Genomic DNA, 72,089 nt, shown 5'->3' with positions numbered 1-72,089 from the left:
CAGGGAATGCATCGGCCTCAACAGTGGTAACTCAACTCAAACCTATAATCTGGTAATGATCCTCCAAAATTTTGTAGAATCTATAACCTAAAGCTCTGATATCACTTGTAATGCCCCAAACCCTCTAGGTGGGGCCCGAGGTGTTGTGAGACCTATTCCACATCTCTGATACCAATCACATAGCAGAACAAATTAAACAACCTCAAATAAAATACCAGAGTACTAAACATATATGCAAACCCATAAAGAAGTATAACTGAATTCTCCATATTAGATATCTAGAAAAAAAAACATAAAACTTCACATATATCCGTTTTTTTAACCACTCACAAAACTAAATCCTGCCTTAGACCTTTATAAGCTCAATCACCTGAAGGTCCTGAAAAGAATAATAGATCGTCGGGACGAGACACCTCTCAGTAAGGAAGAAATAGGCTATAACAATGTGTGGCAGAGAGTTTAAATAAATACAAAATATAATTATCTGTTATTCAACATCAATAGCAGTTGAGAAATGCATCATTAAAAACATCACAGACATCTAATATCATAGTCATATACATAATTAATTTTTAGTGAAAATTCCTAAGAATAGGGAAGATTACTCACCCATACAAGTAACTTCCCTCTGCTCTAGTACCAATACCAAGGCACTCACCTTACTTAGTAAGCCCTCAGGTTATGTATCCAGGCAAAGTCTCCGAGAATAGGGAAGATTACCTGCCCATACAAGTAGTTTCCCTTTACTTTGGCACCAATAGAAAATTACCAAGGCACTTGCCTTTCTCAGCAAGCCCTCAGTGAAAAATGTACTTTGCCATGAATACTTATATGATTAATTTCACACACATCCAATGCTTTACATATCACACATATCAACGCATACACGCATATCACAACCTATCCACATAGGAAACTCACACACTTCATTCACACCCACATAGGGTCCATAACCACACATAAAATACAGTTCACATAGGACTCACATCCACATAGGAATACCGTCCACATTGGACTCACAACCACATGGGTTACTATTTGAGCTTCCCAACCACACAGGTTACAAATCCACACACACAACCTCATTCATAGTAAATTGGTAAAACAAACTCCTCATTCCACTACCAATGTTTTACCCCCTTAATATAAATGCCCATATAACTACCTTCTCATACCACTGCCAACACTATATGGTGATTTATATTAGGTACGATATAACGACCTCCTCATACCACTGCAAACGCTATATTACAATTTACATGAACCATAAAACATACATAACCAATTCACATAAACATTTCCACGCATTCAAGTTCACAGTATTTATTCATCCAAATCGCATCACAACTAGTTAGAGTTTGCATCCCAAATAGTAGCCACAAGCAAACATTAATCACAATCAAGCAGTACTCGTAACTATTTAATTAGGAAAGTTATTTTCATGCCACACAGTTTTTCTCCAAATATGATATATAATCAAAAATCATTATTTCCCAAATACCTAACTGTTTAGAAAATTATACCTAAATATATAAAAATTTTTATATATGAATTTAACCAGTTTAAAATTAATAAGAAGCCACTATAACATATTCCCCTTACCTGCTTCTCGAGATTCTACCTAAATCGAATAGAAAACGAAACCCTGTATTCTAAAAATCCTAACTTGATTAGTTTAACCCTAAGATATTTATCGTTTAACATCTCCTAGGCCCACACACTCCCAATACTTAATTTAATATTAAAAATAGTCTACTTACCCTGGTTTTGGAGTGGTTCCCAAGAACTTCAAACTGAGAATCTGCTCCGCCTAAGTTGCAGAGAATCTTCTCAAGAATATTGTGATGGTTTTTGATCGTCGAATCGGGCTAAATCTAGGTTGGATTTCAAGAAAGAAGGTAGGGAAAATGAAACCTAGAGAGAGAAAATGAGAGAGGAGAGAGAATTTCATGGAAGAAATGTTCCAGGGTTATACCCGGGCCTTCGTTGACGAGTTTAAAAGGTTCGTCGACGAAGCCAAGAAAAACATTCTTTGACAAGGTCATCCTGTTCATTGACGAAATGTTTAAAAACCTGAATTTTCCCTGCTATTGGTAATTCCTTGTCAATGAGACATGTGTACTCGTCAATGAAACCCAGAAGGATGTTTGTCAATGAGGAGAACAAATTCGTCGACGAGTCCCAGCTTGATAACCTTTTCAAATTCCTTTTTCCCTTTCTTTTATTTCCCATTTTTCCTTTTATTTATTTTCTTTTATTTTTCTGAATTTGGGTTACTACAATTATGATTGGGTAATATTTGAATACATTGGCTATAGCATGCCTAAATTTGTGGATCCCCTTAAAATAGACAAAGTTGTTTTTATTAGTCGAATAATTCTATATGCTTTACCTATGCCTAAATGTGATTTTCTAAAGTATAGCATACTTTTGTCTATTACACATAATTAGAAAAATATTGTTTTAATTTTTTTTTAATATTGTCTATGAATTAAAAGCCGATTGTGTCTTATGGAAAATTTTATTTCTCTTGGCTTGAAGAACTTAGTTATGCCCTTCACTTAATGAAAATAGGGTTATTTAAATTGAAGGCATATTATTTGAAGAAATATTGTTTAAATTTTTTTTTGATATAATCTAAGCATAAAATTCCAAATATTGCTTACTAAAAATATAATTCCTTTGGCTGAAAAGTATAATGCAAAAGGGGTGAAAAAGGGGCTAAAATATCAAATTGTGTAAAGCCCAATCGACTGGGACATAAGGCCTAGTCGACCGGACCCCCTCCGTTTTTCCCCCAGTCAATCATCCATAGATTGGAGCATTCTGTCTGTGCACCAGTCGACCGACCCTTTCATGCCTTGTAAGCCCATGTCGACTAGTCAGCTTAAAATGGTTCGATAAGGCCAATATTTCAAAGCCAAAGTTAATTCATTGAAAATTTAGAATGTTTGGCTAAAATTTTGTAGTATAAAAGATGAAAACATGATGCTTAGGCTGCATAATTGAGGGGGAGCAGCTTTGCTAAAATTCATCCAATATGAAATTAATTGTATTGTGCTTATTTTAAATATTTTATCAATTCATTTATATTGGATGCTTTATATGTGTAGAATGCCACTATCCATAAAATGCTACATGTTTAAATTCATGTGATGGATAGTTTATATTGAGATAAAATAGTGCACTAAACGCTTATTGTCTATTCTATGTTATATGGTGAAATTCATTTGATGGAAAAATATTTTTATATTCATTGGACATACTGAATTGCATGCTTAATCTAGAATGCCAATTGTATGGCCGATGCAGCATTTTGAAATGCATGCTGGTAGTTAACTAAGGCTTTGCATGACTGAATTAAATGATAATATATACACTCACATACTAGCTAGTTAACTGAGGTTATGACTTCATAAGATTGTCTTTGAAATTCTCAATGCTTTCACAAGTCTTATGTAGTATAATGAATAGTGACCATGTTAAACATATTATCTTGACTTTAAGTGGTCACTTAGATTGTTACATGCATTCTGTCATTATTAAATATTTGTTGTTGATGCATGTTAAAAGGATCATTTACATGTTGTCTTAAATGGTTAATTTTATGCCTTTGCATGCTGAATGATCATGGTTTGAAATTTAGTGCATGTTGGTTGATCTTCATGAATATTTATAATGCGTGCAAAATAATTAAATAGAGTGCTACATGTTGAACCCTATATGCTACGTGCTAAACTGAAAAACATGTACAATTTCCATGATCCTTGAATTTTCCTATGATGCTCTTTACCATACACACATTCTCAGGTTCTTGGTAAATCTAGTTTATGGACACCATTTGGTCCCAATCCTTGGGTTATGAACTTCATGTAGTACACAAATGGTTAATCATCATGGTATAAAATTCAAGTCTATGTAGCTAAGCAGAGTGCATGACATTGGGGTAATCTTCATTTGTCACACACTTATTGAGTATTCTGAGTTGTGTTATCATCATTTTGAACCTCAACTACAAAGTTATTGCATAATATTGAGTATAGCCTTATTGGCTATCGAGTGGTAAATGATTAATATTTTCTACATGCTGAAACTTCTTTGTAGGATGAACATATAATGAATGTGTATTAAATGAACATCATCCTTGAACTGAACTTGCATTCAATTGTGCATGCAAATATACAGGGGAGAATAAGCCCCATCCTTCATGAAAAAGGATTATAATCACCATCCCATGGACTTATGTGCATCATTGTTTTTGTTTTTGAGTCCTGAAGCTCTTCTTAGTACCTTGAACATCATATTAGGTCATTCATTGAATTATACTCTAATATGAATTGTTCTTAGCATGTATGAACACTTCTCAAGGCTTATTACAATCTTCCGATGCAAGTGTATCCTATAGGATTGATTATACTGGTTGCTTGTTGAAAATTGCTTCACTATTATCCAGTATAATTGCTTAAATGTTTTAAAATTGTTGCTTATACTATGTTAATAAAATTTCACAATTGATATTAGTATAAGTAATTAATTTTATCTAAGCTAGGCTTTAAATCAAAAAGGATAGATTTTGAAAAAATTCCATTTTTTATGTTCTCCCAACTCTATGCTTAGGTCAAAAGGTTACTATGGCCCCTATGTATTAGTATAATGAATTTCTTTCTGCCTATAGTAAATCTTAAACTCATAGCATCTAAGCACGTATTCAATCAAAAGGGGGAGCATCTAAAATTAAATTTCTATCTTATTTCGTTGACCAACATTTTTGGCTTAGATCTATATTGAGCTTAATGTGGCATGTGCTTAAGAATGATGATTTTATTGAAAATCTTAAATAATAATTAGTTGCTTGCCACAAATTCTTTGAGTTTGCGATGTGATCTTGCTTTTAAACTTTTTAGGATCTATATTTTTAGGCTTTCTGGTTATATTATGGATCGTTCTTAAACATATACTAGAAAATTTTTAGCTTACTTGAACTTTTATGTTAAAGTTTCCTTTTCAGCAAGCATTGTCCCCAGTATTTATTGATAATATCAAAAAGAAATTTTTTTTCTTAAATAAAATTTATGGCAAGATCTGAACTTATATAAGATAATTTTTTTTTCTTGCCTGGGTGCTTAAAGGTATTCATGACATATGCTTTTATAACTTTCTTAAATTTATTTTTGTCATGAAATTTTTCTTTAAAATTTAAGGATAAAAGGGGAAAAGGTTTAAATTTTTTTTAACTAAAGAGATTTGTTTTAGTCCTTTTGCTGATGACAAAAGGGGGAGATGTTTTAAGCAAAATTATAAAACTTTTTCCTTCTCATTTCGCATCCTCCATGAATTTTGTTATTTACAAAATGGAAAATGATAAATGTTCTTTAACTGAATATCTTTTTAAGAAAAGCTTCAATACTACATTGCACAATGAACCCAACTGAACTTAAATATATAACTTGAAAAGCACTAAAGTCTTCACGTGTGAATATGAACTTCATTGATTATATTTTTGATTTTATGCATATTGTAAGGGGGAGCCTTGTCAAGCATACCCAATTTTCCTCATGTGTTTGTTATCATCAGAAATGGGGAGATTGTTGACTTTTTGAGTCCGATCCCTATTTTGATAATGACAAACTACAACATCTCATTTGTGCACTAAATGTGAATAGGTTTTGTATATGCATGTATATCATATGAATTAAATTAAAGCTCAAAATGACCATAGATTGACGTTAGGGACCTCTAAGAAACATGAAAAACCTTTTATTTAAAATGCTAAACTTACAAAAGGTTTTTAAAGGGTTTTTGAACTTAAATGAAGGCAAAACGATGGTTTTAAATTATTGTAGCAGGTAACGTAACGTAACGGTAATGGGTGTAATGGAAAGCGAGAGTAGTGCATGCTACACAATGGGAAGCGGGTGTAACAGCGGTGAATTTTTTTAAAGCATGCACAACCTTGTGCATATTAGTGTACTTGCATGTTTTAAGTTTTTAGCCTTTCTTAAAAAGAGTTTGTGTATTTTGGTTCCTTTAGTTCGTGTAACTAGGTTATTTGGTAAGGGCGACAAGTTTACATTTGTTTTAAACCACCATTGATAGAAAAATTATGTGTGTGTGTGTGCGTGTGCGTGTGCATGCGCGTATTTATACTTCTCATTGTTCTTATCTATGATAAATTCTTATGTGTTCTAAATTTATTAATAAAAAAAAAGACATTATTCACTCCATTAATCTATTAGACACATAAGACATACGAATAATACAAATATAAAATAACTAGAAAATAAAGAAGGTTGAAATTGAAAAATATAGAACATAAATATCACATTACTAATATTATCAAAACAAAATATTTTCCTAACAAGTTAGTATTTTCAAATTGTTAATTAATGCATCTATTGTTAGTATTTAAAGAAAAAGTAAATTTTGTGTTAGAATTGGTGTGTTCCCAAGAGAGGGGGGGGGGGTTGAATTGGAATTTTAAACTTTTCTCCTAGGTTGAACTAGATGTTAGTAGAATATTACAACCTAGGGTTTTTCTATGTTGTTCCAAATACACCGATAAATATAATATACGAAAATTTAAGTCAAGCGCATCTTTCAAATAATAACATACACGTGCAGTAAATATAAAGTGTGGAAATATAAACAAACATACGATATGTTATCGGGATTCGACCAACTGTGCCTACGTCCCCTCCTCTAACTCGCAAGCCCAAGGATTCCACTAAAGGCTCACTTAAGGGTGGAGCGGCCAATTACAAACCAAGTCAATTAGCATAGGGCTGACCTCAACCTTAATTAGGTCAACTAGTGGGGCTGACCTCAACCTACATGCCTCAACAGGATGACACACCTAACTTTCCTAACCGGGTCTAAGCCAATCCGGAACTATTCCAGGGCTAGTCTCCCTCTTCAGGTCCGTGCCTTGAAATACAACAGATGTGTATTACAATCAAATGGTACAGTGATTGTACTTTTGTGTAAAGCAGATATGTACCCAAATACGCACAATTACATACACCACAATATGATTTAATGTGTAAGCTCAGTGTGGTCCAATATTTCAACACTCAAAATATTTTCTATCAGTGTAATGAGTACGTGAGAGTGTCAACTAGTATTATCTTTGTATCACAATATGTGTTCAATCTAATAGCTCACACAAAGATATCAAGTCTCAAATATTTCAATCAGCAGGATGTCTCAAGCATGTAAATATCAAATAATGTATATGCTTGGTTTGCAAAAGATGTGTAATTTTTGTATTCAGCAAATAATATATGAGTGAATGAATATTGTAACAAAGATCACTATCTCATAAACAAATATCTCTTCAAATATATTTTTCAATATAAAGCATACTAGATATTTGAAAATGATTTTAAAAGGATTTTGTAAACAAAAACAAATACAATCTTCTCAAGATGTTGCAATGGAAGTACAATCTTAGAAGATCTGACAAAGTCTCCTTAGGATAGACTTATTAACAAAGTCCCCTAAGAATCCTTAAGGTTTTGCTTTCAATAAAAGTAATATCAATCAAGTAGATCAAGGAGAGCAAACCTACAGAACAGCCACACTTAAACACACTCACAAAGAAGTTTGAGTAGTAAGATCAGGTAAGAATAAGTGTAAGAGGTTAAAAAATAAGTATTATAGGTTTTGGGATTTCTCCTAATCAAGATTGCTAATCCATTACTAATCTTTGCAAATGATGGGCTATTTATAGAGAATGGAAGAATTATAGTCGTTGGTGACCTATTGGGCAATATTAGGAAAGTTTAATGACATTTCAAATATTTTAACCTGTTTAAAAAATGTTTAACCTCTATAAAAATCAAGGCAACCCGAGAGGTCTGGTTGATCGGAACTATTTCGGTCGACCAGAGTTCATATGAATCGGTTGACCAGGACACCTTTGAACTGAAGACTCGATCGACCGAAAGTGCTTGTCTTAAGGGTGATTTTCCAATTTACCGAGATTCAGTCAACCAAGACATTTTGAACTAAATTGTTCGGTCGACCAGAAAGTTGGGATTTCTCCCGAGGACCCTTGATCGACCAGGTAGTTGGTATTCATTTTTGGCTCGGTTGACTAGAAAATTTGTTGACCGCAGGGGGTTTCGATTGATCGAGAGGTTTTGAACTATACTGGTTCGGTCGACCAGGACCTTGGTCAACTATTGACTCAAGCCTGTTTCGGTTGACCAGAGTAGAATGAACTGCTTTGGCCGGTCGATCGAAAGTGCACAATGTGTGCATTTCGGTCCTGTTTTGAAACACACAAATCCTATTCAAGTGCCTAACAATCATAGGTGCAATGGTGTGTGTCCTAGGTTCATTTTTGTCCAAAATAAAGACATCGAAAGAATCCGGTGTCGGTTGACCGAAGGTCATTCTAAGATCATTTTGCATTATGGTTGGTTTGAGCTTAAGTATTATCATGCATGTGATGTGTGTGAGCTTATTACAAACCAAGGACCTTAATTACTATCACAGACCAATTCTACAAATGAACATATTACAATTGAAAACAATGATTGGTCTTCCGGCTTTACTTGCTTTGTGCCTATATCGATCTTGACAATTTTAGTTCCTGTACAAAACTTCAAACACCCATTAGATATTATGAGTATTTGTCATAATCAAAATCGGGCGTGACCTATAAGGTCAACATTTTGTATCACTGTCTTCCTCATTATATTCTTTTGCCCCTCTTGCCACTTGGTATTGTGAGAATTATATATGAAAGAGAGGGAAAAAGTGAGAAGGAAAAGTAAAAATAAAATAATTTTTTGGTGTAACAGTCCTGCAGCAGTTACTTAACAGCTGCAGCCCGTAACAGCCGCTATGACTGTGATTTTTCCCAGTGATTTTGCGGTGTGTAATTGTATTGGTAACCCAAAAAACCATTACGTAACAGTGTTATGGAATGGTCGCGGCCTTTATTTAAAACCATGGGCAAAACTATATTTTTTTCAAAGGCCTCGGTTGACTAACTATTAAGCCCTAGTCAATTAGATAGTAGAAATGAACAATTTTCTCAATCAATTCATTCTCATCTTAAAGTACGTTCATCATGAAATATATGGCATTTTCTCTTAGACTTCTTTTGATACTAAAAAAGCCCCATTTGGAGTTTTCTAGAAAAAGTAATGCCCAAATTACTGAAAGGTGTTCGTAGCAGAAAATTTCATTCTTGTTTCTTCTGCCTCATTGATGAGCAAATTTCTCAATCAATCACTTTTTATCCTAAAACGTGCTCAACATGAAAGTTGTGGGATTTTATTTTTGATTTCTGTTGATACCAAGAACATCAAATTTGGAGTTGTATTGAAAACGTTATGTCTAAAAATATGAAAGGTGTCCATGTAGAAAACCCAAGTCCAGCCGACCAGACCTTGTGTATTTGAAGCCCTAGCCAACCGAAGCTTGGCCCTAGCTAACCGAGGTTTGACCCTAGCCGATCAGAGCTTAACCCCAGTCGATTGGACCTCTCGGGAAAGTTCCCCAACGACCGAAAAATGGCTATTTTTTGAAATATAATATTATTTTAACCCCCCAACGGCCATATAACGGCTATATTGGATGTTTGTCCTATAAATACAAGCTAAAACACTTGAAAAATGTTAGAAAATCACATTAAAAATGTTTTAGATCATTCTTTGATTCTCTCCCATTTCTATACCCCATTTGTTCTTTGAATCTCATTTTTCTCCTACTCTTCTTTTATTTGAAAATCATTTTAGGAGAAAATATTCTTGGGGGTTTTATGTGAAGAGGCTTGAGCATATATCATACATATATATTGGTTGATAGCCTTCTTTTTTTATTTGTGATATATTTTCAAAGATTAAAATTTCTCCTTTCCTCTTCTTTTGTAAATTCTTTTTGGAGAAATTTCTTTTGAAAAATGTCTTGAAGGCTTGAGCTAATATTCATGTTCATACATTTTGCTTGAATGCTTTCTTGCATTTTTTTTTTTGCAAAGGTCAATCGTTTTGAAGAAAGCCCTAATATTCTCCTACTCCTATCTTGAAATATGTTTTTTGGAGAATTTCTTTAGGTTATACAAGAATTGTTGGCCTAACAAGGCTTTCACCTCTTGTTTTGATGATAACAAATGAAGAAAAGGTTAATGACATTATGTGTTCAAGTAATGATATTTTCAGGAATCTGAAAAAGCCAAACTCAACAAAGCTTCGGAAGATCACCAACAAGCTTAAATGTGTATGTTTTGTCATGAAATGGTCAAACCAAGAAGCACAAAGACATCTGGAGAAGAAATGAACCTAAAGCTTCAAGAGGATCATGAAGTTTCAAGGAACAAGAAATGTTCATATTGTTAGGAAATCTTCATGTAAGTACTTCAAAGTTAAAAATGTCATTGTGAATGAAATGAAGCTCATTAGGGGATAACAATGGACTTAGAAACTTTATTTTAAAACCCCGAAAAATATTTTTCAAAAGTAAGAAAGCAAAGAAACCAAATATCTTTGAAAAAGAAGGAAAGTGATTTTGTACTGTCCAGGCGACTAAGATTAAATCCTCAGGCAACCGAAAATTTTTACTGAAAAAAATCAAACAGGCAGTGTATCTTCAGGCGCTTGACCCTATGTCTTCAAGCTCCTAAACGTACTTCAGGCTACTAAGGTTGCACTTCAGGCAACCGAAGTACAGCAACGAGTAGATTTTTCAAACTTCCTTGTTGACCCTATAGGTCATGCCCGGTTTTGATAATGACAAATACTCCTGTATTTAATGAATATCTAGTTATTGTGCAGGTCTACATTAGCAAATACACTGACGACACAAAGAGAAAGTGAATTTGAAGACCAAATCTCCTTTTGTAATGCATTTTATGTCTATTTGGTCTGTAATAGTAATTAGGACATTTGGTTTGTAATAAGCACACACAACACATGTATGGTTTATTTTGTAAGCTCAAACCAAATCATAATGCAAAATGACCTTAGAATGACCTTAGGGTTTACCCTTCGGTCGACTGACACCGGACTTTTTCGGTGTCTTAATTTTGGATATAAATGACCCTAGGACACACACATTTGCACATATGTTTGTTAGGCACTCCATTAGGATTCGAGTGTCTCAAAACGGGACTGAAATGCACACTTGGTGCACTTTCGGTCGACCGAATCAGGTAGTTCATTCTGCCCTGGTCAACCGAACCAGGCCTGGGTCAATAGTTGACCAAGGCCTTGGTCGACCGAACTAGGTAGATAAAAAACTCCTGATCGATCGAAACATCCATGGGGCAACATTTTGACCATCTGGTCGACCGAGCCATTTTTGTACACCAACTACCTAGTTGACCGAGGGTCCTCGGGAGAAATCCCAGCGGTTTGGTCGACTATACCAACCAGTTCAAAGTGGCCTGCTCGACTGAACCTCAAAAAATTGAGAAATCGCCCTCTCCTGGTCGACCGACCACTCAGTTCAATATTACCCTGGTCGACCAAACCATATGAGACTTGGTCGACCGAAACATTTTTGGTGGACTGGACCTCTCTGGTTGCCCTGATTTTTACTGTGAGTTAAATATTTTTAAACAGGGTTAAAATGATTTAAATGTCATTAAACTTTTCCAACAATTCCTAATAAGTCCCCAACGGTTAAAAATCATAGGGTGTCTATATATACCCTTTCATTTGGAAAAATTAAGCATCAATTAGAAAACATACTCAAAAATTCTCTCCCAAGCTAAATACATCCTACTTCTCATACTCTTGTAAAATCCACTCAAACTTACCTTCTTTATCCTTCTGTATCATTTGTAAGTGTATTGAGTGTTATTGTTTAGAGGTCTGCTCTCATTGTTTGAAGTGCTTTGAATCGATTTTCTTACGAGAGCACAACCTAAGTATTCTTAGGAGGCTTTTCTAATAAGCCTATCCTAAGAAGACTTGTTAAACTTCTGAGTGTTGCATTCTCATTGCAATAACTTAGGAAGTTTGTATTTGTTTTTGGCTTGCAAAAATATTTTCAAACGTACTCAAATATCTTGTGATATTCATATTGATATATTTGTGAAAAGATATTTATGTGTTATATTAATCTTTGTGGCAATATTCATTCAAGTCTATATCATTTGCTGAAATACAAAGATTACATATATCTTGCAAACCAAGCATATACACTATTCACGTGATTGACATATTCTTCTATTTGGGATATTTGAATCTTGCATGATATCTTTGTTTGAGCACCTCGATTGAGAACATATTGAAATACAAAGATTGCTTGTTGATACTCTTACGTACGTACTACACTGATAGAACATACCTTTGAGAGTTAAACTATCTAGACCACACTGAGCTTACATTTTAAATCATCTATGGTGTTTGTGATTGTGCGCTTCTGTGATACAAATTTGCTTTACGTGAAAGCACCCCTATATTGTACCATTTGATTGCATATCTGAGAGATTCCAGGCGTGGCCTGAGGGGGCGGTAATCCAACCCGGTAAGGATTGGTGTAAAGGTTGAGGTCAACCCTATGTTAATTTGACGTGATTTTTATAGGTGCCGCTCCACCCATTTAAGTGAGCAAGTTATTGTGATAATCCTTGTGCTGGTTAGCCAAGGCAGGGATGTAGGTAGCTGGCCAAACCTCGATAACATATCTGTGTGTCACCCTTCTCTTTATTGCTTTCTAGTGCTTGTGTAATTGATTAAACTGCTTTAATTAACTTCTGATATTACTTGCACTAGATTGACTATAGGGTTGTGAATATACTGGCTGTTAGGAGGAACAACTAGGGGATAGAATTTTAAAAATACCAATTCACCCCCCCTCTTGGGATCATGGTAAAGCTGACACTTCTCTTTTTCAAATCTAATTGACTTGCGCCTTAATATTTTTGGAAACTTTGGGGGCACTCCAAGTAAACTTGGGGAGTACGAATGAAAGTGTTTTTGAAGCCTATATATACATAGTTTATGAAGAATCAAAACACACCAAGCATTGAAAAATTCTTTCAAGATCTCTTTCACTCAAAGCTTCTTGCTATTTGTTTTAAAGCTCTGAATTGCTGCAAAATTTCTAAGAAATCTCTGAGCTTTTACAACTTCTCTGAAGTATCTGATTTAAGTTCTTGATCCTCATCAAAGAGAAGTAAACTGGTGATATTTATATTGAGCTTCTTACTTCATTCTTTTGATATTTTAAATTTGAAGTATATTAGTTCTAAATTGTTGTACTAATCAGCTCTTTGTGTGAGCAAGTTCTTGTACACAAGTATTTGATTTGTATCTTGTAGATTACCGATTCCAAGGGTTGTTTGGATCGTTGGCTAAGCAAGAGGATATTACTTAGAGAGGCGGGCTCTAGCCTAGTTAAGGAGTGACCGGATGAGGGGATATCGTTTGGAGAAGGAGGACTTTAGCCTTGACCAAGGAGTGTTGTAAAGGTATTGTTCCACCCGTTAAAGGAATAGGTTTAGTGAATCCTTTGATGGCTTGCCAAAGGTGAGGACGTAGCCTAGGTATAAGCCGAACCTCGTAAAAATCTCTGTCTCACTCTTTCTTTCCTTGTTCTTTATTTTCAGTACATATTTAAATTGCGTGGATGGTTTAAATTTAAAATCATATAAACTACATATATTTGGAAATCAAGTAAACCTTAAAGTTTGATTTTGATTTGGGTTGCAGAAACCAAAATGGAGTACGTTGGTTGAACCATTCTTTGCGGAAACCATACGGGACTACGTTACTTGGCTAAACATCCCAAAGATAAATTAACTTAAGAGTTTATTTGAATTCTGAAGTTTGGAAAGAGTAATTGGATTTTATATTGAACATCACATTGAAGAAGCAATTTTATATATACAGGGCTTTGTTCAAAACTAATATTCACCACAGGGTTGAAAGCATCAAAAGCTGAAAGTTACATATATTATATTGATTGTGATTGGATGGTATAAAGATTTGTTTTATATTCCAAGAGTCTTAAATCTTGAATGATTTCATCAATCTAATAGTGCTGCAGTGAACTTATATTTGGTAAATAAATTGTGGTTGTGTTGGTTTGGAAATGGTGGTTAATTATTTGATTGTTTTTACTTTCAAAGTGTGGTTGAAGATTGAATGTTTAATTGTGTTTAATTGTGTTTTTGATTGATTGTTCAAAAGAAATCAAGTTTTTGTTTGATTGACAAAATAGATAAACAAGTCAAAGAATTGGTTAAATATTAAAAGAAGTTAGGGACTTTAAAAAGAAATTTTTAAAAAGCCAATTCACCCCCGCTCTTGGGAAGCTATTCCTAATTTCAAGAGCCTTGAGCATATATCAACTACATATATACTTGCTTGAGAGGCTTCTCCTTTTATTTTATAAAGGTTAATCAGTTTGATAGAAAAACCCTAGGTTCTGCCATTCTTATCCTTGAATATTTTTTGGGAGAAAATATATGGGTTATTCAAAGGAGGTATGTTCAAGATTGCTTTGAGTATATATATAAATATATATATATATATATATATATATATTCATTGATATATATTTTTGTGCTTGAGAAGCATCTTGATAATGGCTAGAGCATATATTAACTTTCATATATCTTGCTCAAAAGCCTATTCGTATTTGAATTAAAAAAGGTTATTTGAAAAGAAAATTCATTTTTTCATACTCTCATTATTTTACTTGCAAAATATTTTTGAGAGAAAACTCATGCTCTACTGAGCTTCATGTTTAAATCATATAAGAGTGCATTTAGATCTTCAATTTGTACATCCCTTATTATTTGACAACCACTTTATTTGTATGAAAAATTATTTTCATATCTTTGTACCGGTTTGGCTCCGCTTGGTTAAGTGAGCTAGGAAGATTTCGACCTATAAAGAGAAACAGTTTGGCTCCGCCCAGTAAGTGAGCTAGGGGGCTTTACCCTGTAAGGAGTATGTAAATGGTTTTTGCTCCACTTGATTAAGTGAGCAAGGTTAATTAAATTGTTGGGGGAGTTTTGCCCAAGGTGAGGACATAGGCAGGATTGGCTGAACCTCGTTAAAATCTTTTGTGTGTGTGTGTGTGTCTCTCTATCTTGTTTATATTTTTGCACTTTATTTTCATACGTGTATACATGTTCATTTATTGTGTTAATAGTTTTGCATACACGCTCTTAATTTAAATGGAATATGTTCCACACGTGTATGTTTGTATTTACTATTTAATCATTTTACATACACGCTTATTTTTTAATGGGATATGATTTGTAGTGAATTGACATAAATTTAATTTAGCCAAAAAATTCTTAAAACCCATTCCACCCCCCTCTTGGGATCACACAATTCTTGTCAATATCGAGTTTGTTCATGAGCCTAATACCAAACTAGTTCACAAGCCTAATATCAAGTAAGTTCACACGTTACTAACAAATTAGTAACTTAGAGAGCACAGTACAAGGAGAGTTGTATATGTTGCATGCGGGAAGGATGAATAGCTTTCGAAAAGGAATCTATTGATTCTCTCTCAATTGGTTGAACCATAGGTGTGATGATTTACTTCATAAGGGAGGTTTGTGGTTCAAGTCCAGGATGGCCCATCTGCGCTAAGGAAAAGAATAGAAGAAGAATTTGGCTCCTTCATGCAAGCCTGAATTGGCTCGAGGGGGTTATAGCTCAGTTGGTAGAGCTCCACTCTTGCAATTGGGTCATTTTGATTACTGGTTGGATGTCTAGTTGTCTAGGAAGTAATGATAGTATCTTGTACCTGAACTGGTAGCTCACTTTTTCTAAGTAATGGGAAAACGAGTATGCAAACAAACTGACAAACAAGTTGGCCTATGAGCCTAATAAGTCGAGTATGAAGTAACTCAAACTCAGCTCATTTAATTAATGACCTTGAAATTTGAATTCATGTTTCACTCGTTTAATTTGATAAATAAAATTAAGCGAATCATTATCAAATCGAAAAACTGGCGAGTGGCTTAAGTCATTTGCTGCCCTACTAATTGGTCATGGCTCGTCTAAAGGCCAAACTTACGTTTTCTTGTAGAGATCCCTTGGGATTGATTTGGCTGGGTTCATTATTTTTTGATTTTGAATAGGTCTCTCTAGGCCGAGACCCAAAACTTTTTAATAGACACGTTGCTCTCTTAGATTTTGATAGAAACATGGCTTGTAGGTCGGCCATGTTCTATCAACAAATACTTCTAAGCCCACAAAATGGTCTCTCCCATGAGGCCCATTTTCACACATGCATGTTTGTACTATTTAAATTTAAATAAGTTAGATAGTGTTTGGTAATATGAATTTCAAAATTTAAATTTATGTATTTTTAAATATAATATTAAGTTAAATTTAAAAAGGATAAATTATTATACATAAAAAATAGAAAACATACAATATAAAAGTGGTCAGTTTCCTGAGAAAAAAATATTTTTAAAAAAAACACACACACACATACACACACAAAGGTGACACATTTCATAACATAAATAAGAAATTAGCTACTAGAATAATTTTTGTAATACTAGTTATGCGCTTATAATATATTTTTTAGTAGACTACTAGTGACGGATCGAAACTATCACTAATAATGCATTGGGGGGGGGGGGGGGGAATAAAGGTTAAGACTATTAGTGACACTTTTTGTAAACTATCTCTAATAATAGACTATTAGTGACGGTTCTAAAAACCATCACTACTAATGCATTTTTGGTGGTAATAAAAGGTAAAGAATATTAGTGACGCTTTTTATTTACTGTCACTAATAGTCTATTATTAGTGATGAATCTGATCTGTCACTAATAGCCTACTATTAGTGATGAATCAAAACCGTCACTACTGGTCCACTATTAGTGAGACTTATGATTCATCACTGTTACCCAAAAAAAAATGGTTATGATATTTTCTTGCGAATGTCCCTACTAGATGTTAGTACTGCTCATGATCAAGTGGAGTACCAGCATCAGCAATAATGCGATGATTTTGTTCAATTGGTGCAGCAACAGGATGGCAATCCAACATACTAGTCTCAGCTAGAAGATCTAACATGTACTTCCTCTAGGATATATAAGAAAATACCTTGTGAAGACTTAGTGACATCAATTCCAAAAAAATAATGGCATATTCCAAGGTCCTTCACTTTAAATTCTTTTGACAGCCTCTCCTTCAAATATATGATCGTAGTGAAATCATCATCGGTTATAACAATATCATATCCATACAAGATCAAGATAGCTACCTTCCTCTTGTTGTGTCGAAAGGATAAAGTATGATTAGCATTACTCTATTAATAATTCATAGAAAGGATAACTCATTTAAAACTATCAAACCAAGCCCTAGGAGATTGCTTCAAGTCATACAAAGTGGCGTAGCTTGCACACTTTGATAGTAGTAGAAGGGCTAGAAAAACCAGGTGGAATATCCATATAAACTTCTTCCTACAAATCTCCATGCAAAAAGGCATTCTTGACTTCAAGCTGAAAATATCCCAACCACGATTGATTGCACAGGAAACAACATTACACATAGTTTTAAGCTTTGCCATAGGTACGAATGTCTCCTCAAAATCAATCCCATATGTTTGCATATACCCTTTGGCCACCAATTGATCCTTGTACCTTTCTACCTTTCCTTTGGGTATTTGCTTTATTATAAAGATCCATCAACACCTAACCGGCTATTTTCCCAAAGGCAAATAGACAACCACCCATGTCTTGTTCTTAATCAAAGCTCCCATTTCCTTAAGCATTGCTGCCTTCCATCTTGGATCAACCATAGCATTCCTCCAATTGGAAAGGACTGTAATAGCAAATAATGTAGCTAGAAAACACCTATGTTCAAGAGAAATAGACTCATAAGACATAAAATTTCCTATATGTACATATCTTATAGGAGGATTACAAGAATAAATACATTTTCTAAAATCATTTTTTTTATCCAAATCAAAGATAAAGGGAGCGGAAATAGGTGAAATATTACCATAAATCTCAAAAGGATAGGAAGAAGATGGAGTAGAGGAAGGAGAACTTGGAGCTTCGGTAGGTGAAGGAGTTGGGGCTGGTAAAGTTGAGGATGAAGAGTGCAAAACTGGTGCAATCAACAAAAACTCCCCTTAGATTGTATTATCTTTGTCACCACTATCAGAAGAGTCATTAGACAAGTTTTTAAACTTCTTATTATTATCAACCAGCACCCCTTAACCATAACCAGTCTCCCCATTTCAACTGATTGCACTAGAAAAAGAGTAAAAGAGGTAAGGATTCATAATATTTAATAGGTGAACTGGTAAGAGTCATCTATAATGTAGTATGTCTCTGATTCTCAAAAGGTGACATCTATGCTGGCCAATATCTGTTTCTTAGTAGGATAATAACTCCGATATCCTTTTTGAGTAGCAAAGTAGCCTACAAACACACACTTTAGAGGTCGGGGATCCAATTTTCTTACATTGGGCCCGTGGTCTCGAACAAAACACACACATCCAAATATTTTAGGAGGCATAACAAAAGTAGTATCTCCTACCAAACATTGAATAGGTGTTTGAAACTATAAGGCCTAAAGTGGCTTCTAGTCAAGAAGATAAGTAGCAGTAAATATAGTCTCACTCCAAAAAAACTTTGAAACATTCATGGAAAAAAGAAGTGTTCAATCTACCTCTAGGAGATGCCAATTCTTTCATTTAGCAATTCTATTTTAAGCAAGCGTGTTAACACATATTGTCCAATGGGGTATACCATGAATCTCTTAGTACTCACAGAAATCCTAATTAGTATATTTAGCACTCCGTACGAAGTACTTTTATTTTGGCATCATATTGAGTGGCAATCATGTTGTGAAACTTCACAAATTAGGAAAATGCCTCATCTTTACTTTTCAATAAATATAGCCAAGTAACATGACTACGACAATCAATTAAAGTGACAAACCAATGATGCCCAGAAATATAAGTAATATTGGAGGGACCCAAAATATTTGAAAAAATAATATGAAATGGTTTGTTACTATGATAACTAGTGGCAGAATAAGTGCCTCTACCATGCTTGGCAAACTCACAAGCATCATAATCTAATTTTTTTTTTTTATCACAATGTGCATAATGTGAGGGAAATAAACAAGAAAAGAGTTATGAAAGAAATATGTCCTAGCTAATGGTGTTGCAGTAGCAATTCTTGAAGAGACATATCAGAGAAAGATGACACAGTTAGACCAGCCAACTCGAGACCATTCTTCAATGGTTTATTTTCCAAGTAGTAGAGGCCATCACGCACTTTACCAACACCAAGTATCATTCTCATGGTCATCGTAACAATGATTTGGATGAAATTCAACATGACAATTAAGATCTTTAGTAATAGAATTAATAGACAACAAATTAGTGGGAAAACTTGGGACATGGAGGATGAAGGAAAATTGAGGTTGGGTGCGCATTTGATATTTACTTTACCAAAAATATAGGTAAAGGTGCCATTAGCTATATGAACATTATTCCTACCATAACATGGTGAGTAGCACACTAAATTGTTAGACTGGCGTGTCATGTGGTTTCAAGCACCTAAATAAAAAACCCAAGGAGATGCAGTAGACAAACTGCTGCAGTTAAATGCATATGATGTCTAATACCGAATTGTGTATAATTACCATGATCAACGATAATGGGATCAAGCATCGAGTTAGTTAAGGCTGTATAAGGAGCTATACTTGAGTTCATATCTACTCAAGCCAGATATTGATGTAGGTTTTGCATTTTTTCTGCAAAAAGTGATCCAATGGCTAAATGTACCATAGTAGATGCATCACACTTGAAAACTTAGTCAAATTTTCCTATCCAGTTTGGCCACCACAACTCCCATGACTTCCGTTGTGATTAACACAACTACTTCCATAACCCAAATCATGTTGTTAAGGACGACCATAAAGTACCCAAAGTGTCAAGCACATGACCAATTTTGTGATAATGGGTACATATACAAGAATCATCATTGTGATGCCAGGACAAAGGCTGAGCAATAAGAGCTGATCGAATATGCTCACTAGAAGGCGCTAACGTAGCACGCCGACGTGTCTCTTCACTTAAAAAAAATAGATACTACATGATTATAAGAAAGGGAAGGGTCTCCTGAACCCAATACCTGCACACAAATGGCACTATATTGTAGATTTAAGTCACCAAGTAAGTCATTTGTACGTTCTTCCTCTATATAGCTTTTGATTATGCACCTAAATTGCATAATTAGGTATTTAAAATCTTGCATTAACGATTATATTTCTAATTAAACGCATAATTAAGTTCAATCTTTTAACGTTATGCTCAATTTATGATAATTAATTTTAATTTAATAATTTATGAATTTTGTGCATTTTATTATTGCAGGAAATATTTGGAAGTTAAACCTAGAATTAAAAGTGTTCGTGGAGGACCAGACACTACACATGAGCCATGCATGTTTAAAGGGTCTTATAAGTTAGCTGTGGGCTTCATGTATATGAGTTATATACGTGATGGGCCTGAGCTTTGAAAAGAGAAGGAGGGCATTTAAAGAAAAGAAAAGAAAATTTCAATAGTTTAGTGGGCTTTGAAATGTAGGACGGCCATCTGTGCGTGTGTGAGTGAGCTGGGCTGGGTTGATGTGACCTGATCATGCAGCGTATGAAGTGTGTGCGTGTGGGCTTAGGGCTTCAAGGGAGTCTTTGTTCTTTTATTTCTTTTCTTCTACTGGGTTTTCCAGTGCCTCACCCGTCATCTCTCCTCATTCTCTCCCTCTCTTCTTTTCCTCTCAATCTCTCCTTATCGGTTTCCTTTCGATCTCTCTCTATTATTTTCTTTTCTCTGTCATGTCCTTGCTCCTTCTCTCCCTCTTTTTTTTTTTCAACGTCTCTATCTCTCTCATTTTCTCTCTTTCCTTGCTGTCTGTTCCCCAATCTCCTCTATTTGCTACAGCTTCTCTTCCTTGTCCCTCTTGCTATGTGCCCCTGCTGCTATCTCCACTGCCACTGCTGGTTCATTTTGCTACCAACCCGAGAGCCTTCTCCCTTTGCTGCTCTCTACTACTACTGAAGGAGGACCCGAGGATGCTACCACAGCTCCAGTTTCTCCCACACTGCCAATTGCTCTCTCTCTCTCTCTCTCTCTCTCTCTCTCTCTCTCTCTCTCTCTCTTTATTTTTTTTATTGAATCTTGAATAATTGTTGAGATTATTTTTTTATTATTAAAAAACCATCTTATCTTTTTTGTTATTAAGTGGTGTTAATTTGAATTTGTTTTTTTTTTCTTTCTCACTTGCTTTTAGATTCTTGGTTGAGCATTGTTATTTTAATTTTAGTTTGTCTTTATCTTATTTAAAGTTTTCATTGGAATCTAAATATTTCTTTGAGTGTTTTTAGTATTTAAGTCAGTATTTTTATTTTGTTTAATCTTGTTTGGGCTTGTTATTAAATTTGGTACTTTTGTATGGTTTAATTTGTTTTTATTTTGGATGATTGCAGTGTTTAATTATCTCGTTATTATGGTGTTGCATCCGGATTTTATTTAATTATTCCATGCGTATTTAATTTTTAATTAAGGTTTAAATTTCATAGCAAAAATCTCAAAAAATCTAGGAACCCAAATCTGAATTGTGTTCAGTAACCCTTTTCTTTTTCTTATTTTCTATTAGAATTACACGAATTTTGGAATTAAGCTGCATTCCCTAAGGAGAAGATCTGACCCTTGGGCTAACTATTATGCGAATGAACTCCTATACTTGGGATAGCTTCTGAGCTACTCATTTTTAAAGTGAGTCAAGTTTTTGGCGCTGTTGTTGGGGAGTGCTAGATTTAATTTCAAAATTTATGTTTTTCCAATTATTTTGATTTTTAAATAAAAAAATTTTAAAAAACTATATAATAATAATAATAATAATAATAATAATAATTGAAAATTTTGAAAAATTTGATCATGCTTGTTTGCTGCTATGTTGGTGGATTTCTGCCATTTGCATTGATGTTTGATACCTTGGGTTAGAAGTCGTTCGAATAGACTGTTTAAAATTTCACTTAGCACCAGTAATGATACATAGAGCACAAAATCTTATTGTTCTCTTGTTACTTTTATGAGTGATTATGAAATTGATTTGAGTGATTTTTTGAATAAATTTTTGAGGTAGTTATGGCTGCACCATATACATTTCAAGATTTTCTACAGCCTACACGCACGTCTACACCTTTGTTAGCTTTACAGTGATCCCAAGAGGGGAGGGTAAATTGGTATTTTTAAAATTTAACCCCTAGGTATTCCTCCTAACAGCAGTATGTTCACAACCTTATGGTCAATCTAGTGCAAGTAATATAAATATATTATAAATTAAATAAAGCAGTTTAATCAATCAACATGAGCACCAGAAAACAGTAAAGAGAGGGTGACACGCAGATATGTTATCGAGGTTCGGCCAACAGCCTACGTCCCCGCCTTGGCTAACTAGCACAAGGATTACCACAATAACTTGCTCACTTAAACGGGTGGAGCGGAAGCAATACAAACCGGGTCAATTAGTACAAGGCTGACCTCAACCTTTACACCAATCCTTACCGGGTTAGATTACCGCCCCCTCAGGCCACGCCTGGAGTCACTCAGATATTACAATCAAATGGTACAAATAAAGGTGCTTTCAAGTAAAGCAGATAAGTACCCAAATGCGTTCAATCACATACACCACAATAATTTAATATGTAAGCTCAGTGTGGTCTAAATAGTTCAACTCTCAAATGTATTTTCTATCAGTGTAGTGAGTACGTGAGAGTGTCAAACGATTTCACATAGAATATCAAGCGATTTTCAAGTATGTCAATCAATAGGATGTCTCAATCACGACTATAGTGTATATGCTTGGTTTGCAAAAGCAATGCAATCTTTGTATTCAACAAATGATATATACTTGAATAAATATTGCCACAAAGATTAATATAACAAACACAAATATCTTTTCACAAAAATGTCAATATGAATACCACAAGATATTTGAGTAAGTTTGAAAATATTTTGTAATCCCAAAACAAATACAAAACTTCCTAAGTTATTGCAACGAAAATACAACACTCGGAAGTTTAAGTATTCTTATTAGCAAAGCCCCCTAAGAGAACTTAGGTTTTGCTCTCGTAAAAAACAAATCACTCAAACACGAATGGGAGAGCAAACCCCTTTGCACAAAACACTCAATACACTTACAAAGGATTTGGAGAGATGTAGGAAGTAAGAATGAGTGGTTTCTCAGAGCATGTGAACAATAGAGAGATTTTTGGCTTGAGAGAGATTTCACTTTTTGCTTAATGATGATGCTAATTTTCCCAAATGAAGAGGTATATATAGACACCCCATGATTTATGACCGTTGGGGACCTATTAGGGATTATTAGGAAAGTTTAATGACATTTCAAATATTTTAATCCTGTTTAAAAATGTTTAACCGCGGTAAAAATCAGGGCAACCCAAGAGGTTTGGTCGACTAGAACAGTTTCGGTCGACCAGAGTTCATATGGTTCGGTCGACTAGGAGGTTTTTGAGCTGAAGACTCGATCGATCGAAAGTGGGCGATTTCTTATTTCTCAGAGGTTCGGTCGACAGGGCCATTTTGAATTGACTGGTTCGATCGACCAGATCGTTGGGATTTCTCTCGAGGACTCTCGGTCGACCAGGTAGTTGGTATACAAATTTGGCTCGGTCGATCAAGTCGTCAATTTGTTGACCTCGGGGGGTTTCGGTCGACCGGGGGGTTTTGAACTACATTGGTTCGGTTGACCAGGACCTTGGTCAACTGTTGACCAGGCTTGTTTCGGTCGACCGGGGCAGAATGAACTGCCAAGGTCAGTCGATCAAAAGTGCACAATGTGTGCATTTCGGTACTGTCTTGAAACACACAACCCTATTTAAGTGCCCAACAATCATAAGTGCAACGGTGTGTGTCCTAGGGTCTTTTATGTCCAATTAAGAGACACCGAAAAAGTCCGGTATCAGTCGACTGAAGGTCGACCAAAGGGTAAGCCCTAAGGTCATTCTAAGGTCACTTTTAGTTTATGGTTTGTTTTAAGCTTACGTATTATCATGCATGTGATGTGTGTGAGCTTATTACAAACCAAAGACCTATTTATTATTATAGACCCTTTACATCAAAGAAATATTATTACAACAAAGAATGATTAGGTCTTGACTCTTCACTTTCTCTATGTGCATCTTGATCTGCCAATTTGAGTTCCTGCACATAACTTCAAACACCCATTAGATATAACGAGTATTTGTCATAATCAAAACCAGGCATGATCGATAAGGTCAACAACCTTCTTGCATTGTTTTACCACAAGATGCACCGAACTTCACAATTTAGCATGGTATGTTATCTATGATACTCGAGCATTTGACAGATTTTGAGTTGGTCTGTACCACTTTCATTAATAGCTAGGCTGAAATGCAGCATAAGTTCTTACATAAGTTTTTCCCTTTTCAGAGAACCCAGTACTTGCAGGAGCAGATCAGACAGTTCATGCAGAAAGGTGACGAGACCTTCCAAACTTGTTGGGAGAGATTCAAGGACTTGATGAATATATGTCCACATCACGGATTCGAATTTTGGAGGCTAGTAAATTATTTTTATACTACTCTTACCCCTGAATGTAAACAATTTGTCTATACTATGTGCAACGGGAAGTTCTTTAGAAAGGAATCGGATGAGGTTATATCGTTCTTTGATTACTTAGTTTAAAGTGCCCAACAATGGAACGCATGATATAATTAGGCACCAATGGCGGCACAACGTCTCAGAGCAATCGGTGGTGGAGGTAGATACGAGGTCAAAGAGGAAACTAATTTACGTGCTCTTTTTGCTTCTTTGTCTAAAAAAATAGAGGTTATGGAGTTAAAGAAAGTGAAAGCTGCGAAATCGGTGGAGGATTTTCCATTACTACCAGTATTGTAGGATAGTGGATTTGATCAGATGCAATCAATAAATTAGGTCAACAAATCTCAAAATCAACCATTCTTGAACACTCATAATCCGGGATGGAGGAATCACCTGAACTTCTTATGGAGGAATGATCAGTTTGGTCCATTTTCCTCACAGTTTTAGTAACTTCCTCAATCTTATGCACCACCTCCACAACCGTTATATCATCCAGTTGTAGTTCCTCAACAGCAGTATCAGCAGCAACAGATCTCTCAAAGCTATGCACCTCCAGGATTACAACCTAATTTTGCTCCTATTCGATCAAAGAAATCTTCTGATGATAGCATGACGTAGATGGCGAATATGTTTCAGTAATTCATACAAATTCACGCCATAACCAATAGTTAGAATACTCAAGCCATCAATGAATTAAGAGAAACTGTAAAGACCTGATTATTTTTTTTCCTAACTAATAAATAAATTACTCTAATACCCTTACTAGAGCATCTCAGGCCTCAGATGGGCATTGAGGTAGTTTTATACATAATAACACACCTATACAACGGAAACATAAAATCTTACATCCATATATATATATATATATATATTTACAACACCATAATTCAGTGTTCTCAACTATAATTGCATCTCACACCAATACCATCTACCCAAAAACACAACCCTCTGAACACACTTACCCTATTAGCGGGGCAATCAAGAAAACACTCTATCCGCGAGCCTGATCTACTCGCCTAGCTGGTTCACTTGAAAAAATGTTAAAGTAATGGGATGAGTCGATGCTCAGTAAGTGGAAATATGCTATTACAAGTATGTGGCGACCAAGTTGCATAACTATAATAATAACATTTGAAACTGTATAACCTGGAAAATCAGTAAAGACATATCTTACATTTATCGTAGCTTAAAATATAACTGTATCATCTGAATTTTATATTTTTCATACTACTAATATCGTATTATATTTCTAAAATCCTGTAAAACTATATACATGTACATAACTGTGCTTTTTCCCTTGAATTCTATATGTCATGATTTGACCCCTCATAACAGGGTTGTGTGGCCCGTAGGCGGGACTTAACTCTACTTGGCCCTGCAGGTAAGTCACTGTACTCTACCTTTCCTTAGTCCGACCAAACTGTATCCTCTCCTAGGCATGAAATCGGACTACTAACTTGTCAAACCGGGGCCCCTCAACCCAGAAACTGGGGAGCTGCATCCACTGCGAGTACGGTTGACGGTACCCACACACTATCTGAGATATGTGGTTGCACTCTATTCTGTAAATAGCAACGGTACCGTGCTCTATAAACTGTATCTGTCTGTGCTATTTTCTTAGGGATCTGATACTGTATAAATATATATACTATAATTATCTTTACTGTTTTCATCATGTTTCCAAAATAACCATAACATTATAATTTTGTATTAAATATACTGTATATCTTAATAATATAATTGTAGTATTTGGATGCTATAACTGTATATTTGACTGTATAATCTATCTGTATAATTTGTATGTATAACATGTTTGTGTAATCTATCTGTATAACCTGAGTGTTATGGCATTAGGAAAACATGGCATTCTGCAAATACTGTAATATATTGAACTGAATAAAATTTGTTTATATCTGTCTGATAAATATCTGTGAATATCTATTTATACTTGTATATACTGTATAACACGATATGGTGGAAAAGTTGTATAAATTCTATATCAGGTAAATATCTACTCAGGCCACACATACATTAAAAACTCTTATTCTGTAAAAATTTAATAGTAAACTAGTATACATTTATATACATAAAATCTCTGATAACATGGTTAAAACTCCTAGTGTAGCATATTTCCCTTACTTGATTTCTGCAAAAACCCCCACTGTGCCTAGTCCTACACCCGTAGGGTTCCCTACTCAACACCATAAAAACAACATCTACCAAAATAAAAATATCATTATTTTTCTATGTGCAACATTTTATATAACTATGGGAAAAACAAATACTGAATAAAATGCCTTACCTTGAAATTGAGATGGAATTCAAATCACTCCCACCAATGATCCACTCCAGTAGATTTGCAGAGAACTTTGCCAGAAGCATTGTGGTGGCCTCAAATCGTCAATCCAACAAGAAATGAAGTTGGCATCGAAGAGAGAAGGGGAGAGGGATGTTCAAAGAGAGAGAGGGAAAATTCATGTGCCAGTTTCTGCCAAAAATCCAGGTTTTAGCTTATTTATAGCCTGGGTTTGTCAACGAGTCCATGAATAAGTTAATCGACGAACCTGCACACCTCGTCGACGAATTTCAGACTACCATAAACGCCCTCTCGGTATCTTCTTGTGGATGAGATGTGTCCTCGTCGATGAGATCCTCATGTACCCTTGTTGAAGAATCCCCTGTGTTTGTCGACGAGGCCCTGATTAATTTCTTAGTTTATTACATTCTTCCCTCGTAAAATTTCGTCCTCGAAATTTACTATCTGTGTTGAACACCATCTATACAATCTACCATCCCCTAGAGGCAAACAGTCCATTTATTGTATTACTTACCCTCACTTATGGCAGAGGAATACCGTGGTTAAATTCAAAATCTTGGGAGATTACAACTATAAAAGAAAATTCTCCCAAAACTAAAATACTATCTATCCTATACTAAACAATATAAAATTATCATTTTTGAACTTTACAAACCACTACTATATTCCACTAAAAAAATGTGGGTATTTCTGACTAATTTCATCTTCAAGTTGCCATGAAACTTCTTCTACAGCATGGTTTCTTCACAAAACTTTCACTAGCTGAATTTCCTTGGTGCGCAGTTCTTGTGTCTTTCAGTCCAAAATCTGTACTGGTGCTTCCTCATTGGCTAGTGAATCTTTAAGCTCGATCTCTACATAGCTGATTATATGGGATGGGTCTAGGATGTATTTCCTTAACATAGCAGCATGAAACAGGTCATGAATTATAGACAGAGCTGGCGGCAAAGCTAGCCTATAGGCAACTGACCCCACTATCTCTAGTATCTCAAAAGGACCAATATACCTAAGGCTCAACTTGCCATTCTTCCCAAACCTCATAACTCCTTTTAGAGGAGCTATATTCAAGAATACTCGATCCCCCACATCAAATTCTAATTCTCGATGGTGAGTGTCTGCATAGCTTTTCTGCCGACTCTGAGTGGTACTAATTCTTTCTTTAATTAGTCGGACCTTATCACAAGCTTGCTACACTATCTTTAGACCCAAAACTCACCTCTCTCCTACTTCATCCTAGAAAATAGGAGAACGACACCTTCTACCATACAGTGCCTCATAAGGCGCCATGCCAATGTTAGCCTGATAGCTGTTATTGTAAGCGAATTCAACTAGCGGCATATACTGGGTCGAACTACCCCCAAAATCTTGCGCGCATGCACGAAGCATATCTTCTAATATCTGGATCATCCTCTTAGTTTGACCATCCATCTGAGGGTGAAAAGTAGTGTTGAATGCTAGTTGTGTACCCATAGCCTCCTAAAAACTTTTCCAAAATCATGAGGTAAATCGAGGATCTCGGTTTGAGACTATGGATATTGGTACACCATGGATGCAAACTATTTCTTGAACATATATTTCTACCAACCTGTCCATAGAATAACCAACTTTAATATGAAATGGGTGGTCTTCTTCAAATGATCAACAATCACCCAAATTGCATTTAATCCCTATCGCATTGGTGGTAACCCAGTAATGAAATCCATAGAGACATGATCCCATTTCCACTCTGGAATGAAAAGTGACTACAACTGTCCTGCTGGTCTCTGATGCTCAGCCTTAACCTGCTGGCATGTCAAACACTGCTGTACAAATTTGGAAATTTCCCTTTTCATTCCACCCCATAAAAAATACTCTCGCAAATCACTATACATTTTAGTACTGCCAAAATGGACAGTGTATAGTGATCTGTGAGCTTCTTCTAAAATTGTTCTTCTAATATCATCATCTACAGGTGCACACAATCTGGTGTGAAACCTCAGAGCTCCATCATCAGAGATACTAAACTCCTCTCCCTGACCTTCCCGCACTTTAGCCATAACCCCTACTATTTATGTGTCATCACCCTGAGAGTACTTAATCTTTTCATATAGCGTCGTCTGCACAACCAGGCTGGTGATAAATGCCTGTGGACCACCCTCTACCAACTCCACGCCAAGTCTCTCTAGATCCATTAGGATTGGATGTTGAACTTCCATTGCTTCTAGTGCTGATCCCACTGATTTCCTGCTCAGAGCATCTTCTACCACATTCGCTTTCCCTGGGTGGTAACTAATAGTGCAATCATAGTCCTTAATGAGTTCTAGCCACCTTCTTTGCCTTATATTCAGTTCTTTCTGGGTAAATAAATAGTTTGAACTTTTATGATCTGTGAAGATTTTGCACTCCCACCATATAAATAATGCCTCCAGATCTTTAAAGCATAAACTACTACAGCTAATTCTAAGTCATGAACAAGATAGTTTTTCTCATATTCTTTAAGTTGTCTTGACGCATAAGTAATGACTCTTCCATGCTACATTAACACACATCCAAGACCCTTCCAAGAGGCATCATTGTATATCACAAATTCATCTCCTCTTGATGGAATAGCCAGAACCGGGGTTGAAACCAACTGCCGCTTTAATTCCTAGAAACTCTGCTCACAATCACTAGTCCATTCGAACTTCACATTTTTCCTTATAAGTCGTGTTAATGGACCCGATAATCTGGAGAAACCATCCACGAAGCATCGATAATAGCCTATTAATTCCAGAAAACTCCTAACCTCCTGGACATTTCCCAGTCTTCCCCAACTCACCACTGCCTCTATTTTACTCGAATCAACCAATACACCTGCTTCAGAGATCATATGGCTGAGAAAAGAAACTTGCATTAACCAGAACTCACATTTCTTGAATTTTGCGTACAATTTTCTTTCTCTCAATATCTAGAACACCAGCCTCAAATGATGTTCATGCTCCTCAAAACTTCTCGAGTAGAGTAGTATATCATCAATGAATACAACCAGAAACTGGTCCAAGAACTGATGGAACACCTGATTCATTAAATTCATGAACACTGTTGGTGGGTTAGTCAACCCAAATGGCATTACCAAGAACTCGTAATGCCCATATATGGTTGGGAATGCTGTTTTTGAAATGTCTTCTGCTCCAACTTTCACCTGACGATAACCCGACCGCAGATCAATTTTAGAATAAACATAGGTCCTCTGGAGCTAATCAAACAAATCATCGATCCTAGGGAGAGGATATTTATTCTTAACTGTCAGTTTTTTTATCTCCTTATAATCGATACACAACGTCATGGTCCCGTCTTTCTTTTTCACAAACAAAACTGGAGCTTCCCAGGGTGACACACTGGGTTTGATAAACCCCTTGTCCAACAATTCCTATAACTGATCTTTCAATTCTTTCAATTCGATTGGAGCCATACAGCATGGTGCTTTAGATACCAGTGCTGACGCCGACAATAGATCCATAATAAACTCAATCTCTCGGTCTGGTGGTAAGCTAGGCAATTCATCTGGAAAAATATTTGGAAATTCATGCACTACTGATATATCAGCTTTTTTTAGTTCCTCTTTTGGCAATTTTTTTATGCATGCAACATACCCCTGGCAACCACCCTGTAACAGTCTCCTCACCTAAATAGACGACACCAGCTGTGGCGAAGCACGTACACGTGAACCCATAAATCAGTATTCTTGCTCACCCGGGGTTTGAAAATCACTTCTTTCTGATGACAATCTATGCTGGCGTGATGAGTTGCTAGCCAATCCATACAAAGTATCACATCAAACCCTTGCATATCTAGGACCACGATACTCTCTCTTGGATACCTACTAGAAAATTTCGAAGCACCGTCCTACATCTTACTACAGATCCTATCGGCATACCCACAGATAGTTCTACATCTAATAGTTGTGTCTCTACCCCAATTATTCTTACATATCCCACCGATATAAAGGAATGAGTAGCACCTATATCAAATAAAATGATAACTTTATATGGTAAAGCGATAAGGGTACCTATGACTACATCTCCAGCCACCTCGGCATCACCCGGCATCAACGCATAGACTTTTACCTGGGCAGTATTCCTCTGCTGACCTCCGTAAGGCGCCTTGTATCCACCCCGAAATGTTCTGGAAGTTGGTACATAATTTGATGGCATTTGGAACAATTGAGCCATATGGTCGGGTCTCCCACAGTAGTAGCAAACATTCTCTCCTAGCCGACACTCACTTGGGTGTCTCCATCCACATTTGGGACAAGTGGTAAGAGGTTGTCCACCCTAAAATCCACCGTGCTCCACCATTTGCCTCTATCCCCCACCAGATCTAACTCCTCTCCACGGACCTCGGCTGGACCCCACTTGAAAACTCGAGGGTGCGGTCCTCTTCTATTGGTTCTATATCTCAGTCTCTCTCAGCAAACTCTCCTCTACTATTATGGCTCGGTCAACCAATTCTGAAAAATCTTGTATTCTCAATACTGCCACCTGTTTGTAAATATTACACCTCAGGTTTCTCTCAAACATTCTAACCTCATTAACTTCATCTAGAATGATATAAGGGCAGAAATGCGATAGCTCAATAAATTTTGCCGCGTACTGCTGAACGGTCAATGATTCCTGGGACAAGCTCAGAAAGTCTTGTACTCGAGCCTCTCTAACTGGGGTAGGATAATATCTATCAAAGAATACATCCTTGAATTGGGCCCAAGTCATCGAAATTGGAATCGTCCTCTGCTCCTCTAATGGTCTAGTGATCGTCCACCATTGCTCGGCCTCCCCTGCCAGTCTATACATAGCATATAAGACCTTCTGCTCATCAGTGCAGTGAAGCACTGTTAGAATTTTTTCTACCTCCTGCATCCAGTTCTCCGCAGCTGCAGGGTCAGCTGCTCCTAAAAATGTCAGCGGGTTCATATTCATAAATTTCTCTATAGTACATCCCTGAGCTGGAGATGGACCTCCCTGCTCTCTAGAGCTCTAAGCTATCTCAGCTATAACTTGCTGCGCCATACTACGTAGAACGGCAAGAACCCGCTTCATCATCACCACTAGCGTGAGTGCTACTACCTCCTGGATTCATCCTACAATATTACCAAATTGTATTGAGTATCAGAATCGTACAATACTATACTAGCTAAAATACTCCTACTCTTTAATTACTAATTTAAGGCCGAGCTTTACAACATGAAAATAGAAATCATCGAAAGTTTACTATGGTTTTCCTAGACTCGTCACCCCAGGAAAATCATAGAAATCACCCCAAAACTCTACCTCCAAACCGCAGAGCAAAACCCTAAATTCTCATCCTAATTTTCCCAACATCACTTTCACTAATTCACTATGCCACTTTTCTTAAGATTCCATTTCTAAATTATGGTATTGTTTTACGCTACACTCTTTAGTCTACAGAACCTAGCAACCTAGGCTCTGATACCAAACTGTAACGACCCAATTATTTTTTTTCCAATTAAAAAATAAATTACTCTGATACCCCGGCTAGAGCATCTCAGGCCTCAAATGGGCACTGAGGTATTTCTATACATAATAACACAACAATACAACGGAAATGTAAAATCTTACATCCATATATATATATATATATATGTTGGCCTAATAAGGCTTACAATTCTTATTTTGATGATAACAAATCAAATGATATGTTTAATATATTTCAAGTAAAATTTTTTTAGGAAAATAACAAAGCTCAAGTGCATAAGGAAGTTTATGGATTACAAAGAATCCTTGAAGAACACAAAGTAAAGCTTATGGATTATAAAGAGCATGAAGAACAAAGTTATACTGTGAAAAGCTCAAAGGAAAGATTGCAACCACAAAGATGATGGAAGAACAAGATTGAAGACTAAAAGAATTATAATTTTTCCAAGGATATTCTAAATGTAAGTACTTCAACGTTAATCTCATGTATAAAGTGGTTTGAAGCTCATAGAAATTCAAAAATATGTTTTTATATATATACTCTAAACAATACTTTTTAAATAAATAAAAAGAAAGGGTTTAAGAAAAGAAAACTTTTTGAAATAATGAAGGGTCAGGGGACTGCCACATTAAGAAAATGGTTTTTTAAAAAGTCAGTAGCTAGACAGGCGACTGCCTAACCTGCCAGGTGCCTGCATGAAAAAGTCAGGCGACTACCTTGGTTCTGGCAGGCAACTGCCAGCATTCTGTGTTGAGAGTCTGCTCTATGACAGGCGACTGCTACTCGAATGTTGGCATTAAATCTCTTAACGGGAAGATTTTTTAAACCACACTTTTGGACATATTTATTTCAAAATACCTGGAAATGAGTTTTAGGAATCTTTGGGAGTAATGGATGGCTTCTGAAACATCTATAAATAGTCCTAATCTTCAAAAGTTTTTAGATGGATGTAATATTCAAAGGTTTTTGAAATTAAGCAATCTTCAAAAGTTTTCAGATCTAGCAATCTTCAAAAGTTTTTAGATCCAGCAATCTTCAAAAGGTTTTTAGATCAAGCAAATTTTCAAAGGTTTTTAGATCAACCGATCTTCAAGTATTCAAAATTCTCAAAGAATCTAAAACTCTCTTGAGCTTAAATTTCTGATCTAATATTGATTTATACTTTGATTCTTTGAAAAATTATTTGGTAATTCATACTAAGTATTGAGCTTCAAATTTCTTATATTTGAATTACCTTGGAGTATAAGTTTGATGATCATTGTACTAATTTACTCTATTGTGAGAGTTCTTTTTTTTTGTACACAAAATTTCTTTATCATTATTCTTAAACGATTCAGAGTTGTTGAATCGTTGGACCAAACAAGGGATTATTGTTTGGAGAGGCGGGGTCTAGCCTAACAAAAGGAGTGGTTGTAAATAGGTGTTGTTCCACTAAGTAACAGAATTAATATAGTGGAATCCTTTGGTGTTTTGCCAAAGGCGAGGACGTAGGCTGTGTTGAAGCTGAACCTCGTAAAAATTCTTATCTCTTTCTCTCTGCTTTACTTTATATTCTTCACTTGCTATTGTTGTATGATTTAAAAGTGCAGGTTGCAGGTTCTTAAGTAAGAAAGAAACAAAGGTACTTGATATTTGGAAAGTACGTTTTGATTAATCGTTTGCGGAAACCCAAAAAAGGAGTACGTTGGTTAATCTGCGGAAATCTTGATCAAGTAAAGTGCATACTAAAAGTTTACAAGGAAATCAACAAAAGCTTTAATATTTTTCATTGAGTGATTGAATTATCTTGATTTCATTTATTGACTTGTGAATTTAAATTTTAGTATTTTTAAGTGTGGTTATCGTTCATATATATCTTGTTTTCTGGGTAATTAAAATCAAAAGCTTAAAAATCATTAAAATATAAAAAGAATCCAATTCACCCCCCCCCTCTTGGGAAGCTATTCGTCATTTCAATATATATATTTACAACACCAGAATTCAGTGTTCTCAACCATAATTACATCACACACCAATATCATCTACCTAAAAACAAAACCCTTTGAACACACTTACCCTATTGGCAGAGCAATCAAGAAAACACTCTATTCGTGAGCCTCATCTGCTCGCCTAGCTGGTTCACCTGAAAAATGTTGAAGTAATGGGATGAGTCGACGCTCAGTAAGTGGAAATATGCTATTACTAGTGTATGGCGACCAAGTTGCATAACTATAATAATAACATTTGAAACTATATAAGCTGGAAAATCAGTAAAGACATATCTTACATTTATCATAGCTTAAAATATAACTGCAACGTCTGAATTTTCCATATTTCATACTGCTAATGTCATACTATATTTATAAAATGTTGTAAAACTGTATACATATACATAACTGTGTTTTTTCCCTGGAAGTCTATATGTTATGATTTGACCCCTCATGAGAGGGTTGTGCGGCCCGTAGGTGGGACTTAACTCTGGTTGGCCCACCAGGTAAGTCACTATACTCTACCATTCCTCAGTCCGGCCAAATTGCATCCTCTTTTAGGCACGGAACTGGACTACTACCTCATCAAACTAGGCTCCCTCAACCCAGAAACTGGGGAGCTGCATCCACTCCGAGTGCGGTTGATGGTACCCACACACTATCTGAGATATGTGGTTGCACTCTATTTTGTAAATAGCAATGGTACCGTGCTCTATAAACTGTATCTGTTTGTACTATTTTCTTAGGGATCTAATACTGTATAAATATATATACTATAATTATCTTTACTGTTTTCATCATGTTTCCAAAATAACCATAACACTATAATTCTGTACTGAATATACTGTATATCTTAATAATATAATTGTAGCATGTGGATGCTATAACTGTATATTTGACTATATAATCTGTCTGTATAATTTGTCTGTATAACATGTCTGTGTAATCTATATGTATAACTTGAGTGTTATCGCATTAGGAAAACATGGCATTCTATAAATATTGTAATATACTGAACTGAATAAAATATGTTTATATCTGTTTGATAAATATCTGTGAATATCTGTTTATACCTGTATATACTGTATAACATGATATGCTAGAAAAGTTGTATAACATATATATCGGGTAAATATCTACTCATTCCACACATACCTTAAAAACTCTTATTCTGTAAAAACTGAATAATAAATTGGTATACATGTATATACATAAAATCTCTGATAACATGGTTAAATCTCCTAGTATAGTATATTTCTTTTACTTGATTTCTGCAAAAGCCCCATACTGTGCCTGGTCCTACACCTGCAGGGTTCCCCACTCAACACTTTGAAAACAACATCTCCTAGAATGAAGTATCATTATTTTTCTATGTACAACATTTTATATAACTATGGGAATGACAAATACTGAATAAAATGCCTTACCCTGAAATTGGGATGTAATTCGAAACACTCCCACAAACGATCTACTCTAGTAGATTTACAGAGAACTTTCCCAGGAGCATCGTGGTGGCCTCAGATCATCGATCCAGAGAGAAATGAAGCCGGGATCGAAGAGAAAAGGGGAGAGGGACGTTCAAAGAGAGAGAGAGGGAAAATTCCTATGCCAGTTTCTGCCAAAAATATGAGTTTTAGCTTATTTATAGCCATGGGTTCATCGACAAGACACGTAATCTCGTCGATGAGTCCATGAAGAAGTTCGTCGATGAACCTACACCCCTCGTCAATGAATTTCAGACTGCCATAAACCCCCTCTCGGTATTATCGTCGATGAGACGTGTCCTCATCAACGAGATCCTCATGTACCCTCGTCAAAAAATCCCCTGTGTTTGTTGACGAGACCCTAATTAATTTCTTAGTTTATTACAAAAACTATTAATAAGATAAGTACTCACTATGATATCTTTTCTGATACCGTTCTCAAACGGATGGGGTATAAGATTTCTCCACAAGGGTGGTTTCATAAAGGCCATAGGATTGTCTCATCTGCTCCATCACCTCCTTCATCTTCCTTTTCAACACCTTCAATTCAGCTTGCTCCAGACACTCCTTCATGGTTTGCTCCATTTTTTAATCATTACATGACATTCAGTGATGGTATGAAATCTGGCCTCAGTACTTTACAAGAGAAGGTCACAGCCATAGAAGCTCATTGTTCAAAAATTGAGAAGTGAGCTGAAAAGATTGAGCAACAATTGACAAGTTCCTCTAAAGTAAAATCTCCAATGAGTATTAGTTCTGCTACTTCCAGTGAGGATGAATCTGCAGACCAAGAAGAAGGAGAAGATGAATCTAGAGAACAAGAAGAAGGAGAAGATGATAGTGAACAAGAGGAAGGAAATCATAACTCTGAAGAACAAGAAGAATAAGATGATGAAAGTGAAAATATGGAAGCCTCAGACTTATGTGCCTTTACCTATTATTTTATGTGTTTTTATGTGTTCTTTTCTGTGTTTTTATGTGTTTTTATCGGCTAAGCTTTCTTTGGTGTTCTAAAACTAGCATTTTGACTTGCAGCATCTCTCTGTTATGTACCTTTTTCCTCCTTTTTGATTAATGTCCAAAGGGGGAGAATGGTTGAGAGGAAGTTGTACGTGCAAAAATATGATACAATATGAGAGTATGGTTTGTGAATATGTGGTTTGTGAATATGATACAATATGAGAGTATGTATGTGGTTTGTGAAATTTTACATGGTTAATGTATTTTCCCTTATGTATACGTTTAAATATACCATGCTTATTAATAGGGGGAGCCATGAATGTTAAAAGCTTATTATTTTTTATTTTGTATACCTTTAAATATACCATGCTTATTGATAGGGGGAGCCATGAATGTTAAAAGCTTATTATTTTTGCTCTCGATTTGTCATTATAAAAAAGGGGGAGATTGTTGGCCTAATGAGGTTTACAATTCTTATTTTGATGATAACAAATAAAATGATGTGTTTAATATGTTTCAAGTAAAAGTTTTTTTCAGGAAAATAGTACAGCTCAAGTGTAAAAGGAGGTTTATGAATTACACAGAATCCTTGCAGTATACAAAGAAAGGCTTATGGGTTATAAAGAGCATGAAGAACAAAAGTTATACTGTGAAAAGCTCAAAGGAAAGATTGCAACCACAAAGCTTATGGAAGAACACATTTGAAGACTAAAAGAGTTATATTAAGGACATTCTAAAAATGTAAGTACTTCAAAGCTAAACTTAAATATAAAGAGGTTTGAAGCTCATAGAAAATTAAAAGAAAATATTTTTTATAAATAAAAAGAACTTAACAAGAAAATATTTTCTGAAATAATGAAGGGTCAGGCGACTGCTAAAATAAGGCAGGCGACTGCCACATTAAGAAAATGATTTCTCACAAAGTCAATAGCTAGACAGGCGACTGCCTAACTAGCCAGGCGCCAACATGAACAAGCCAGACGACTACCTTGGTTCTGGCAGATGACTGCCTGCATTTTGTGTTGAGAGTTGTTTTGTGACAGGTGACTGCCACTCGAACGTTGGCAATAAATTTCTCAACGAGAAGATTTTTTGAACCACATTTTTTAATATATTTATTTCAAACTATTTGGAAATGAATTTTAGAAATCTTTGGGAGTAATGGATGATTTCTAAAGTCTCTATAAATAGTCTTAATCTCAACATTTTAAAAGGTGAGAAGAAAGCATAGAGAGAACATTTGATGAGATATTCAAAAGAGTTTTGAAATTGAGCAATCTTCTAAAGTTTCCAGATCTAGTTATTTTCAACAAATTTTCTGATTCAGTATTATTCAAAGGCTTTTATATCAAAGTAAATTTTCAAAGGTTTTAGATCGATCTATCTTCAAGTATTCAAAATTTTGTTTTCAAAGGATCTAAAATTCTTTCAAAGATAAATCTCTGATCTGAAATTGATTTACATTTTGAAGCTAAGTTTTCCAAATCAGAATCTTTCTTTTTCTTTGGAAAATTATTTGGTAATTCATACTAAGAATTGAGCTTGAAATTTCTTATCTTTGAATTACTTTGAGGTATAAAGTGAGCTGATCGTTGTACTAATTTACTTTATTGTGAGAGTTCTCTTTTGTACACAAATTTCCTTATTATCTTTCCTAAGCGATTCAAAGTTGTTGAATCGTTGAGCCGAATAAGGGGTTATTATTTGGAGAGGCGAGCTCTAGTCTAATCGAAGGAGTGTGTTGTAAATTGGTATTATTCCACCAGGTAACAGAACTGATATAGTGGAATCCTTTGGTGTTTTTGCCAAAGGCGAGGACGTAGGCTGTGTTGAAGCTGAACCTCGTAAAATTTCTTGTCTCTTTCTCTCTGCTTTATTTTACATACGTTACTTGCTATTGTTATAAGATTTTTTTAAGTGCAGTTTGCAGGATCTAAATCGAGAAGGTTACAGAGGTACTTGATAAATAGAAAGTACGTTTTGATTAATTGTTTGTGGAAACCCAAAAGGGGAGTACGTTGATTAATCTGCGGAAATCTTAATCAAGTAAAGTGTATAATAAAAGGCTACAGGGAAAGCAACGAAAGCCTAAATAATTTTTGATTGATTGATTCCATTGATTGAATTATAATTTTAAATTTCAATTTTCTTAAGTGTGGTTATTGTTATTATATGATTGTGTTTTCTGGGTTATTAAAATCGAAAAATCTTAAAAATCATTAAAATTTAAAAAGAATCCAATTCACCCCCCCCCCTCCTTGGGAAGCTATTCCTCATTTCAGGGAGTAGTGTGAACTTGCTCCCGTTTCAATATATGAGTAGTTGGGTTTATGTGAGCTGAAGAAAACACCCATGATGTTATAGTTGGTAGATAGATCATTAAAAGCTCCACGAGGCATTATTGAAGATGTATTAGTACAAGTTGACAAATTTTATTACCCAGTGGACTTTGTAGTTTTGGATATGCAGCAACCTGTCTCCAACATCTACCAGGCACCTGTTATTCTTGGGTGACCATTCCTCGCTACCTCCAAGGCATTGATCAATTGTCGAAGTGGAGTACTAAAGCTCACATTTGAAAATATGACATTGGAGATGAACGTGTTTAATGCTCACAAGACGCCGACTAGGTGTGATGATTCAGAGGTACACACAGTTGATATGGTAGATGATTTGGATAATTCAAAGCTATTGTCAACATTTGATTTTAATGGTGCATTTGAGTGTGAATCTCTTGAGCAGCCTGAGGTATTTGATGAAAAAGTTCTCTTGATTAGAGAGTTGCTAGAACTAGAGGGGCAATCCACAGAGATAGATGCAATACCAGTTCACAATGCGCAATGGACACTGAACCCAACCATGACGGAGGTGGTAAAGAAAGAAGTGCTGAAAATGTTAGATGCTTACACCATCTATCCTATCACCGACATGTCACGTGCCCCTTGGTTTGATGATATTGTGAACTACCTTGTAACCGACCAAATGCCAGAACATGGGGTTAACTCGGGATAAGCGTAAGTTCTTTGCAGAGATCAAGATCATATTTGAGAAGACGGGTTTCCCTAATCAAAAAGACTAGTCAAAGAAACTGGGTAATGCATTCTAGGCCTACCAAATGGCATTCAAGACAAATTTAGGGATGTCCCCCTATAGGTTGGTTTACGATAAGGCACGTCATTTACCTGTTGAGATTCAGCATCATGCATTATGGGTTATAAAATAGATTAATCTTGCACTTGATGACACCAAAGGTTTGAGAAAGTTCCAAGTATGTGAGCTTAAAGGATCTGGGAGGGAAGTTTATGACATGGCCCACTTAGCGAAGAAGCAGATAAAGCTGCTGCATGACAATAAAATAAAGGATAAACAATTTTTCCTGAATCAACAAGTTCATCTCTACAACTCCAGATTACATCTGTTTCCTGAGAAACTGAGTTTCCGATGGGGTGGCTTGTACATTGTAATGGTAATAGATATTGTGGATCCAAAAAATGGTAATGGTTTCATGGTCAATAGACAGTGACTCAAGCCTTTCATGACTCCCTTCTATCCAAATGAAGAGGTCTTGCTTCTACAAGACCCTAGGGGAGTTTTCTGATATTTCTCCTTTACTACTTTTTCTTTTTGATTTATTTGTTTCTTTATTTGCATTTTTCTTTCCTTTTTCTGTTACATTATTTGGTAGTGATTTTTTGTGCTTTTTCTATTAGCTTGTTTCGCCCGTGCACAATTTTTCTATTGCCCCTAGGCTTTTACATTAAGGACAATGTTCCGCATTAGTTGGGGGGGGGGGTGAGAATTTGCATGTGACACAGTGCACGTTCACTTGTTGAGTTTTGTATTAATTAAACAAAAAAGAGAATTGAATATGGATGATTATGCCATGAATTAACACTGACTTATACCCTTCACATATTTGCATATAACCTAGGAGTTACACACTTAAGCTATATAGTGTTTTATTTATGTGTAGTTTCTCTTTATATGGCGAATTTAGGAATTGTAACTCTATAAAGGTTTACTAGAAGTTCATTTGTGTTAATTAGGCTATATAAACTCTTATATTTACATGGTATCTCATGAGGCTGAAAAGACATGTTCATATGATTCATTGCACTTAGGGTTCCTTGTGAGCACTGAGAGAGTGCCTGGGGCGACTTTGACACCTTGTGAGGTACTGTTGAGCCTTTTATCATTCTTTTGAGTTTTTGAGGTCAACTCAGAATTCATGAAACTCAACTTTCCTTTTCTTTTTTTCTGGATACTTTTTGTACACTAGTCTCGGTTTTTGACTTGCTAACCTAGAGGTGACATCCAGTGGGGAGATAGAAACCTTAGTCTTGTAGCCTACTCAAGATATGAAGGCTAAGCCACCCCTAGAAATAGACTTAGCTCATGGACTACTGTTCGAGCTTAATTCACATAGGTGGTATGACAACAATAAAAGAAGTGTAATGATTTTCCTGACTGACCATGAAAAGAAAGAAATTGAAGAATGAGCAGAAGAAAGAAGAAAAGAAATAGAAATGCACCAGAATGAGGTGAAAATTTAATACCTGCTCCAAACAAATACAACAAAAAGCTAAAAACACGACACATGTTCTGCACATATGAAGACTCTTCAATCGCTTAATGAATCATATGTGTTATGTCTGGTTTGTGAATAAGTTGATCTAGGATAGTCTTGGTTGGATATGGTAAGTAGGTGAGAAGATGCTAGGGTGAAGGACCTAACACCGCACAAATAGGCTGAATCCTTGTTAGACTAGTCCCCTCCATACATTTAGCGTTTGTTCCTTGCATATGTGGGATGTTTGATCGCGACACTCCTCCTTACATATGACGAGTGAGTCCATCTTTTTTTTAGTGTTTTTTAGGGTATACTAGTTAGGTTGAGTCAAAATGACCGTTCTGTAGGTGTCCACTAGTATCCTGGGTGTAACCATTCACATTACACATACCTTGAGATTTCGCCAATTTATACTCGAATTTATATGGCTACATTAACTCTAAATTGTAATTGTTGGTCCAATTTATGTGAGTATACTATTCTTAATGGCTATATAATTATGAAACTTGCATGAATGACTTGCTTCAGAGTTACGTGAATTATGTATGAATGAGCTTGTGTGTAATCTGGTTATATTCATGTATGTGAAATCGTATGGTTGTGTTGCATGTGTATTCATTTCATGTTTGTTAGAATTAGTGTTTGTGGGTGCCGCCTTGGATTTCATTCACGTTATTTGCTATAAACTAGTAAAATGTTAGTTGGGGGGGGGTGATTATACGCCTAAATTGCATAATTAGGTATTTAAAATCGTGCATTAACGATTATATTTCTAATTAAACGCCTAATTATGTTCAATATTTTAACATTGTGCTTAATTTATGATAATTAATTTTTATTTAATAATTTACGTATTTTGTATTTGGAAGTTAAACTTGGAATTAAAAGTGTTCGTGGAGGACCAGACACTACACAAAAGCCATGCATGTTTAAAGGGCCTTATAAGTTGGTCGTGGGCTTAATGTATATAGGTTGTGTACGTGATGGGCCTGGGCTTTGAAAAGAGAAGGAGAGCATTTAAAGAAAAGAAAAAGAAAAAAAATTAAATAGTTTAGTGGGCTTTGAAATTCAAAATGGACATCCATGCGTGTGTGAGTGAGCTGGGCCAGGTTGATGTGACCCGGCCATGCAGCGTATGAAGTGTGTGCGTGTGGGTTTAGGGCTTCAAGGGAATCTTTGTTCTTTTATTTCTTCTCTTCTCCTAGGTTTTCCAGCACCTCACCCCTCTTCTCTCCTCGTTCTCTTCCTCTCTTATTTTCCTCTCAATCTCTCCCTCTCGGTTATCGATCTCTCTCTCTCTCTCTCTCTCTCTCTCTCTCTCTCTTTCTTTTCTTTTCTCTGTCTCTTCCACGCTCCTTCTCTCCCTCTTTTCTTTTTCTTTTTTTTTTGTTTTTTTCAGCGTCTTTGTCTCTCTTGTTTGCTCTCTTTCTTTGCTTTCTGTTCCCCAGTCTCCTCTATCAGCTGCTACTCTTCCTTCTCTCTTTTACTATGTGCCCCTGCTGCTGTCTCCACTGCCGCTGCTACTTCGTTCTGCTACCACCCCGAGAGCCTTCTCCCCTTGCTACTCTCTGCTACAGCTGAAGGAGGACCCGTGGCTACTACCATAGCTCCAGTTTCTGCCACACAGCCAACTGCTCTCTCTCTCTCTCTTAATTTTTTTCTTTATTGAATTTTGATTAATTATTGAGAATTATTTTTTTTTTTATTAAAAAGTCATCTTATCTTTTTTGTTATTAACTGGTGTTAATTTGATTTTTTTTTTTCTTTTTCACCTGCTTTTAGATTCTTGGTTGAGGATTGCTATTTTAATTTTAGTTTGTCTTCATCTTATTTAAAGTTTTCGTTGGAATCTAAATATTTATTTGAGTGATTTTAGTATTAAAGTCAGTATTTTTATTCCGTTTAATCTAGTTTGGGCTTGTTAATAAATTTGGTACTTTTATATGGTTTGATTTGTTTTTATTTTGGATGACTGTAGTGTTTAATTATCTCGTTATTCTGGTGTTGCGTCCGACTTTTATTTAATTGAAATTGGAATAGCTTTTCCAAGAGGGGGATGAATTGGGATTTTTTAAAATTTATTTCCTTTTTTAATACCTTTGTATTATAACAATAATTAATGCTCAACCACAATCACAAAATTTAATCAGAGAAATTTCAACCAAAAACAGAATAATTAATCACTTTATAAAAGCCCTGTAGTAATGTGAAAGGTTTGCTGAATTTGTATAAGCCTTGTTGTTAATTTTTCACAAACAACCTTCTTCCCATTGTTCAGCTTTTAAAAAAACTTTTAGTTTAATAAATTAAGGATGATCAATCAATGTAGTCCCTTTCGATTTCCGCAATCAATGCTGATCAAACCAAAACAAATTAACTTCTAGTTTATTTAATAACCAAACACTTAGAATTCAAAGTTTGATATATCATCCTCGTAATTTATAAATTTTGCTGAAAAGTAAAGAGTAGGAAAGAAAAAAGAACACAAAATTTTACGAGGTTCAACTTCAACACAACCTACACCCCCACCCTTGGCAAAACAACCAAAGGATTCACTATCACCGTTCCTTTACCAGGCAGAACAATACCAATTACAACACTCTTTGGTTAAGGCTAGAGTCCGCCTTCTCCAAACAATATCCTCTTGTTTGGTCTAACAATTCAACACTCGAACTGTCAATCAATCTGCTACAAAGATGTAAAACAAGGCGTACAAGAATTTGCTCCTCAAAAGCTGATTAGTACAAACAAAAACTATATACTTCAACAAATTCACAGAATGAAATTCAAATTAAAGCTGCAGAGTTTTATCACCGTAGTAATCTTTTAATAGATGAAAGAATTAAAAATTGAAGCACAATCTCAGTGAGACAATCAGTAGAACTTCTGAGAATTTTGTGGATGTTGAGAGCAATGAAGAGCTTTCAGAATTTTAGAGTGCTTGAGAGAGAGTTTGATAGATGCTTTGAAAACTTGGTATCTAAATCAATGCATCTTGAGGGTATTTATAGATGAGGAAAGGTTTCTTGCTTGTTCCCCAAGTTTACTTGGAGTAGGGTCCAAGTTTTAAAATAATTTGAGCTTCAAATAACTAAAATTTTAAAAATATGCCCGTTGAGAAATTTGAAATTTTCCGCGAGTCAGACGACTTTGGGATCTCTGGCAGTTGTCTATCCATGTATTTCATACATGCTTTTCACACACAAAAAGGTGGAAGTCGGCTGTCCTCAAGGTGGCAGTCGTTTGTCATTGAACAACTCAGTTTAAAAAAAAATATCCAAAATGGTGGTAGTCAGCTGGTAGAACACACACAGACGTCTCATTTTGCACTTGCAGTCATCTGTCAACAACTTGATAGTCTTCTATCATGCTATTGAGTTCTTAATTTAAGTTCTTTAATTGGTCAGTCATCTACCCATATACAGACAGTCGTATGTCCAGCAGACATTTCTTCTTTTAAAAAAATTTTTAACTCTCTCATTTATGCTTAGATATTCTTGGAATATAAACTTGTTTAACTTTGAAAAACATGTTCCAAGACTTTAAAACTTCAAGTTTCTAAGTGTGTCTTTGCCTAATGAGCTTCAAAATGAAATTTCATACTTGAATCAACTTGAAGTACTTACAAAGTTTTGTTCTAAAAATAAATTTGACATTTTCTTTGCTTTGAGACACTTCTTTGTTTTGAGTTCTTTTTGTCACTGATCTTGGATCTTTCAGACTTCTCTGAGCTTTATTGGATCACTTTATGTGAGGCTTTCCTTGTTCCTTGATCCTTGTGAGCTTTCATGCTAGGGTATTTGAAGTTTTGAGCAAATCATCTTTACTTGAAATAGTATCACTTGGAAACACATTAGATAACCTTACTTTGTTATCATCAAAATCAAGAGTTGTAAGCCTAGTTATTCCAACAATCTCCCCTTTTTTGATGATGACAAATAAAGAGCAAAGATACAAAAATAATACTTCCCCGTCAATAAGCATAGTCTGAAAATAATTTCATTAAGACATAAGTTCAGAAGGTTCAAAGTTTTAGTTTTAGATTTAACATTGAAGGAACAAATTCTTAGAACTTATAGAACTCATAATACATCAAACTGGAAACAATTACATAAACAAATACATACATAGACTCATAGACTCGTAGACTTTGCTCACTCACATACTCCCCCTTTTGACATCAACAAAAATGCATAATACATTCAGAAACTGAGCATGTGTAGCATACAAAGTAGCTAAAAGTTCAAATATCATCAAAAGTCTATAGTAAAGTATCGGAAGCTGTGTCACTATCCTCAACAATTCCTTTTCCTTTGGATTGTTGTGATCCTTCTTCTTCTTCTTCTTCTTCTTCAGCTTCAGCAGTGTCTTCTTCTAATTTTTCCTGAGACTCTTCATCATCCTTTTTCATTACTCTCTTTATTTGAATCAGTGTCATTTTGTGTGACACGTTGCTTGATTTTGTCAATACGCTTATCTAGTAAAGTATATTTATCATCAATATTTGCGATCTTGTCTTGAAGTGAAGTAAAGCGAAGCAAAACCATCTCTCATTTCATAACTGCAGCTAGTATAGCGCTGATAAAAAGGAAGAAACCAAGGAGGCATATCAACTTCTTCAGGAGCTGGATTATGTTCTTTTGGTGCTGGTCATGCAGGTCTATTACCCTTAAACATCCATCCCTCGGTATACTTCTTGTAACCCATTCTCTTTAAAGTAGTGGAGGAGAATATGTTGTAATGGGTATGCTTCACTATTTTGGAAGATGGAGTAAGGACCTGAAAGTGAGCAAAAACTAAGGAAAGAATGCAACCATATGGAAGTCCAATTCTAGGAGATTTGAGCTTCATGACCATCCATTTGAGTACAAGGCTGGCTAAATCCAATTTATTTCCTTTTAGAATGCACCACATAACGAAACAATCAAAGAAGGAGATATGATCAAAGGATCCTGATCTTGGAATTATATTATAAGCAATGATCTTGTGAAGAATTTGCGCTTGCAAATTGAGCTATTTGTATGGTGGAGGGTTTCCAAAGTAGGCGGGCTGATCGTTGTTCATCACAAGAGGCAGAAATTCTTGTGGGGAAAAACCCTGCTCCATTGTCCATTGTTTTTGTATTGGATTACACTCAAAATCTCCATGCTTAATAAGAAGTATTTTCCTTAGTGAGTGTGGAGTAAGTGTGATCTTTTGGCCAAATACTTCAATCTCAAATCCAGCATCTTTCTTTACCAAGTTTGAGTAGAAAAGCTTAATCTGATCAGGGTAATATCCCTTGACTTGGTGAAGAACAAACTTATCCCATCCAATATTTTTTTGAACAACTCAAGAATCTCAAGAAAATTTTCTTCAAAGAAAGAGATATCTAGCACCTTACAAAACATTGGATCGATTGTAGAGATGTGATTTTGGTATAAAGCTTTTGCATGAGATGAAACTAACCATTTTTCAATTTCGTTGTTGCTAACAGGCCTTGAAGAAGAAGCTTTGTCCTTTTTCCCAACCGTTTTGGTTCTTGGCATGATGATGAAGCAATAATTTGAGAAACCCTAGATGTGAAGGATTTAGGGTTTTGATGGAGTGATGTTGGGAAGAGGTTTGGAGAGAAGAAACTTCAAAGAGAATGAAGAGGAGCTGGTTTATAGAAGAGGAGACGAATGGACAGGCATCTGGGGATTTTTAAAAAAGTGTTTTTATGTTAAATGAACATGAACCGCCGCAAGACAGTCGTCTGTCACCAAGTTGCCAGTTGTCTGTCAACTGTCTTTCTAGATAGACAGTAGCCTATTAGGCGCCTGCCTAGTGTCTGGTAGTCGTCTACCCTAAAAAAAACTTTTCTCTTTTAGTTAACCTCTCATACATGTAACATTCCCAATCCTCATTGGATAAATACAAATTGATCTTTAGCTAGTGGTTTTGTGAATATATCAGCTAATTGATCGTGGGTGTTAAAAAATTCAAGAACTATTTCTTTCTTTTCTACATTATCAGAAATGATGACGTATATCAATATGTTTGGTTCTTGAATGTGATACTGGATTCTTTGAAATATTTATAATTCTTGTATTATCACACTTTATAGGGATTGTTTGAGATTGAATTTTGAAGTCCCCTAATTGTTGTTTCATATATAAGGTTTGGGCACAATAGCTCCTAGTTGCTATGCATTCTGCTTCAGTTGTAGATAATGCTACGAAATTTTGTTTCTTTGAAAACCAAGAAACTAGTGAGTGTCCTAGAAAGTGACAAGTCCCACTAGTGCTCTTTCTATCTATTTTGCATCCTGCATAATCTGCATTTGAATAACTTATCATTTCGAAATCAGTTCCCTTTGGATACCATAAACTTAGATCAAGTGTGCCTAGTAAATATCTAAGGATTTGTTTAACTATTATTTGATTTGATTCCTTAGGAGCCGATTGAAACCTAGCACACATACATACACTAAACATAATATCCGGTCTGCTTGCTGTTAAATAAAGTAAGCTTCCTTTCATTCCCCGGTAATGCTTGGTATCTACTTGTTTTCCTTTTTCATCCATGTCAAGACTTGTTGAAGTGCTCATGGGAGTTCCTATGGGTTTGCTTTCCTCCATATCAAAATTTTTTAACATGTCTTTGATGTATTTTTTTTTATTTATGAATGTTCCATTTTTAGCTTGTTTAATTTGCAACCCTAGGAAGTAATTTAATTCTCCCATCATGCCCATTTCAAACTCTCTTTGCATATTTGTAGCAAATTAATTACATAAATATTTGAGTTGCTCCAAATATGATACCGTCAACATATATTTGCACTATAAGCATATCACTATTTTTGGTTTTTATAAATAAAGTGCTATCTATCTTTCCTCTTGAGAAATTGTTTTGAAGTAGGAACTTACTTAGTCTTTCATACCAAGCTCTAGGAGCTTGTTTCAATCCATATAAGGCTTTAGTTAACTTGAATACATGATTTGGGTTTTTAGAGTCTTCAAATCCTAGAGGTTGTTTAACGAAAACTTCTTCATTTATATAACCATTTAGGAATGCACTTTTTACATCCATTTGATATAATTTAAAGTCTTTATTGGCTGCATAGGCAAGAAGCATCCTTATGGCTTCCATTCTTGCTATGGGAGCAAAGGTTCCTTCATAATCGATACCTTCTTCTTGATTATAACCTTTTGCTACTAGCCTAACTTTATTTCTTACAACTACTCCATTTTCATCCTTTTTATTTCTAAACACCCATTTGGTTCCTATGATTGATTTATCTTTGGGTTTAGGTATAAGTTCTCATACTTGACTTCTTTCAAATTGATTTAGTTCCTCCTGTATAGCTATGAACCAAGAATCATCTTTTAAGGCTACTTCTATATTCTTGGTTTCATCTTGAGACAAAAAAGTATAATGATTACAAATATTTTTTAATGAGGCTCTAGTGGTTATTCCCTTTGATGGTTCACCAAGAATTTGATCTCTTGGGTGACTTTCAGCATATCTCCATTCTTTAGGTAGTTCTAGATTTTCTATAATGTTTTCATTTGAAACTTCATTATTATTTTCTTCTTTTATTTCAAGATCTTCTACTTTTTTTGAGATATCTTCTTTTTCATCGTTCTTAACTTTATTGTCATAATTATTTGATTCATCAAACGTTATGTGTACTGATTCAATAAAAGTAAGAGTCCTTTTATTATAAACCTTATATGCTTTACTATTTGTAGAATAACCTATGAAGATACCCTCATTAGATTTTGCATCGAACTTTCCTAAATCATCTTTAGTATTAAGAATAAAGCATTTGCACCCAAATATATGAAAGTAGGAAATGTTGGGTTTTCTACCTTTCCATAATTCATACGGTGTTTTGTCTATACTTGACCTTATAGATACCCTATTTACAATATAACAAGTTGTACTTACAACTTTTGCCTAAAAGTATTTAGGTAGATTATTTTCGTTTATCATGGCTCATGCCATTTCTTGGAGGGTTCTATTTTTTCTTTCTACAACTCCATTATGTTGTGGAGTCCTAGGTGCTAAAAAATTATGGTTTATTCCATGTTCATTACAAAATTTATCAACATCTTTGTTTTTAAATTCTCTACCTTGATCACTTCTTAAATTTGTTATATTATAGCCTTTTTCATTTTGTAATTTCTTGCATAAGGTGATTAGCATGTCACAAGCTTCGTTTTGTTTGCTAAGAATAGTACCCAAGTAAATCTTGAATAGTCATCTACTATTACAAAAGCATATGATTTGCCTCCTAAGCTTAAGGTTCTAGTTGGACCAAATAAGTCTAGGTGCAGGAGTTCAAGGGGTCTTTTAGTAGATATGTATTTTTTTTCTTTTTGAAGCTTGTTTTTACTTACTTTCCCTTTTGGCATGCATCACACACCTTGTCTTTTACGAATTTAGTATTTGGTAGTCCTTTTACAAGATTTTTCTTAGATAATTTGGATAAAAGATCCATACTAGCATGTCCTAGTTTCCTAAGCTAAAGCCAACTCATTTCATTTATTGCAACTAAAAAAGTTACATTTTGATTTATTAAGTTCTCAAGGTTTATGCAATATACATTCTTTATCCTATGAGCTATACACAAGGTTTTATGTTCTTGGGGTTTTGAATGTGTTTGAATAACACATTTTTCTTTCTTAAAAGTTATTTTGAACCCTTTGTCACTTAATTGGCTTATGCTTAAAAGATTGTGTTTTAATCCTTCTACCAATAGCACATTATCAATGGTAAGAGAAGGTTCTTTACCTATCTTTCCAATGCCAATAATTTTACCTTTGGCATGGTTGCCGAAATGCCGAAGGTGACGTATTCCTCGTCCTTTTGTTTTAATATGGTGAACTTGGTTCTATCACCGGTCATGTGCCTCGAACACCCACTGTCCAAGTACCATTTATTCGTTGATAGTGTAGTCCTAAAGCATACCTACAATGAGGGATTCATTGTATTAGTCTTTGGAACCCAAATTCTCTTAACTTTCTTTGAATTGTTTTTAGTTCCATTATTTACTTTCCATTCACCTTGTACTTTGACATATTTTCTTTTTAGTGGGCAGTTGAACATTGCATGTCCCTTAGTCTCGCACATGTAGCAAGTAGTGTGTTCATGTTTGTTATTTGAAGAAGTGCTAACATAGTGTTTGGCTTCTTTGACAAAATATCTCATGTATAATTTCTTATTCCTTTTGTTTGTTTTTCCATTATAACCTATGCCTTCTTTGTTTCCATTTAGTCTTTGTTGTCCAATCATGTTTTCAAAATTTTATTTTCCTTTAGTAAAGTTATAAATAATTTTCTCTTTATCCTCTACTAATTTTTTAAGTTCAATTATCTCTAACTCCTTTTTATTTAAATCATCTTCTTTAATTTTTCCTATCTCTTGAGTAATTTCTTTTATTTCATCCTTTAATTTTTCAATACAAGAATCTTTCTCCTTTTCATTGGTTTTAGATGTTTCAAGTTGCTTCATTAATTCTTTATTTTGATCTTTCAAAGTTATATTTCTCTTAGAAATTTTTATGAATCTTTTATGTAAAGAAAACACCTTAGCTTGTAATTCCTTATAGGAAGGCATGCTGTCACAAGACTCATAGTAAGATTATGTTGAGGAGTAGTAGGAATTTACCTCTTCGTCATTAGTTATGAAGCATATATTTGCCATCTCTTGCCCACTTGACTCGTTTTCTGTCTCGCTGGAGCTTGAATCATCCCAAGTGGCCTTCATAACTTCCTTCTTTTTCTTCTTGTCTTTCTTAAGTAACAAGCAGCCCAGTTTGATATGCCCTAGTTTCTTGCAACGATGGCATATAGGAGGTTCATTTTTACTTTTATTTTATTTTCTATTTGTCTCTCCTTTTTCAAGTTTCTTTTTATTAAACTTTCTAGGAAACCGTTTATTTCTCCTATAGAATTTGCCTAATCTTTTGGTGACAAATGCTAATTCATCTTGATCTAAGTCGCTTGATTCACTTTCTTCTCCACTCGAGCTATTACTAGAAACTTTTAATGCAATGAACTTTTTATGCTTGGGTTCAGGATTTCTTTCCTTTAAAACTATGTCATAGGTAAGTAGTGAACCTATGAGTTCATCTATAGAGGTGGTTTTAAGATTTCTACCTTCCGTGATAGCAGTAGCCTTTGGTTCCCATATAGAGGGAAGGCCTCTTAGAATTTTTCTAATCATTTCGTAGGTAGTATAAGTCTTTCCTAAGGCACTTAAGGAGTTGATTATGTGGGTCAACCTAGTATATATACTTGAGATTGTTTCATCTGAATTCATTTTAAATGCTTATACTCACTCGTTAACATATCTATTGTTCTTTCATTTATTGTTCCTTCATATGTCACTTCTAATTTGTCCCATATTTCTTTAGCCATCTTGCAGGCCATGACCCTATTGAACTCATTAGCATCTAAAGCACAGTATAGGGCATTTATAGCACTCGAATTTATTTAGGTCTCCATCCATAACTACTTCCCAAGCTTTCCAATCCATGTGTTGGAGATATATTTACATTCACTTTTTCCAAAAGGTATAGTTATGTCCACAAAAGATTGGAGGACGAGTTGAGGATTGGCCCTGACTGAAGGGTGCTACTCTTATATTTGCCATTTGATCTTTTTATAGTTTCTTGTTAGGAATTACTATAACTAGGCTCTGATACCAATTGAAATTGGAATAGATTTCCCAAGAGGGGGTGTGAATTGGGATTTTTTTTAACTTATTTCCCTTTTTAATACTTTTGTGTTATAACAATAATTAATGCTCAACCATAATCACAAAATTTAATCAAAAAAATTTCAACCAAAAACAAAATAATCAATCATTTAATAAAAGCCCTATAGTAAGTTGAAAAGTTTGCTGAATTTGTATAAGCTCTGTTATTAATTTTTCACAAACAACCTTCTTCCCAATGTTCGGCTTTTAAATAAACTTTCACTTTAATAAGTTAAGGATGATCAACCAACGTAGTCCCTTTTAGCTTCCGCAATCAATGCTGATCAAACCAAAACAAATTAACTTCTTGTCTATTTAACAACCAAACACTTAGAATTCAGAGTTTGATTTAGCATCCACGCAATTTATAAATTTTTCTGAAAAGTAAAGAGTAGGGAAGAAATAAGAACACAAGATTTTACGAGGTTCGGCGTCAACACAGGCTATGTCTTCGCCCTTGGCAAAACAACCAAAGGATTCACTATCACCGTTCCTTTACCAGGCAGAACAATACCAATTACAACACTCCTTGGTTAAGGCTAGAGTCCGCCTTCTCCAAACAATATCCTCTTGTTTGGCCCAACAATTCAATACTCGAACTGTTAATCAATCTGCTGCAAAGATGTAAAACAAGGCATACAAGAATTTGCTCCTCAAGAGTTGATTAATACAAATAAAAACTATATACTTCAGTAAATTCACATAATGAAATTTAGATTGAAACTCTACAGTTTTATCATCGTAGTAATCTTTCAATAGATGAAAGAATTAACAATTGAAGCACAATCTCAGTGAAACAATCAACAAAACTTTTGAGAATTTCGTGGATGTTGAGAGCAATGAAGAGCTTTCAGAATTTCAGAGTGCTTAAGAGAGAGTTTGATAGCTGATTTGAAAACTTGGTGTCTAAATCAATGCATCTTAAGGGTATTTTTAGATGAGGAAAGGTTTCTTGCTTGTTCCCCAAGTTTACTTGGAGTGGGGTCCATGTTTTAAAATAATTTGAGCTTCAAATAACTAAAATTTTAAAAATATGCCCGTTGAGAAATTTGAAATTTTCCGCGATTCAAACGACTGTGGGATCTATGGCTGTTGTCTGTCCATGTATTTCATGCATATCTTTCCCACATAAAAAGGTGGCAGTCGTCTGTCACTGAACAACTCAGTTTTTAATAAAAAAAAAAACATCTAGAATGGTGGCAATCGGCTAGCAAAACACACACATATGTCTTATTTTGCACTGGCAGTCATCTATCAACAACTTGATAGTCGTCTGTCATGCTACTGAATTCTTAATTTAAGTTCTTTAATTGGTCAGTCATCTGTCCATATACAGACAGTCGTCTGTCCAGCAGACATTCCTTCTTTTAAAACCATTTTTAACATTCTCATTTATGCTTAGATATTCTTGGAAGATAAACTTGTTTAACTTTGAAAAACATGTTCCAAGACTTTAAAACTTCAAGTTTCTAAGTGTTTCTTTGTCTAGTGAGCTTCAAAATGAAATTTCATACTTGAATCAACTTGAAGTACTTATAAAGCTTTGTTCTAAAAACAAATTTGACATTTTATTTGCTTTGAGACACTTCTTCGCTTTGAGTTCTTTTTGTCATTGATCTTGGATCTTTTAGACTTCTCTGAGCTTTATTGGATCACTTTATGTGAGGTTTTCCTTGTTCCTTGATCCCTGTGAGCTTTCATGCTAGAGTATTTGAAGTTTTGAGCAAATCATCTTTGCCTAAAATAGTATCACTTGGAAACACATTAGATAACCTTACTTTATTATCATCAAAATCAAGAGTTGTAAGCCTAACTAGGCCAACATTAATTATTCCATGCCTATTTAATTTTTTGTTAGAATTTAAATTTCATAGCAAAAATTTCAAGAATTCTAGGAACCTGAATTTGAACTGTGTTCAGTAACCTTTTTCTTTTTCTCATTTTCTGTTGGAATTATACGAAATTTGGAATTAAACTGAATTCCCTGAGAAGATGATCTGACCCTTGGGCTAATTATTATACGATTGAACTCCTATACTTGGGATAACTTCCGAGTTGCTCATTTTTTGAGTGAGTCGCCTTTTAAAAGCAATCACGTTATTGGGGTTGGAAGGAGTGAAAGAACAATAATAATCAACTTCGAACCATGACTTTTTCAGCTCAGCAACATAAGCTGTAACTACTATACCTCCTTGACGTATTTGCAACTTGAGTTGGATCTCATATGCTTATGTTGTATTTCCCTCTTCAAGAATAGGTTTGGGCTATTACCTCCCAAATTTATTGACCAATATCAAGTAAGTCAACATCTCATACCACCTCCAGTGCCATGGAACTAAGTAACCATTCCATTACGTGAGATTTTTGCTCCTCCCAACATGCAAGAGCTGCTTCATCAGTAGGTCTAATCTTTTTCTCATTAATGTAGCCTTCTATGCTCTTTCCTTTCAAAATAAGCTATATACTTCTTGAGCACATCAAATAGGTTGTAGGTCCATCAAGTTTAAAATTTACCTACTAGAAAGAAGTATTCTCACCAGATGGACAACCTAATTGACCATGGGCTAACTCAATCAGCATAGTCCTCAAATTGCCAAGCGTTAATGAATTCTCTTGTGACATAACTCATAGGCTAAAAGAAGGAAAATAATGTTAATAATATGACACCATTCCTTTGCTAATGTGGCAATGACATGGAACTGATGTGATGGGGATGCGACAGTGACTTTGCATTGACGTGGCGATGACATGGTGCTGACATGGAGCTAATGTATTAATGACACAACACTGCTTTGGTGATTAAGTGGCAATGATGTGGAACTAACGTGGCAATGAAGTGACCGTGTTGTGGCACTAATGTAGCACTCTCTTTCACAATAGAAAAAAAAAATAGTTCCAATCAAACCAGCCAAGAAAGGTAGTAAATAACAACAAAACTAGCCAAGAAAGGAGATAAATAATAACAAAAGTAGCCAAAAGAGGTAGTATAACACACACACACACACACACACACAAAACCAACCCAGAGAGGTAGTAAGAAAGGAAATACAAATTAATATGGCCCTCATACGTGTTGAAAGAGAAATATCAAATTTCTTAATATTTCTTTATTGCCTCTTCTATACAACATAAGGCTTTATTTATAGGTGATGGAATAAGGATGATTTTTAATGCCTAACTAATGTGGGATTAACTATACACACTAACTATTCACTAACTATTCATCCAACAATCTCTACTTTTGATAATTTTCTAACCAACTAGATCCCATAATCTAAAACCAATTTTTTTTATATCCATAACCCAGGTATTTATACTTGTCATCAAGTTACTCAAAGGACTTGAAAAAATTGTACGTACAGTAGGGATGAGACATCTCTTAGTAAGGCAGATCCAAGTTATATCGGTGTGTGGCATTTGAGTGTTATCATGACCCAAAACATACACAGTTCAATGCAATTCCAGTATTTTCATAAAACAGTTCCAGTACAGTGCATTCACGCACACACACGTGATCAAGTAACCCTGTGTTGTCACATCCTTCGGCTCGAAGCCGGCCTGCATTACACAGCGTCCCTAGCACATAGCGTAGCCCCAGGCTCCCATGGCATCGTACTGGTACAATTGGTGGATCCACACCCTTCGGTGATCAGCTGGTAAGGCTCACGCCCTCGGATATAGAGCCGAACACTCTTGCCACACATAGCAGGTGATATTTCACACCCTCAGATATAGAGCCGGACACTCTTTCGGTACCTGGAATAATTTGGAACCCCGTTCCTACAGCATTTCAACAAAATACAACCATGCATGCTCATATAACCAAAAAAACCACAACTATTTGGTAATCTAAAATCATGATTTTCCAAATATATACAGTTTAGACAAGTCAAGGCACGACCATCCCTATAACACAATATATATCACAATATATTTACAGTTTTCCAACAAAACTAGAGATGCAACCCAATGCCCCCTTTTTTCCCAAAACTGTAACATGAAAAACATGTAGTTTTACCCATTAGATTTTCCCAAATGAGTAACCAAAACACACACAAGACCGTGAACCATAGTTCTTCCTAGTACGATTTCAAAAATAACCGACATAAACAGAATCCCCTTACCTTTCCCCAAAAATCCAATCCCGAACTCTACAGCTCCTAAACAGCGAATCGAGTTCCCAAAACCTATAAAACATAGTACAGATTCTACTCACAACTCCATTCACTACAAAACTACCGGAATGGAAAAGAAAACTGAGTCTTACCTCGACTTTGAGCCAAAACCCAAAAATGCTCGAAACAAAGATCCATTCTGTAAATCTCAAAGAGAATCCTTCCCTGATCCTTGCAGTAATATCGGATTGTCGATTCAGGCAACGATCGATGAAGAAATCTAGAGAGAGAGAGAGAAAGAGATTTTCTTGATTACTTAGCTTGGAAGCAATAGAACATATATTTATAGCCCTTTGACTCGGCCAACCTCATCAACGAGATGGCGTCTTCATCGACAAGTCACTGAAGACAATTCGTGGACAATTCGGTGGCCTCGTCGATGAGCCTGAGATTCCCGGCTTCCCGAAACCTCTCGGCTTCTCCTCATCGATGAGCCTCTGCATTTCGTCGCCGAGTAACAGAAAGCCTTCATCGACGAACTCTAGCTTCGTCAACGAAGCTTGCTCAATTACCTTTTTACCCTTCTCTTTATTAATTTATTCCATATATCACAGTTTAAGTTCTTACAACCTACCCTCCTTACGAAAATTTTGTCCTCAAAATTTGCAATCTCTCATTCATGAACTCATTCACACAACCAAACACACACTTAACTCCACAAAGAACTGGCGACCACTACAACGCAACCCCGTCACAATATATACATACCCTCACTTATGGCGGAGGAATACCGTGGTTACAAACATAAACTACCTCAGGAGTTCACAATACGCACTCCCCAAGACTAACTACCTATTCCAAACCAAGGTAGGGTAATGCACACACATACTCAGAACAACTGTGGATACTTCCAGCGTATCTCTACTTCCAATTCCCAAGAAGCTTCCTCAACCTCATGATTCCTCCACAATACCTTCACTAATGGTATGTCCTTGGTATGTAGCTTCTGACCTTTACGGTCTAGAATTTGAACAGGTATTTCTTCGTATGCTAAAGTATCCCCAATCTCCAAGTCCTCGTAACTAATAATATGTGAAGGATCTACCATGTATCTCCTTAACATGGACACGTGAAACACATCGTGGATCCTCGAGAGTGCTGGGGGTAGTGCAATCCTATAGGCTACCGGACCTACTCGCTCAAGAACCTCGAATGGTATGATAAACCTCAAGCTCAGCTTGCCTTTCTTCCTGAATCTCATCGCCCCTTCCATCAGAGTGATTCGCAGGAATATCTTACCCCCTACCTCGAATTCCAACTCATGGTGGTGAACATCTGCATAACTTTTCTAACGACTCTACGCCGATTTAACCCTTTCCTAGATCAAACCCACCTTCTCAGATGCCTGCTGCACGAGTTCAGATCCTAACACTTGATGTTCACCAACCTCATCTCAATACAGAGGAGATCGACACCTCTGACCATACAGAGCCTTGAACGGTGCCATCCCAATACTCGCCTGGAAGTTATTATTATAGGCGAACTCTACGAGTGGCAGAAACTGCATCCAGCTACCACCAAAGTCTAACACATAAGCCCATAACATATCCTCCAAGATCTTTAATGTTCTCTCTGACTGTCCATCATTCTGCGGGTGGAATGCTGTACTAAAAGTAAGCTTCGTCCCCAATGCTTCCTGCAAGCTCTTCAAGAAATGAGAGGTAAACTTCGGGTCTCGATCTAACACAATGGACACCAGTACCCCATGCATTCTAACTATCTCATGCACGTATATGTCTACTAGCCTACTCAAAGGGTATCTAACCTTCATCGGTAAAAAGTGAGCAGATTTCATCAACTTGTCCACGATCACCCAAATGACATTCTGCCCGTGAAGTGCTGGCAGCAATACGGTCACAAAGTCTATGGAAATATGCTCCCATTTTCATTCTGAAATAGCTAAGGGTTGTAATGGTCCTGCCGTTCTCTGATGTTCAGCTTTCACTCGCTGACACATCAGACACTACTCCATGAACTGAGTAATCTTCCTTTTCATACCACTCCACCAAAAGGTCTCGCGCAAATCCCGATACATCTTCGTGCTACCATGATGCACCATATACAAAGGACGATGCGCTTCCTCCAGAATCGTCCTTCTGATCTCGTTGTTGTTTGGAACACATAGCCTGGTCCCAAGCCTCAACACTCCTCCTTCAGTGATATTAAAATTCGCAGCCAACCCCAGCTGTACTTTCTCTATAATCTCAGTCAACTCCACATCACTAGCATGCACAGCTTTAACACGCTCAAACAAAGACGGCTAGATCACCAAATTAGTAATGAAATCCTGATGATCACCGGCCACCAACTTTATACCAAGGCTTTCCAGATCCCGTCTGATATGATGCTGAGTTACAACTGCAGATACTATCGCACAATCTGACTTCTAACTCAACATATCGGCTACCACATTAGCTTTCCCCAAATGATAACTGATGGTGCAATCGCAGTCCTTGATCAACTCAAACCACCGTCTCTGCCTCATGTTCAACTCCTTCTGTGTGAAAAAGTACCTGAGGCTTTTGTGATCAGTGAAAATCTCGCACTGCACACCATACAAGTAGTGTCGTCAAATTTTCAGTGCATATACAATAACAGCTAACTCCAGATCATGCGTAGGGTAATTCTTCTTGTATTCCTTGAGTTGCCGAGAAGCATACGCTATTACCTTACCTTGCTGCATAAGCACACATCCCATACCCTTCAAAGACGCGTCGCTATAAATCACAAAACTGCCATCCCCAGAAGGAATGGTCAAAACCGGAGCAGTAACCAGTCGATGCTTCAACTCCTAAAAGCACTGCTCGTAATCACTGGTCCACTCAAACTTCACCCCCTTCCTACTCAATCGAGTCAAAGGCCTAAACAACTTAGAGAATCCCTCCACGAACCAACGATAATAACCCACTAGTCCTAGAAAACTCTAAACCTCCTGCACATTCTTCGGCCTCACCAGTCGACCACAGCTTCGATCTTGCTAGGATCAACTGAGATACCGTCCTTAGACACCACATGGCCTAAGAATGCAACCTAATTCAACTAGAATTCACACTTCTTCAGTTTAGCATACAACTTCTTCTCCCACAGAATCTGTAACATTAATCTCATATGGTTTTCATGCTCTTCCGAACTCCTCGAGTATACCAAAATGTCATCAATAAACACCACTACAAACCGGTCCAAGTACTCATGGAAAACCCTATTCATAAGAACCATGAACACTACTGGAGCATTTTTCAACCCAAAAGGCATGACTAAGAACTCATAGTGGCCATATCTAGTTCGGAAAGCAGTTTTCTCTACATCCTCGGCTCGACCCCTCACCTGATGATACCCTAACCGTACGTCGATCTTCAAAAAGACCTGAGTCCCCTGCAACTAGTCAAAGAGATCATCAATACAAGGCAAAGGATAACGATCCTTCATAGTCGCCTTGTTGATCTCACAGTAATCTATGCACATACGCATCAACCCATCCTTCTTTTTCACAAACAAAACTGAAGCTCCCCAAGGCGAAACACTAGGTCAAATGAAGCCCTTGTCCAATAATTCCTGCAACTGCTCCTTCAACTCCTTGAGTTCTGCTAGAGCCATCCAATACGGAGTTTTAGAGACTCGTGCCTTACTAGGAAGCAACTCTATTGCAAACTCCACTTCACGATCTGAAGGTAAACCGGGTAAGTATTTTGGAAACACATCCGAGAACTCGTTAACCACCCAAATATCCTCGAGCCTCAACTCATTTCGCGGCGGTTCCCTCATGCAAGCTAGGTACCCCTGACATCTATCTAAAAGTAACCTCCTCGCCTGTAGTGCCGATAGAACCTGTGGCGTCGAACGCACAGATGATCCTACAAACTTGTACTCCTACTTCCCAAGAGGTCTAAACACTACTACCTTTCTATGATAATCGATCACAACATATTTGGAGAATAACTAATCCATCCCTAGTATGACGTCGAACCCCGACATGTCATATACCACAAGATTCGTCGGTAGTAGCTTCCCCTAAATTACCACTGGGTAGTCGCCTAACATTCTCCTATAGAAGCATACACTCCCAGATGGTGTAGCTACAGACAATCTTTTTTTCTTGACTTGGGTCTCCACCTCACATAGTTTCACAAAATTAACAGATATAAAAGAGTAGGCTGCACCCAAATCAAATAAAACCACAACTATATTTAAAAGCAACATCATAGTACCTATCACCACATTCCCCGCATGCTCAGCATTCGTTGGAGTAAGCAAGTATACCCTTGCCGGAGCTGTGTTTGCCTAATAAGTCCTACGAGATACCTAATTACTTCCCCGATTCTCACTCGAATAAGGCATACCCCTCTTTTGTGCATGACAATCTCGTGCCATGTAACCTAACTGGCCACAGTTGTAGCAGTTACCTCCAAACGACTGACATTCACCACTATGCCATCTGTGGCACCTGATACAACGATCACCCAACTAGCTCATCTGAGAACCCTGATGCTTAGTATTCTGGCAGTAACTCAAACCACTATTCCTCTTCTTCCACGATCCTTGACGAGATCCAGATTGAGAACCACAAGGTACTGGCCTCTTCTTCGGTTCCTGATCCACCTCATCGTCCCAGATGCCGGTCTCGATCATAGTGGCTTTATCCACTAAAGCTGAAAACTCATGGATCTACAATATACCCACTAATCTGCGGATGTCTTTCCTTAGGCTCTTCTCAAACCTCCAAGTCTTCTCATACTCGTTCGAGACCAAACACTGCATGAAACGGGATAACTCTATATACCGAGCAGCATACCCTTGCACCGTCATATTTCCCTGATTCGGCGTAGAAAAATCATCCACCTTAGCGTCGCGTGTGGAAGCCAAGAAGTATCTTTCAAATAAAGCCTCCTTAAAACGGCTCCAAATCATCTCCATAGGACTGGCTCTCTGCTTCTCCAGCTGACTCACCGCAGTCCACCATCGCTCTGCCTCCCTAGACAGCTGGATGGTAGCATTAAGGACCCTCTGCTTATCTGTGCAGTGTAAGACCTCCAGAATCCTCTCGGTCTTCTCAACCCAATCCTCAACTATCATTGGATCTAGTCCTCCTGAGAACGTCGGAGGGTGCATGTGTGTGAACCTTTCAATAGTGCACCCCATAGCAGTAGGAGTGTTCGCGTCTCGTGACGCTTCGCCCAATCTCCCCCATAAACTGCCTCGTCAAACCTCAAGGCACAGAAGAAGACTCATCACTCGCAGTCTCCTCGGAGCCACTTCCCAAGTTGTTATCCTTAGGCTCCATTTTGAAAAACGATACGAACCTGTTAGTATTCCTACAACACGTATAGTTAACACAATTATCTACAACTAATCATGTTAACTACCCCCTCACGGGTCCAAGTCTGCCCCATCACACCGACACGAATATCATCAATGGTTTGCCATGATTTTACTGAAATTGTCATTCTAGGAAAAACACGGAACACCACCAACGAGTCCATGTCTAGCAACAAAACAACCCTCGACCTACTCTACCCATTTCTAATATCCTATACTCTGGTATGTACACAATGCTATGCCTAACCAAGTCTATAAATCCTAAGAACCTAGTTAGCTCTGATATCAAGTTGTCACACCCCAGACCCGAAAATGGGAACCATGGGTGAATTAGTAACCTAACTTGTCCCTGTATCATACAGTCATCAATGACACGGCACAATGAATGAGGGTCCGACCCCGTGAGGTTCGTGTACACCCTATACACATTCATATAAATTACAGATACACAGCGGAAAAAGGTCTTTCTATACATATTATGTACCATACCAGATTCTATACAAAAGGAATCCAGTTTCCATAATACAAAACATAAACTCGGGTGTCTGCCAAAACCACAAAAGACAACCTAGTATAGTCCTAGTACTTACCCAAGTACCTCTTGCAGCACACAGACCACTACACTCCCAACACAAGGATGCTAGTTCCAGTTACTCGAAGAACCTGAAAAATATGTACGTACAGCAAAGGTGAGACACCTCTCAATAAGGCAGATCTAGGTTATATCGGTGTGATGCATTTGAGTGTTATCATGACCCAAAACATACACAGTTCAACGCAATTCCAGTATTTTCACAAAATAGTTCCAGTACAGTGCATTCACGCGCACACACATGATTAAGTAACCAGGTGTCATCACACCCTTCGGCTCAAAGCTAGCCCGCATTACACAGTATCGCCGACACATGGCGTAGCCCTAGGCTTCCATGGCATCGTACCGGTACAACTGGTGCATCCACACCCTTCGGTGATCAATTGGTAAGGCTCACGCCCTCGGATATAGAGCCGAACACTCTTGCCACACATGGCAGGTGATATTTCACACCATCGGATATAGAGCTGAACACTCTTTCAGTACCTGTAACAATTCGGAACCCCGTTCCTATTGCATTTTAACAAAACACAACCATGCATGCTCATATAAACAAACAAACCACACCCATTTGGTAATCTAAAATCATGATTTTCCAAACATATACAGTTTAGACATGTCAAGGCACGACCATCCCTATAACAGTATATATATCACAATATATTTATGGTTTTCCAACAAAACTAGAGATGCATCCCAATGCCTCCTTTTTCCCAAAACTGTAACATGAAAAACCCATAGTTTTACCTGTTAGATTTCCCAAAATGAGTAACCAAAACACACATAGGACCGTGAACCACAACTCTACCAAGTCTGATTTCAAAAAAAATTGACATAAATAGAATCCCCTTACCTTTCCTCAAAAATCCAATCCTAAACTCTACAGCCCCTAAACAGCGAATCGAGTTCCCAAAACCTATAAAACACAGTACAGATTCTACTCACAACTCCATTCCCTACAAAACTACCGGAACGGAAAAGAAAACTGAGCCTTACATTGATTTTGAGCCAAAACCCAAAACTGCTCGAAATGAAGATTCGTTCCGTAAATCTCGAAGAGAATCCTTCTGTAATCCTCGCAGTAACGTCGAATCGTCGATTAAGGCAACGATCGACGAAGAAATCTAGAGAGTTAGAGAGAGTGAGAGAGAGAGAGAGAGAGAGAGAGAGAGAGAGAGAGAGAGAGAGAGATTTTCTTGATTACTTAGCTTGGAAGCAATAGAATAGATATTTATAGCCCTTTGACTCGGCCAACATCATTGACAAGATGGTGTCTTCATCGACGAGTCACTGAAGACATTTATTGACGAGATGGTGGCCTCGTCGACGAGCCTAAGATTCCCGATTTCCCAAAACCTCTCAGCTTCTCCTCGTCGCCGAGTAACAAAAAGCCTTTATCGATGAACTCTGGCTTCGTCGACGAAGCCTGCTCAATTACCTTTCTACCCTTCTCTTTATTAATTTATTCCATATATCACGGTTTGGGTTCTTACATAGATTCTATATTTCAAAGCAAAAGTCTGCACTTTCAAGTGCAATCATCAACAAAAGTGTTATGAAAAATGCCTCTCTAACAATGCACAGCGGAATATGTATATTGTATAAAGGATCAAATATACATTTGCAACAATCTAAATGATGAAAAAAAAAATACTTCCACAACCATAGCAATGTAAAGAAAACAAAGATAAAAGCAACAAAACTAGAAATTACATGGTTCGGCAAAGCCTACGTCCACAAGAGCAATCGGTAAAAGTTTCACTATTAAGATTAAAAATACATAATACAATGGATTACAATGATATTCCCTCCTTCTCTCCCCTATCACTACTCACAATATGCCTAGAATGGCATATTTAACAACCCCTCAGAGGCTTCCCTCCAAATACACAACCGTTCCAACGTTCCAATTCTAAATTTGAAATTTTTCTCACAACCATCAACCTGGTTGATACTCATAGGAATTCATATATGAGATTTTAGGGGACAAGTTGACATGGTCAAGCTTGGTCAAGACTCTCAGGAGTTCATGTATGATATTTATCTGCTCTCACTCATAGACGAAAGAGACACTTGTCGACGAGTGCCTGCTGCACAACACACCCATATGCTTTTCTTCTTTTGTTTATGAACCCCCACCAAGTATAAGAACCACACAAACACAACAATATCCACCTTGGTGATTATACACCCCTTAGGAGAACCTAAAAACAAATATGATTTCTCCACCTTGAACTTAGAACGTTCGGTTGGGACCATCTCCCTTCTAGCACTTAGATACAGACACCAAGTTCAAGCAATGCCGCTTGAACTTGTCGATGGCAGCTTCAGCTTCTACTATCAACCCCGATAGAGTTGTAGATGCAATACCTGAAAACTTCACCTTAGGCTTCCAATGAGACCATCCCATAATAGTAAACACAAAAACTACGGCAAGCCTTATGCCATCAAAGCCTCCTGCATAGTCTTCAACAAAACTAACAACTGACGGTTCACTCTTTGCCTACTGAAACACCCCATTGCACAATCATGAGGGACCTTTGATGTATCCAGGACATCACAGTCTATCCTTGGGTATCGAGTGGTGGACATTACATATTGATTCTCCACAAAACCCCCTTGAGATAGCAAACAAAATCTCCCTGTGGTTCCTTCCATAAAGACACCCTAAGATAACACCAATTTCCCTGTAGCCCTGTCCACAAAACCACCCTGAGATAATACTAATCTCCCTACAGTTTTATCTATGCAAATAAAAAAACCAAGACCCATCTTGGCTGTACCCAACACATTCATGTCAAAACCTTTCAACAGAGTTCCCAAATGATTAGACTCAGTTAAAGCTTTTTCAGCCAATAACATGTCATTCACATACAACAGATAAATCACTTCACTACATCCTATCACCCTCTTCCATACTGGAAGCCTTACTAACTCACACACCTGGTACATATGCAATACCACCATTATCTCCACCATAGCACTCATCCACCTATTTTTCCCTTTGCAAGGCATTGTAACTTGAAAAATAGTAGAAACCTTACTGCTGGTAGTATTGGATACATTAAACATCAAACTGCCAAATTTATACCTGAATGGTGGTCTGATAGTGCACATGGGCCCACCGCGATCCTAATGGTCCCCCAAGCTAAAACTCCCTATAATATGAACAACGTCATCTTTGCCCTGAGTATGTTGTTCCACCTACATCACATGCTCATTCATACAGTGATACTGTTGACTCGAGATAGAACTACCGGAATTTTTGCCCTGAGTCCTTACATTCACTTGAATAACATGATTGCTGAGGCCGCAGTTTTCTGGAATTTTTTTCTCTTCCTTTACCCAAGTACGCTGCCCCATGACTTTATCATGAAAAGAAATGTCCTCGATCACCCTTTTTTTTTGCCACAGGATCACCCAACTTGAACCCACCTTTCCTATACCCTAGAAAAGTGTATATCTAGACATAACATTTTACCTAGATCCTTCATGACTAGAATAGTGCACCAATGGACATCTACTCGCAACTAAGTAGTCTACCACAAAACCTGCCCACAATTTACCTACAACTTTCCCATCTAGCGATACCTTTGGCGATCGGTCACACAAGAAATGTGTCATACTCACTAACTTCACCAAGAAGTACTTTGCAAGCCCTATATATGATCTTCCCTGCTCACAATACTCCTTGAACAAAACCAGCATACTCAGCCCCAATGTCTGGTTTGAGAATCTCTCTACTTACCTGGTTCTCCACCTCAGCCACTACATAAAGTACACCAAGATCCTTCATTATAAATTCATGAAATACATATGTCTATTCCCTAATGATATCATCATTAGTTCCCAAACATCATAAAACATATGGTCACCCATATGCTTTAACCGCATATGCCACAAGATATCCGATGCAGATTCAACAGTTGCAACTCCACCTACAATCGTAATATCATGCAGTGCATAGACATTTCCCGCTACTTTTTCTCCTTTCATCACTATTAAGTCGCCTTGGCACACTTTCATTTCTCCACTTTCAAACTTATAAAAATATCGATTACAGTCTAAAGTAGCCAATGAAATAACGTTCTTCCTTAGACCCAGTTCATGCTTTACATCACATATGATTCTTACAACACCATCATGCATTTTGATTTTGACATTTCCAATAACAAATATTTTGTATGAAATATCATTTTCCATCAAAATACAACCAGCATAAATTTACCTATAGATGTCAAACCATTTTCTAAGATAAAATCATTTGGTATCTAAGATCCAAGAATCACCTGTGAGGCACTCTGAACCTGATGAAACACATAGCATATCTTTATCACAACATTATGAATCTTCTTCTACTACACTTGCAGATTTTGATGAAACCTTAGACATATATCGTCCTTCTAGTTTTCGCCAAACTAATTCCAGATAATTCTTATCTATGATATGATACAACACGTCATTAGTCAAACAAAATCAAATGATTGCTCCCAATTCATTCCAAGTCGTTGCATCCATGCTATCCGGTTGAATTCTATACAAAACTTTCACCATACCTTGTTGCACCAAAAGATCATTCACCCTTCTTTGCCACAAACTGAGAGTTCTAGTTCCATAAAATTTGAAAACATCAAATTTCGCAAAAGAAGATGCAAAGGCAATTACAACTTCGCTCTGATACCAATTGTTGTGAGAAATGCCTCTCAAACAATGCACGATGAATTATGTATATTGTATAAAGGATCAAACATACACTTGCAACAATATAAATGATGAAAAATAGAATACTTCCACAACCATATCAATATAAAGAAAACAAAGATAAGAGCAACAACACCAAAAATTATGTGGTTTGCCAAAGCCTACATCCACGAGAGCAATTGGTAAAAGTTTCACTATATTGATCAAAGATACACAATATAATGGATTACAATGATCTTATCTGCATTTCTTACCCTCTCACTACTCACAATATGCCCAAAATGGCATATTTAACAACCCCTTGTAGGCTTCCCTCCAAATACCCAATCGTTCCAATGTTCCAATTCAAATTTTGAAATTTTTCTCACAACCGTCGACCTAGTCAAGCCTAGTCAAGCTCCTAGTCGAGACTCTCAAGATTTCATGTATGAGATTTTAGGGGACGAGTTAACCTGGTTGAGCTCCTGGTCAAGATTCTCAAGAATTCATGTTTGAGATTGCACAGCACACCTATATGATTTTCTTCTTTTGTTTATGAACCCCACCAAGTACAAGAGCCACACAAACACAAAAGAAAAAAATAAAAAATAAATAAAAATAAAAATAAAAATAAAAGTAACAAAGTATGAAGCACCACCAAGAGACTTATCATTTATAATGAAAAAAATTTGTATGACTCAAATATAAAACATGTGATCTAGATGGAGGAGATCTATGAAATGCAACTCTATGTTGTTTACCTACTAAAAAATGTGTGCAAGACTTTAGAGGCATACATGTAATAGGAAGGAGTTGCACTTTTTTCAAGGATGCCAAGACCTTTCACACCAATATGCAGAAGCTACTTTGTTATAATTTGATTGAAAAGTCTTCCATTACAGTCACCATTCCATTGCATAGCTTAGTTAATGTCATGTAAAGAGTGATCTCTTCTTTCCTTTATCCACCACTAAGCTACCCTTAGTGATTTTTCATCTTCCATTACCGAAGGAATTAATATAAGCCATTATCATCAAGTGCAGCATGAAGGATATCAAATAAAGCTAAATCTTAGGAGCATGTCTCACATTATTTAGAATCAATTTGCCTCCAATATCTATTCGCATATAAACCTTTCACATGCCACCAATTTGGCCATAGCATTATTTTTCCCATCCTAAGAAAGCTAAAATCACCATTGGAGTAAGATATGAAGAAGCAATATTAAGATGTAACATGAAATGATGCCGCCAAATCAACAGTCTATGAAGAATCTTGATACACGTGAGATTTACACAACCATCAGTAAAGATGATAACATTACCATTAGATGAAATTATTTTTTGTGTTTTTATCTTCTTATTTTTTATTATTCTCTTTAGATTGCTCTCTTTCCAAATGTCTACACTCACTATCAATATGCCTTAAGTTTCACAAAAGTGTAGCATTATGTTCCCTTTTCTTAAATTGCATCTTCCTCTCGACTTATCTTGATATATCATAAGGTTTTCTAACTTTACTTCTTCCCTATTTTTTGGTAACAAGTGCCTCTGAATGTGAAGAAGAAGTTCCATTTCATTTCTTCTAGCTTCTTCATTAAACATGCTATCTTTCACATACCCAAGGTCAAACCACCATTAGAAGTTGAGTTGCTAAGTGAGACAATCAAGGTTTCTTAATTATCGAGTAAAAAAACTCATGAGAAGCAATGCTTGCACTTTATCATCAAATATAATTTTCATGATATACTGCTCATTGATATTTTCTTAGAAATTGTTCAAGTGATTTACAATGTTGCACCCTTTTTTGTATTTCAAGTTCACAAGCTTTCTAATAAGAATAACATTTTTTTTGTGGGATCATTCGTTCCATTTCTTGTCCAACTTTGTAAGATTGAACTTCTTGCACAACATGGTGGAATACATCTTGGTTAACCCATTGCCTAATTTTTCAAATGGATTTTCTATTCATCAATTCCCAATAATCATTAGTTGTCTTTTTACTTGATTCCTTCACTTTAATAAGTAGAAACATCATTGATATTTTCTTAGAAATTTTTCAAGTGATTTGCAATGTTGCACCCTTTTTTGTATTTCAAGTTCACAAGCTTTCTAATAAGAATAACATTTTTTTTGTGGGATCTTTCGTTCCATTTCCTGTCCAACTTTGTCAGATTGAACTTCTTGCACAACATGGTGGAATACATCTTGGTTAACCCATTGCCTAATTTTTCAAATGGCTTTTTCTATTCATCAATTCCCAATAATCATTACTTGTCTTTTTGCTTGATTCCTTCACTTTAATAAGTAGAAACATTTTCTTCACAATATAAAATATCTTCCATTAATCTTAATCTTCCAAATGGAATAAATTGAGGTCATAAGCTTAAACATTGTGCAAGAACTCTCTTCCATTCAAGTCGCACAAGAAAATATAATTGAAATATAACCTCAAATCTTATACCAATTTTTTTTCGAGTGACACCAAATTTCTAACAATCCCAAGAAAATAATCTATGCCTTTTTGTGCAAGCCAAATGGTAATAACAATAGTTCACCAATAACCAAAGCATACAATCACAAGTGCATTGACAAGAGACATACGCAACTTTATGTGGAGAACCCTCCAATATAAAGAGAAAAACTATAGGAATGAAATCAGAAAAATCTTCCACTAAATCAACAACTGGATTACAAGTACAAATTCTTCAAAGCAACCTAGAGATCACCAATCAATAAGATATATAATCATAAAGAGTGTTCAACTCTTGGGTAACAATAATTTCCATTACCCTAAGACGGATTTCAACAAAAACAACAAGAAAAGGTCTCACCAAGTGGGTATTTACAGACAAAAAATAAGAATGTCAGTAAATGATCAAGACCTATAGAAATAATCTTCATGCCATTAAATGCAATATACTGAAATTTCATCAAAATTGGACTCCAACAACCATTTGATATTGGCTTCAAAGATGTAAAAATGGTGGTTGGGGGGGGGGGGGAATCAAATAGTTCTTTTCTTCTCATGCTTCCAAAATGTACACTTACTCTCAATTACAAGCACACTTAATCGAGCCATGGATTCTCTCCCCCAAGAGAAAATGTAACCAACTACCAAATAAATACATGGCAATTTCCCATGTAATCCACTAATCAAGCATTGGCTTTTCTTTTCTTGTTTTTTTTTTTTTTTTCTCATGGGTCCTACCACAAAGTCAAGATACCACCTAACATAAGTCTCTTATGAGACATTTCATTGGTTAAAGTTGGACTTTTATGTTAGAGGTCTTATGTTCAAATCTTAGGACAAGCATGCATGAAGGAATAGAGCTTAACATGGGTTTCCTCCCATGTAATCGACACCTAGTATTAACCCTAATCTAACAGAGAGAGAGAGAGAGAGAGACCAATGATTTCAACAAAAGGAAAACTTGTAACTTTGAAAATATTAAGAAAGAGGGTAGAAAAATGAAAAAAAAATCACTTTTTTTTCTTTATCAAAATATGTAAGAAGAAAATAAAATATAGTGAATTAATAGACGAAATTCTAGTTTCATCCATTACTAGCCTTTACTTATTTTCTCAATATTTAATTATATAAAATATATATTTTTAATGCTATTTAATTTGCAGAATAAATCTAATAGAAATGAATTTATTTTTTCTTTATTTTTCTAAAAACAAAATTGTTAAACATCCCAACTGGGAGTATATAGTCTAAGAGGAGGGTGAATGGACTCTTTTTGCGTATTTAAAATTTTCAATACAAAATAAAACTCTTGGCAAGATTCAAACAATTAAATCACAATATGCAAAATATAAGTCATGCACAAGACAAATAATATAAAGAGTATGGAGAGAAAAGCTTAACACTTGTAGTTAATGTGGTTCAGTACCAAGCCTACGTCCACGTCTTAGCACCAAACCAAGGATTCCACAATCCACTATCAATACCCCTTCACTGGCGGAGCAAGCCTTACAACTCGGAAACAAATCCCTACCCGCTCACTAAGAGCCTTTGGTTCACAAAGAACCTTCACCAATAACGGTTCACAAAGTACCTTTTTAAAAAAATATGAAAATACAAAAGATGCTCCACAAATGAGTTGAAATAAATTACAAACCAAACCTCACACTTTATCTCTCAAGTAATGATTCAAAAAATATTGGAGAACAAGAAAGATTGAGCACTTATGAATGAAAGACAAAGATGCAAAGTGCTAAGCTAAGTGCTTAGATTTTGGTATTTAAAGATATATTTCACTAAAATGATCAAGAAGCATCCTAAACAAGTATATTGACTTTTATTTATAGCCAAATCATCCAACTAGCTGTTATTGGACCGTTGGGAGCAATTTACCAAAAGAAAAAAACTAGTCGTTATTGTGCTGTTCATAAGACCACTGGTTAACTAGTCACCCCACTAGTCCATTAGTCCCCTGCACTAGACAACTAGTCACTGATAGAAAGATATGTTTTAGTTACTGGCTATCACTGGTCGACTAGTCTCCTGCTTTGGTCAATTAGTGCCCTAAATTAGAAAAAGTCATCAACGTAAATGTTGTGGGATTTTTTCTTAGCTTTTCAAGGACACCAAGATCGGGATTTTTGGACTCTTTTAGTAAAGGTTATGCTCTAAATACCGAAGGGTGTTCAGGAAATTTGATAGGTGCATACAATATGTTTTAGACCCAACCAAAAAGCCTTTTAAACACTTAAAACATTCTTGGATAAAAGTATATGAAATATATTAAGTCTAATATAGTTTAATACTTGTCCAAATGAGTTTTCCATTGAGTATAAGATATCTTGGTAATAAAAACACATTTGAAAAACCATTTTAATATCTTATATACTTGTATATCCTTTATTGAAAATATACTTGACTTTCTTCGAACCCTTAGGACATAAGACTCATTTTGATAAAACGGGACTAAGTATGAAGATGTTCAAAATACCAAGATATTTCAAAACTTATCTCTTTGGGAAACAACTTTGAGTTTAGGATTCTTTTGACAAACTTTTTAATTTAACATTTAAAACCATGTATGTTGAGTTTTTGACTTTGGTGAAATCCTCTAAACTAATGTGTCCTAGTATGCATGCATTTGCTCAAATCTTACTCAGAAATCATGAATGAAACAAAACCGTAAGAGTTACAAAAAAAACTACCTCAAACACACACCCATTACAAAGATTCTACATAAAACTTCCTTTGGTTGTGCTTGGGTCCATCAGAGTATG

At 36.1% G+C, this 72,089-nt stretch overlaps 1 non-coding gene across 1 annotated transcript; it reads right to left on the bottom strand.

Annotated features, from left to right (window-relative positions):
* Positions 1–24,445: 24,445 nt before the first annotated feature.
* LOC131154697 (small nucleolar RNA R71) lies at positions 24,446–24,551 on the bottom strand. The gene has a single exon (XR_009136612.1). It is a non-coding gene; the product is annotated as a small nucleolar RNA R71 (small nucleolar RNA).
* Positions 24,552–72,089: the final 47,538 nt, after the last annotated feature.

The sequence above is a fragment of the Malania oleifera genome, chromosome 4 (genome assembly GCF_029873635.1).
Source record: "Malania oleifera isolate guangnan ecotype guangnan chromosome 4, ASM2987363v1, whole genome shotgun sequence".
Classification (NCBI taxonomy): Eukaryota; Viridiplantae; Streptophyta; class Magnoliopsida; order Santalales; family Ximeniaceae; genus Malania; species Malania oleifera.
This window is presented reverse-complemented; position numbering and strand designations above follow the sequence as displayed.